The 72,089-nt window shown below is 43.3% G+C and overlaps 1 protein-coding gene and 2 long non-coding RNA genes across 3 annotated transcripts in view; 1 reads left to right on the forward strand and 2 right to left on the reverse strand.

Annotated features, from left to right (window-relative positions):
* Window positions 1-12,902: 12,902 nt before the first annotated feature.
* Window positions 12,903-17,534, reverse strand: LOC122642750 (probable glycerol-3-phosphate dehydrogenase [NAD(+)] 1, cytosolic). The gene is made up of 5 exons (XM_043836331.1): window positions 16,816-17,534; window positions 15,520-15,741; window positions 14,410-14,657; window positions 13,506-13,645; window positions 12,903-13,322 (listed from the first exon to the last, which is right to left on the reverse strand). The coding sequence occupies exons 1-5, from the start codon at window positions 17,471-17,473 to the stop codon at window positions 13,199-13,201; spliced, it is 1,392 nt and encodes a 463-aa protein (XP_043692266.1). The 5' UTR covers window positions 17,474-17,534; the 3' UTR covers window positions 12,903-13,198.
* A 71-nt stretch (window positions 17,535-17,605) lies between these two features.
* Window positions 17,606-18,146, reverse strand: LOC122643099. Its single transcript, XR_006330164.1, has 2 exons — window positions 17,910-18,146; window positions 17,606-17,841 (listed from the first exon to the last, which is right to left on the reverse strand). It is a non-coding gene; the product is annotated as an uncharacterized LOC122643099 (long non-coding RNA).
* A 46,287-nt stretch (window positions 18,147-64,433) lies between these two features.
* LOC122643131 overlaps window positions 64,434-72,089 on the forward strand; it is a 10,533-nt gene continuing 2,877 nt past the window's right edge. The window contains exons 1-2 of the long non-coding RNA XR_006330168.1: window positions 64,434-64,566; window positions 69,407-69,412. This is a non-coding gene — a long non-coding RNA (uncharacterized LOC122643131). The remainder of the gene's footprint in view (window positions 64,567-69,406; window positions 69,413-72,089) is intronic.

Genomic DNA, 72,089 nt, shown 5'->3' on the forward strand with positions numbered 1-72,089 from the left:
GTGGCCTAGAGTCCTTGGTGATGCGGTCTGTGTCTTGTTGATGTCTTGTTGATGGTGGTGATCGCCATGTTCTAGGGAGACCGCGCTCGAAGGAGTTGTCGCCCAAGGGGGTTGGCGTCCCGAGGGAGATCCACGTCCCAAGGGGGTTGGCGCCCCAAAGGAGGTCCACGCCCAAGGGGGTTGGCGCCCAGGGAGGTCCACGCCCCCAAGGGTAGCCGGGCCCGATGGGGTTGGTGCCCAAGGGGGTTCACGCCCGTGGGTGTTGGTGATCAGCACCTACGGTTGGTTCTTCACTGGCTCTGTCTTGGCCCCCTTCCTTGGGCCACGACACGTGGTGACCTCTGACTGGTTGGTGTGAATTTGGGTTTATCGTTTGCCCCCACTCTCTTGGAACGGAGTGTTCAAGAGAGTATCCTCTGCATTCTTGTACCAATTAGGGGGTTCCCTACAAATAATCTCTTCTCTAAGGATGTGCTTGGGAATTGCATGGTGAGGGAGAGGTTGTGGGTTCAAACCTCTCCACTCCCATCTTTTTATCTTTTCCTTCTCTTTTTTCCTTTTGTGCAGATATATGCTCTTGTCTTATTCTCCCTTTTCACTTTTTGCTTTCCATTTCTCCTCCTCTCTCTCTTGCTTTTCTACTTTTTGCCTTTTGCATCTTCCACTTTTGCTTGGGCTTTGAGTTTGGTTACTATTCATTATGGCCCCCATGTGTTTGTTCTTGGGTCACAATGAAGAGTAGTGTCTTCCACTTGCTTGCTTGACTCTTTTTGGCTATTGGTCTTGTCTTTGGCCTTGACTTGCTCTACGACGTGCATGGCTTGGTGCTTGACTTGTGCCTTGTGCTTACATTCTGGTGCATGTGTTTAGCTCGCCCTGGTCCACGCTTGCCTGTTGTTCAATATCGACGGGTCCAGCCCACGTCTAGCTTAATCGACGCTTGCCCAGATCCACGCCTATCACTTGATCAGTGTCCATCCGCTGTCTGCGCCCGGCTCGGATTCACGCCTGCCTGATCGATGCCCATCCGTCGTGGTCCGCGCCCGTCTTGGGTCCGTGCCTGCTTCAATCGGCGCCCACTTGTGATCCACGCCCCTCTAGGGGTCCATGTCCTTGCTTCGGTCGGCACCCATCGTGCCTGTGTCATCGTGGTCCGCGCCCATACATAGCGCTTGATCCTCGCCTGCCCTCGGTTGGCGCCCCTGACAAGGCCTTGGGCTGTGTCTGGTATGTGTTGTCTTCATTTTTTCTTCTCTTCTCTCTTTTTTTTTTTTTTCAATTGATTGGTTCTGCATTGGCGATTGCAGGTTGGCATCCCTCTCTTCGCATTGGTTGCTTGGCTTTGGGAGACCATCGTTCTGAGTAAGTAGCTAGCTTGCTTCATTGTCTTTCCATGTCATCATCGGACGACTCTGATCTGACTACGATCGTGGTTGGATCCGCTGAGGAGTCTTCTTCGGGGTCGTCATCCCCCGCGGATACTTCTTCTTCTTTGCCTTCCCCTATTGCTAGTGATGGGGAGGAGGAGGTTTCTGGAGGTTCCGCCCCTAGTAGGGGTCGTAAGGCCTCCAGAGCTTCTACTTCAGTTGGTGACCCTAGGAGTAAGTTGGCTCACATTCCTAGCATCTTGACTTCTTCGGACTTGGCAACACTTCGCCGGGAGTACCATATACCCTCTAAGGTCGTGCTTCGTGTCCCTGGACCTGATGACCGTGCTTACTCCCATCGAGCAGATGAGGTCTGCCTTTACTGTATTTTCTTCGCCCATGGTCTTCGCTTCCCTATCTCCCATTTCGTGGAGCTGGTGTTGGAGCACTGGCGTCTTACCCCGGGGCAGGTGTTGCCCAACTCTTGGCGTGTCATCCTGGGTTTCTATGTGTTCTTCACCCGAATGGGGCGTGCTGCTACCGTTCCCCTGTTCTCGTACTTCTATGTTTTGAAGAAGGGGGAAGGTGGGTGCTACCACTTCGCCCGTCGTCTCCCTAGGGGGTCTCTCGCCATGCTCGATCCTCTTATGGGGATCACTAGCTCGGTGAAGTACTAGAGGGATCGCTTCTTTTTCTCCATGGTCCCCCGATGTGCACTGCGATCTACCTGGGAGGTCATTGATGTCAAGGGGGTGAACCGCCCTCTTGAGTTGAGCGACTTTGAGCGCGACTCCCTCCAATGATGTCAGGGATGCGACTCGTTCGACGTCCGTGAATTGGATTCCGAGGCCTTCTTATGCCTTTGGAAGCTGAGTCTTGGTAAGATATTTGGCTCTTTGGATGTTTTCTTATGTACTTTTCTTCTATGTATCCACTGTTTGACTTGTCTTGTGTTTTTGATTGGGTGTCGTTGTGCAGTGGACATACGACCAGATCTTAGTGTCTTTCGCTCTAACCTGCGGAAGAGGAGTACTCAGACTGCTCCCCCTGGGGATGGTTCTTCTGGTGCAATTCCTTCAGCTTCTGCTTCTTCTCCTCCAGTGGTTATTGGGACCAAGCGGAAGGGGGGTCCTGATCTCCCTAGTTCAGTGAGGACTGGGCCGCGTGTTATCCTTCCGTGGTCGTCTCCTACTGCCGCTGCTCCTGGATCTTCTTCTCCACCCCCCTCGAGAGGCAAAGGGGTAGTCTCCTCTTCTGGTGGCATGACTGCTGATCCGCTAACCTCCTCCCCTTTGGTGCTACCATGGGATCTTCAGGAGGGAACAACGTTGACCAGCCGTAGAGTGTGCCGAGAGTGGCTGGATATGGGGAGGCTTCCCGGGGAGCGTTCAGTCGAACAGGGGTTTAGCGACGCATTCTTGACGCAGATCCTCTACCAGGACATGGCTTCTGTGAGTTGTGCTTCTCACTCTTTTGCTTTTCATGTTGTTTCTTTTCTTGTACTTGGGATGATTCTTTGTGGCTATGTTGATTGCAGGTCCAGCATCGTGTCACGGAGACGGTGCTTCGCTTGGAGAGTCATGCTTTCCGAGAGATCCAGCGGAACCGCAAGTTGCAGGGCTTGGAGAAGGAGCTTCAGGGGCACAAGGTCGCCCGAGAGGAGGCCATGGCACGTGAGAGGAGTATGGCTGAGGAGCTCAGGGTGGCGTCTGCTGCGACGGTCGAGAGCTCATCTAGAGTTTGTGCCCTAGAGGAGGAGCTTCGCGCCTTGGGGCGGAGTCATGAGGTTGAGGTGTCTGAGGCCAGAGAGCGAGCAGTGGCAGCTTATTAGCATTCTCCTGAGATCACTGCGAACTTCTATAAGTACAACCAGGAGATATATGATGCAGGCATCCGAGACTTGGCGGTCCACATTCTGGAGATGACCCCTGACTATGATTTCTCAGGGTTCCCGGAGGTCACCACACTGTTGCCTATGACTGCTGCTATGGCTCTTGTTTCTCATGAGGACGGTGTTGTGGCGACGGAGGAGGGTGTGGTCTTACCAGAGGAGAGTGTTGCTCATCTAGCCGAGGCCGATATGATGTCCCCTGCTGGGTCGGATGTCGCTCCTTCGTCAGATGCTCTATGAGTTTGTAGATGTTTTTGGATGTTGAACTTCGGATTACGATACATGCATTCTCTTTTTGGATTGTATGTACTTAACTTTCTTTCTTCGATGTGGACGTAGTATGTATGTGATCCTTGTTGCTTCGATGGTTTTCTTACTTTTGCAACCCCCGGGGGTCTGTAGTCCTTGGTGGTGCTATGTCATGGCGGTTTATGGATCTTGGTGGCCAACAGACCTCGGTGACTTTGTGCCTTGGTGGTCAACAGACCTTGGTGGTCAACGGGCTTTGGTGGCATTACACCTTGGTGGTCAATGGACCTTGGTGGCCAACGGGCCTTGGTGGCATTATGCCTTGGTGGTCAACGGACCTTGGTGGCATTACGCCTTGGTGGTCAACGGACCTTGATGGCCAACGGGCCTTGGTGGCTAATGGGCCTTGGTGGCATTATGCCTTGGTGGTCAACGGATCTTGGTGGCCAATAGGCCTTGGTGGCATTACGCCTTGATGGTCAACGGACCTTGGTGGCCAACGGGCCTTGGTGGCATTGCTCCTTGGTGGTCAACGGACCTTGGTGGCCAATGGTCCTTGGTGGCAGTGATTCGACTGAGTAGTAGAAGACGAGTATTTCCGAAACCAACTCTTTACTTCAATAAAAATTTTCAAATTATTCTTGAAATAATGATGCCATCTACTGCTACTGCTACTACTACTGTTACCACTACCGCTACTACTTTACTGCTACTATTGGTGGCGTTGCTGCTCTGCTGCTGTTACTTCTACTAATAGTACTTCTTCAGGTGTTCTGAGTTCCAGGTACGGTCTACCTTCTTGCCCCCCGGAGTTTTCAAGCGATATGTCCCTGGACGTATTTGCTTGGAAACTATGTAAAGTCCTTCCCAGTTTGTTGATAGCTTCCCTTCCTTCCATTGCTGCGATGCACTTGCCCTCCTTAGGACTAGGTCCCCTTGGTGGAATAATCGTTCTTGTACCTTGGCATTGTAGTACTTGGCTGTGCGCTGCTGGTATGCCACATTTCTTAGTACTGCCTTCTTTCGTACCTCATCCAGGAAGTTCAAGTTTGCTCGCAGTCCATCTGTGTATGTCCTTTCATTGAAGTGCAGTACTCTGTGGGACATGGCGAGGACCTCTACCGGTGCCAGTGCCTCTGTGCCATATGCTAGGCGGAATAGGCTTTCTCCTGTGGGTGTTCTTATTGTGGTGCGGTATGCCCACAGGACACTCAGTAGTTCTTCGACCCACTTCCCGTTGGCTCCTTCCAGTCTTTTCTTTATTCCATCCAGTAGGGTTCGGTTTGTTACCTCCACCTGACCATTGGCATGTGGGTATGCTACCGAAATAGGCCGATAGTCAATGTTGTAGCTTTGGCAGAAGGCTCTGAACTTGGGGTTGTTGAATTGCTTCCCATTGTCGGAGACTATGATATTTGGCACACCGAACCTGTAGATGATGTCGTCACGGACGAACTTCTCCATTTCATTCTCTGTGATCTTGGCCAATGGTTTGGCCTCTACCCACTTGGTGAAGTAGTCTATGGCGACCACCAAGTACTTACAATTGCCTGATGCTGTTGTGAAGTCCCCCAAGATGTCCACCCCCCACATGGCAAAGGGAATAGGGTTGAGGATCGATGTCAGTTTGGTGGCGGGTAGATGGGGTACTGGGGCGAACAATTGACATTGCTCGCAAGCCTTGACGTATTGTACTGCTTCCTCTTGCATTCTCGGCCAGTAGAGTCCTTGTCGGAGGATTTTGTGGGCTAGATTTCGTCCTCCCATGTGGTTTCCACAGATCCCCTCATGTACCTCTGCCAGAGCATATTGGGCTCCCTTGGGTCCTAGGCACCGAAGCAGTGGTGCTGTGGCCCCCCTGTTGTATAGTACTCCATCCAGGATGGTGTACTTTGCAGCTCTCATCCTTATCTTCCTTGCTTCGACCTTGTCTTCTGGTAAGACGCCGTTCTGTAGGTAGTTGAGTATAGGATCCATCCAGCTAGGCCCTTCCTCAATTTCACTGACTTGCTTCTCCTGGTACGTTGGTTCATGCAATATTTCCACATACACTACATTGACCAGGTTTGTGAGTTCATCATTGGCTAGCCTGGACAGTGCGTCGGCAGTAGCATTCTCGATCCTGGGAATCTGAACCATCTAGAACTTTACAAACTCTCCGATCAGCTCTCGAGCACGTGCTAGGTATGATGCCATTCGATCGGCCTTTGCTTCATATTCTCCATTCACTTGATTCACTACCAGCTGGGAGTCACTCCGGATGGATAGGTGTGTGACTTGAATGGCCTTGGCCACCTGGAGTCCAGCGAGTAATGCCTCGTACTCTGCTTCATTATTGGATGTTGGGAAGGCGAACCGGAGAGCATACTGGATTCAAAATCCTTCGAGGTTGGTGAGTATGAAACCAGCTCTGCTTCTTGTGGCGTTACTCGAACCATCCACGAATATCTTCCACGATCCTCGATCATGCTCCTCTGGTTCCTCTATTTCTGACTCGGTCTCAGGTAGGGTGCATTCGGCGATGAAGTTCGCCAGGGCTTGGACTTTAATGGCCGTCCTGGGTTGGAACCTGATGTCGTGTTCACTCAACTCGACCTCCAAGGCAATCAATCGTCCAAAGATGTCTGGCTTGTGCAGTACCTTCTTCAATGGTAGGTTGGTGAGGACTGTGATGGTATAGGCTTGGAAGTAAGGTCTGAGCTTCTTAGCCGCGATCACCAGTGCGTATGCTACCTTCTCAATCCTTGTGTACCTGGTCTCTGCATCAATTAAGACATGACTAACATAATAGATGGGTCTCTGTATCTTACCCTCTTCTTTTAGTAGCACTGCGCTCACCGCGACGGGGGTCACTGCCAAGTAGATCTGCAGCTCTTCGTTGGGTTCTGGGCGCCCAAGCAATGGTGGATTCTCGAGGTATACCTTCAATTCTTCAAATGCCTTTTGGCACTCCTCTGTCCATGCAAAGTCTTTAGGACTTCAGAGGTTCTTCAACGTCTTAAAGAATGGCAGGCACTTATCTCCTGATCGTGACACGAACCTTGAAAGGACAGCGATCCTTCCATTCAATCTCTGTATTTCTCTGACCGTCCGAGGAGGTGCCATCTCTTGGATGGCCTTGATCTTGGATGGGTTGGCTTCTATTCCTCGTACTGGAGACCATGAGCCCCACGAATTTTCCTTATGTCACCCCGAAGGCACACTTCGCAGGGTTTAGTTTCATCTGGTTCCTTCTCAACACGGTGAACACTTCTTTCAAGTCGGTCAGGTGTTGATGGGCTAGGACGCTCTTCACGAGCATATCATCCACGTACACCTCCATGTTGTGCCCAATCTGCTTCTCGAACATCTTGTTGACCATCCTCTGGTAGGTGACCCTTGCATTCTTCAGTCTGAACGGCATGACGCGATAGCTGTAGTTCTCTTTGTCCGTTCGAAAGGCAGTGTAAGACTCGTCATCCTCATGCATGAGGATCTGATTGTAGCCAGAATAGGCGTCCATGAAACTCAGCATCTCATGTCCAACGGTGGCGTCGATCAGCAGATCAATCTTGGGTAGTGGGTACTCATCCTTTGGGCATGCCTTGTTCAAGTCAATGTAGTCGACACACATTCTCCACTTCCCATTAGGCTTGGGTACCATGACCACGTTCGCAAGCTAAGTAGGGAACTTCTCTTCCCGGATGAATCCTGCTCGACTCAACTTCTCGACCTCTTCTTTGATGGTTGCCTGTCGGTAGAGGGCAAAATTTTGTCTCTTCTGCTGGACGGGCTTCCTGGTAGGATCTACATGCAATCTGTGCTCTGCTATGGATCTGGGTATACCTGGCATGTCTGCAATCGACCATGCAAAGACATCCATGTTAGTCTGGAGGAGGTGCCCCAGTTCTTCTTTCTGTTCATCGCTTAATAATGAGCCAACCTGTATGACCTTAGAAGGGTCATCTTTGCTGAGTGGCCAGGGGATTAGGTCCTATACCGGCCTACCTCTCTTTTCTGTTAATTCATCTCTCTGGTCGCTGACCAGGTTCTCCATGCACAGCGCCATCCCTCGTGTGTTGCCATTATTCTTCTTCACAAAGGTGGCATAACAGTCTCTGGCTTTCTTCTGATCACCGCGAACTTCACCCACACCGTGGTCAGTGGGGAACTTCATCTTCAGATGGAGTGGTGATACGACTCCTCTAAGGGCTATCAGGGAAGGTTGCCCTAGGAGACCATTGAACGACACCACGGACCTGACGACCATGAAGTTCACCCTGATGGTCACCTGCCGAGGTTGCTCTCCAAAGGTAACGGGTAGCTCTATGGTGCCTCTGGTGGAGGCGGTGGCGCCTGAGAATCCATGGAGGTAGGTGGGCTCTGGCTTGAGTTGATCGTCTTCGAATCCGAACTTGCGGTAGGCTTCCAGTGAGAGTACATCCACGGACGCCCCTGTATCTATCAGCACCCTGTGTACGGGTCGGTTGGCTATCTCCACCTGTACTACCAGGGCATCCTCATGTGGAAAGCTCACACCTTCTAAGTCATCATCCGAGAAGGAGATCGCCGTCTCGGTCTTTGCCATCTTGCTTGGCTTCTCTGCTACTCCCACGAACTTGGCATGGGCCTTGGCCTTCCTGGTTGATTCTTACCTTGGTCCTCCCAGTATGGTGAGGATGGGGGCTCCCTTGGTGCCGCTGGGTTCTGGCACATCTCTTCTTTCGTCAGTGCGGTCTCTCTCTCTATCTCGGTCTGCCCTTCTTTCTTCCCTCCTTGGTTCTTCTCTTTCTCGGTCACTTCCTCGATCTCCTTGGCCCGAACGGCCATCGCATCTCCCCTTCACGTACTTGTTCAAACTTCCTGCTCTCACAAGGCCTTCTATCTCCCTCTTCAGTTGGTAGCAGTCTTCTGTGTTATGCCCATAGTCCTTATGGAAGAGATAGTACTTGTTAGGGTTGCGCTTCTTAGGTCCTGCTAGCATGGGTCGTGGCCATCGGATTAGGTCACGATCTTGGATCTGCATAAAGATTTGGGACCTGGTGGTGTTCAGCGGTGTGAACTCTGGACTGCCTGCTCTCTCACTCCTCCCTGGGCCGTGGTCACTTCTTCCTGATGGGTGATCGCCCTTCTCCTGTCGATGCTCGGTCCTCAACCTCTTATTATCTTTACGGTCCTCTAGTGCTGACCTCTTGTTCTCCAGTGGTTTGGCTTCAATTGCCTTCTTCCGAGCTTGTACTATCTCGACCATGTTGGCGAACTCGTTGCATCGCTCCAGGAGCTCCTTCATAGTCCTTGTCTCATGACGCGCCAGGTCCTTGATCAACTCCATGTCTCGGATGCCCCCAGCCAAGGCAGCATGCTGGGTCTGATCGTCTAGGTCTCTGACTTCTAAGGACTCCTTGGTGAACCTACTGACATACTCCCTGAGGGACTCCTTAGGGTTTTGTATCACATTCAGTAGATTGATCGTGGTCTTCTTTTGCTTGACGCTGCTCTGAAAGAAGGTCACGAACTGTTCACATAGCTCTGCAAACGACCCAATCGACCGCGGTCGCAGTCTGGAAAACCATGAGGTCGCTGCACCCTTGAGGGATGCAGGGAATGCTCGACAGGATACCATGTCTGATCCACCATATAGGGTCATCATCCCGTTGAAATAATTGATATGGTCATTAGGGTCGGTGGTACCACTATAGAGTTCAAAGGTGGGTAGCCTGAACCTAGATGGGAGTGAGCCTGACATGATCTCTTCTGAGAACGGGTGTTGTCCAGGGATTGAGTGTGTCTCACCCTTGGTCTGCTTCTTCAACCCTTCCAGCTTCTCGTCCAACTCTCGGAGTCTCTTGTCTAACTCTTCATCCCGTGTGTGTCCTTCACGTCTGACTGGTCGTTCGCTGCGAGCTCGTTCGCGTCCTCTCCTGGAAGTCCCTTCCGATCTCGAATGTTGGCGAGATGGTAAAGGATCACGTCGTGATGAATCTTGTCTTGACCGCGAGGGGCTTGCATCACGGTAAGTCCGGCTTTGCTCTAGTACATAACTTCCTCCTAGTCGACCATCAAACACCGACCTCCGGATGGACCCTTCAGGGTTAGGTACCACGGATCGGTGTAATGGTGTTCTCCCCTGATTCGACCGTGCTGGAGGATCTGCCGATCTCCCTCTAGGTTGGGAAGGCTCTCCCCGCTGCCTGGTGTGCCTCTTTGATCTGTCACCCCTGGGAGGGGACCTCCTGAGGCTCTGTTCCCGTTGAGGGTCTGTCCTGCGACAGTGTGATGTTGCAGGGTGCCTCAGGTAGTCGTGGAAAAGTCGTTGATCCTTGAGGATCTGTTGCTATAGGTCATTGATCTGACCTATAGTTGCTGGGGCATAGGGGTCAGGTACCACCTCCACCACCACTTTGTTGTTGGGTTCGACTACCACAACTTGATCATCGTCTGGGATCTCCCACTCCAGAGAGACATGGTCCTGGTCATTGGCTCTGCGACGTGAGCTCTCTAGAGGAGGTGATCCGTTCCCCTCCCTCGGGGCATTGTTGGTGGAGGGAGCGGTCTTCTTGCCTCGTGGTGCCATGGTTGAACAGATATGGAAACTGGCTAGTAAAGGTGATGGCTAGCGTCGTTCCCACAGACAGCGCCAATCTGTTGCGTCCAGAAATTGCTCAGCGGTCCTTCGAGTGCCGTAACCTGCAAAAGACTCTGGGTGACAAACGAGAACCGGTGTGGTTCCGACCTAAGACTCTCCGATGCCTAAGTTAGATCTCTCTGAGCAAACAGATGAATGAATAGAATTCAAAATGGTCTGAGGGGGTAGATTACCTTCCCTTTTATAGTAGAGCATGGCGGTGTGGAAAGTCCCAGTTGATGTAGAGTGTTCGTCGTAGGTGATAGAGTCCCTGAGTAGCAGGGCTCCTCCTTGAATGGTTGTCTTCCCGTGACACGTGGTGTCACGATAGACTTGGTAATCGTCCTCCTGAGAGACGTAGTGTCATGATAGACTTGGTATCCATGGCGGATACTCCTACCTTTGTGGTAGATGAGGTTCTTAGTATATGAGTCCATTCGGACTACGTGACTTGATAGGCGGTGGCCTAGAGTCCTCGGTGATGCGGTCTGTGTCTTGTTGATGTCTTGTTGATGGTGGTGATCGCCATGTTCTAGGGAGACCGCGCCCGAAGGAGTTGTCGCCCAAGGGGGTTGGCGCCCCAAGGGAGATCCACGCCCCAAGGGGTTGGCGCCCAGGGAGGTCCACGCCCCCAAGGGGGTTGGCGCCCAAGGGTGGCAGTGCCCGATGGGGTTGGCACCCAAGGAGGTTCGCGCCCGTGGGTGTTGGTGATCGGCGCCTGCGGTTAGTTCTTGACTGGCTCTGTCTTGGCCCCCTTCCTTGGGCCGCGACACATGGCGACCTCTGATTGGTTGGTGTGAATTTGGGTTCATCAGGATAAAATCAAGGTCTAAGATCTGGTAAATCTTGCAGGAATTTCTGAGAGACAAACAAAGTTCAACAAATGGTTTAACTTTTTGACCCTCAAGTCCATGCTATTGATGCAATTGCTGGAGAACGTTTATCAATGAGGGTAAGCCAGTAGGATGTACAAAAAAAAACTTTAGGAAATTATTGCTGCTAATCCCAGTCTATTGGTTCTTTGGTTGAAGCTTATATGTTTTCATGAAATGATGAGAAATTAACAGATCCCTTCGTGTTTGAGTTAGACCTTGAACCATACACATCATTCTATGTTTCTTCTTTTCCTCACTATGCACTGGTTGATTTGTTCTCGAATGGGCACTGTTAAAACAAACACAAAAGAAACACACAGAAAACGAAAAATAGAGCAAAGATGACACAAAATTAAGGTGGTTCATATACCAATGCAATATGATACACCCACGAGAGAAGCTGACGATGATTCACTATGTAATGGGAGAACAGTACAGTAACAATCTCTCAAGGACACCAAAACGTCAGCAAAAACTCTCACCCAGAAAACCATAACTCAAAAATCCCCAAATCTCAGTTGTTTCACTTGCTTACACAAAAAGACGGGTAAAACATGTAAGTACTCCTCCAAGCGGGTCGATCCATCAGGTCACCACAGAAAATGTCAGAGTGGCTCAACCTTCAAAATGGGTAAAAGAATTTGAGACACACATAACAGGTACAACACTGTTGGTATATATTCAATCACAGACGACTCTCTGCACAAGTCTTAGTTTTCAGAGCTTTTAGCAGAGGACATGGAAGTTTAACCGCTCTTAATTGGCTTATTGTTGAATTAGAAAATATGATTTCATGTTTCCACCGTTTTTTTCTTCTTGTATACTAAGACTCTAAGCCAGAGATTTACACTAGGACAATGGTTTACTCATCAATGGGAACTCCAACGGCTGCATTTGTATTGGCTGTTCTTGAAGGAAACACAAAACCTGGTCTTGGGTTTACGTAAGAAGTATATATAACAGCCAATTAGGTGAATGACTTGGAGATCCAAAAGGTCAAATCAAGCTGTTCTGACTTCTGAGCCCTTCTTTATATTCTCCATATAGGCTGAAGCTGTTGCAATCAAGGCCAGAGGAGTGCTTCTCAACCATGCTGCACAAGGAACGATTAATCTTGTAATGAACAAGTATGGAGTCTCATGCTAGATACACTTCCTTTCATTCGTTGTTTATTTTCGTTGATTCTAGTTTTCCTCAACAGACCTCCATGGATGGTAGACACTGACCCAAAGAGATTGGATTAGGGATTTAAAGATATACCTAAATTGCAGTATAAACATAGACTTTTCTTCTTCAGTTTCCCTTATGTGATACTATAAAGTTATTCATTGTTCTAGTGGATGTCTCTATTCATCATCATGGGAGTAGGATACCTGAGTATCCATATTGATTTACTGGCTTTGATGTTCAACCTTACGGGTGTTGGAAGCAGCACTTTTGGTCAAATAGATTGTCAACATCATCTTCTAGTTTGATGATACATAGCTGAATTCATCATTCTTTTAAGGATTCGGCCAAAATCCTCTCAATTTGTTAACATATTAAATCCCTAGGAAGTGGATGATTCACTACAAGTTCATTACTGTTAACAGAAAGAAAAAAAAAAAAAAAAAAAAAAGCCTCAAGAACTAAGATCCTTGATATGTTCATACTTTCTATGTAAATGAGTTGAACATCTGTTACATAATAGGCACTTTCTGGGTTTCATTAATAATTTGAGGAAAACATAGTTTTCAAGGATAAGGGTGTTACCCTTCAGGAGAAAACAGAACCATCAATCAAAATAATGTGCTCTTATCGTGGATTAAGTGAATCCCACAAAGAGTGTCTTGCGCCGAGGCAGCTGTAAGACTGGTATGTAGTGGTTTAGTGCCTTACTCAGAGCACCAAGTCAATGGTGGTTAGTCTACCAGTACTTTCATGCAGAAGCAGAGACACAATTTTACCCAGTGGGGAAACAATATAGCACATTACATATTGATGAAGCCATCTTACAATTAGAACCTTCTAAACTGATACTTTAAAGACAACAAACAGAAAGAGTAGGGAAAAAATGAATGAATTGAGATACATAACATAAGCTGTATCGAAACACTTATCTTCCTATTCATCTTGTAGATCCTCGAGCACAATCTCCACTCAGCTATCAATCCTTATTTGCTATGGGCATCAATTACGTATCAATTTGCCCATTGAGTTGAGTATAAGCTGATCAAGGTTGCCCAAGGAGCGAAGGTCTATAAAAACAATGGCTTTGTGCTATCTCAATACGATCACGGGGATCATTCATGGTTTCATCTCTCAATGCTTGAAGGATGGCCTGTGATGGGAGCTCCCTTTAGATTCAAATAGACCATACACTTAGTCAGATACATTGGGATAGAGTAGACAGCCAACTTCATGCTGACAAAGTCAGAGAATCGGCCCTAAAAACCCTACCAAAGGCAATTATGCCTAAAAGATTTTTCTAAATGCAGTTATATAAATCAGATTATTTCTTAGGAATGAGTTTGTTTTACCTTGTTATTAGTATTTTGTAAAGGGTCTTCAAGATGGGGCTAAGTTCAACTGGGGCAACAGGCTTGTTCTCTTCAGGATGTAAGACACTTAAGCTGGACTGGCTTAGCAGTTGGTAAAATGCTCCCACAGCAGATACTCCCTGAGCAATACAAGGCAGAGTAAGAATTCTAGCTGCATACAGATTCCATTGTAAAGAAGAAAAACATAAAAGGAAAAAAGTGGGAGGGTGGGTGCATGTGCACAAGAGAAAGTCTAAGCATGCGTTGAAAAAAATATGAATTTGCCCGAGTCCAATGATATCCATCTCTTTAGGTGGGCACAACTAGCCTGTTTGATATAACTTCCTAACTCCACTTGGTAAATAATTTAGGATCCAAGATGACTCATACAGGTAAATCACAATGAAGTGACATGGTTGTGTAATAGAGATTTTATATCTTTAATTTTCCATGCTAATGCACCAAGTAGGATGAGGTTTACATGTCTCAACAATTACTTCATTAGTTTGTTTCCATCTTGTCCATAGTTACTGTTTATATATACCAAAAGAAAGTTTTGGAGTTCATATAAATTGAGAAACTAGTGCAATAAAAGACACATGATTAATAATTCTGGGCCACTTATGGATTGGTAATCATGACCATTTTTAATATAAATAGGGAAGAACTCCTTTAGTGGAAAAATAATAGCAGCCATCCAATATGTCTATACTGGATACATTACATATGATAGATCAGTTTGAAGCCTCCATACTTTTTTTCATGCTGTTTTTATGGACTTGCACATTGACCCCTTTATATATGTCTCATCACTGTTTTAAGAGTTAACCTGCCCAAGACTGGCACATCATTGCATTTGTGTCCATAGAATCACTCAAGAAGGAAATAGCATCAGAATCCATACCTGAATCATTCCCTTGCCTGTGATGCTATCACCCATATCTAGGCTTAAATCTCCCTTGGCTAACATTTGGCCATACCATGCATTACGACCTTTCAACAGGGTTACATAAGTATCAGCAAGCAAAGGCCCTGCAAGCTTCTCAGGTTCTTCGGCCAGCAAATGAGTAATGAATATCATCTCTGATGTACAGTGTGCAAAATATACTGATTTGCTGGTAGCACTCTCATTGGTTAGAGCAGCAACCATCCCTGTTTAACCAATTCAAAAAGGTGATCCTATAGAGCCAAATCTGAAAATAATAGTTGTTCCTAATAACTAGTTTATTGAATAAAATAACATTTAAAATCTCGATAGCTTGTTCAATTAATAGAACTGCATAGTTTGCCATCTTCATACTGTACACTAGGATTTTTCTTCATGAATCAGGCGGGTGGTTCGTGAAACACACACCACAAAACCATTATGGACAGGACCAACTGACCAAGTAGAGATTAATCAATGATCATCCTCTCCCCCCCCCCCCCTTCTCCAAAAAAAATAAGAAAAGAGAACTTCATAAAAAAAAACCAGTCTGGGTTGGGTATGGCACCAAAGGTTCTAAATTCAAACCCTGAGGGTTGAGGTGTACTAGCAGATCAAATGAAAAACTACAACTCATGGTAGCACCTGCCAAACCAATAAAGCTCTGCGTGCATGATAGCAATAGATACCGAGTAATGGACATCCTCCCTCTCTACATGCATTATCAAAGAAAGAAACATGAGGAGTTTAAAAGCATTACATAATATTTATAAATAAAATATTTGCGTGAGTAGCCAGATAGCTGTTGCATGCAGCATTACTCTACTTGAAGTTGGGTAATAAATCCCGTCCAAAGAAACAAACTAATGACCCCCTCCCCACATACACCCCCCCCAAAAAAAAAAAAACCACGAGGGAGAGAGAGAGAGAGAGGGAAAATGGGGGTCAAACAAGAAATTACAACAAAAAAATCCTTTTCTGTTGTTGCTAATCTGGAAAAGTTGGGAGGTGAAACATGTCTGATCCAAAAGGTTTTGGTTCATTATTTAGATAAGTCCAGTCAAGAATAATTACAGACTGAAATCTTACCAGCTCCAATAGCGTAGACATTCTTTAAGCCACCCATAACTTCATGAGTGACAAGGTCACTGTTATCCCACACAATGAAATGAGGTTGCCTCAAAAACTTAGCCAGAGGTTTCCTCCACTTTTCAGATCCACATATTCGAGCATTAGCATACTCCTTGTTGTAGATCTCTGAGGCAATATTTGGTCCTCCAAGGTAAAGTATATTCTCCATAGGCACTTCAGCTGTAAGGCACATATTTCTACTCTAGTTAGAAGGAAATAGAAGGTAAAGGACTTACAAAAGGGACAAGAATCACAGAATCAACATACAAAGAAAAGATGTAAATTTCCCCATTTAGAGTGATAAAAATTGAAAATTAACAATGGAAGAAAAACAGAGTGGGAATACAGGCAAATGACTTAATTTGGGTGGGAATGGGAAGAAAACGGGAGATTTCTCTTTATATTGATCAGAGAAGCGATGTGTAATACACAAAGGTGTTAAAATCTTAAATATATGTTTCTCTTAGCAGCACAATTATAAGTTGCTCAAGGAATGAAAACTCATGTGACATCTGAGTAGGTGCTTGATGTGTCAAGATGTAGATTAGATAAATAGATAATATTAGGTCACATTTTTTGTAGATATGGAATCGTAAATCTCTATAAATATAAGCCTATGAAATCAGTTTAAAAGGAAATAAATCAAAAGAACTCTTGATTATTATCTTTACTTCACTGGATCTTGTGCATTCTCACACCTGGGGTACACCATGTCCTAGGGCTACCATAGCATTTCTGTGATTAGAATTAGAGAAGCATAAGTTGTCACTTATATCAACTTTGCATGCCGCAAATATGAAACCTCATGGTAGATGAAAAAAGTCTCTAATATTTTCAAATTCACTCATCCAAGAGAGGATTGGCATTCATTAACTCATCACTCAATCACAAAAATCCCTAAATTTAACACACAATCTCCGAAGAGAGGGCCATGGAGTCATTTTTATCAGTTCTGATTCAAAGCTTTCTTTTTCTTTTCTTTTTTTTGGCCAATGTGTCTTCTAAGTTATAATAAGATAGACACACATATAGCAGTCTTAGGCTCAGATTATTCCTAGACTTAAAACAAGGGGTGTTCACAAAATCAGGCACCATAAGAAGCACTTAGTTGCTGTCATATAAAGCAACAGAAGAAAATTGATTGGTGAATTCAACAAAGGACCTTAAATTTGTAAGCTACAAAACATGGATAACCAGATCATTCATTGGACCCAAAGAATAAAACTGATGAAATTAAGAAATAAGAAATCTTACTTGCCCGACAAATCATCTGCGTTGGAGTTACTATGTGCGGGACAGACTCCAATGCAGCCTCTATACCCTTGGACAGAGAAATGATGATGGGGACAGTGATTCTCTCCTTCCAATACCTACTGATCTCTTCAAACACCTCATACGTTTCAGTTGATGGCAACCCATTTATCACAATATCAGCATCCCACACAGCCTCCTGTAAGTTAGTGACAACTTTCAAAGGACAGAGAGGTGTTCCAATCATGTTCAAGCAGAACCCATCTCTCAAAATCTCATCTGCATACAGTGTTCGATCACCTAATCTTGCTTCAACATATTTCAAGTATGCACAACGCCTGATCAGACGCCTCAGTACAACCTCCCTTGAATTGATGACTTCAAAGAGATGTTCTGCAGTGGCTCTATCAACTGACCTTCCAGGCCTTCTCCATATCCTGATTTGAACCTTCTCTCGAAGATGACCATAGTTGTCTTGCAGCATGGCTGCAAACACACTACCCCAAGCACCCGCTCCAACCCCGACAATCTTCAGTAGGTCACCTTCAGTTTTGCCCAAGATGCGACGGAGCTCATCAAGCCTCTCTTCCACACCATTAGAGTTCTGAACAGACCCATTTGAATATAAGTTGCTCGCTACTGAATAAACACTTCCAACCATCTTCTATAGTAAAATCAAACCCCCAAATTCCACTATGAATTCTAATCCTCTCAAGCATAAAAAAAGACCGGCATTAAGCTGCGAATTAGAATTGTCTCTGCTAAGCAATTAGAATCGAATTTGTTGAGTTTTTCAAGATTTTTGGTACCACCAAGTCTAATATTGTATATGGTTTTATTTCCCGCCACCCCCCCAGAAGTACTCAACCCTTTAGTGTTTACAGCGAAGCTTCCCTTCGAGAAGCATCAAAAACAGTGAAAGATCGTCTTTTTATTGATGGGTATTTCACCAAAACCAGAGCTACTTGCTCCACCAATCACAGATCCTCTTCTCTCTCAAAAAACTAGAAGAAGATTACAAAGGTTCCTCTAACATGGATTTCCATGTTTCCTTCAAACCTTAGCAGAAATAAATAAAGAAAATATTCAAACATGACAAACGTATCTGGCATACTCTGTTTATTCTATTTTCAGCTTTGGTCATCTACCCAACCAAACTAAAAACGATGGGATGAAAGCAATGAAGACATCAAAGATTAAATAAGAAAGCCAAATTCCGTGTGGGACACTCCAAAGCGCTGAAATTCAATTTCGGTGCGGTAATTACTATTCTTTTTCGATTCCTCTCAGCCAAAACTAAACCGACCAAAAGTTTCAAGCCTTGCACGTCTCAGACAAAATCTGAGAAGCGGCATTAGGGTCACCAGACCAGATTGGTAACTGTCAACTTCACTCAAAAAAGAAAAAGAGAGTTGACAATAAAGAGAAATTGCAAAACAATAATTGCTGGTTTGGCGATCTGGGTCTCCGAGAAAAATTTACCTTTCTGGGTTTCAATGGACGGAAAGCTCTGAGGTAGGAGGACACCGCCAAGATTTTTTTTTTTTTTTGGGTATATTCGGAATTTAAAGCAACAATTTGGGAAGGAAGAGGAATTGAAATACTATATCACCGCCAAGATTAAGTGCATGTAAAATCGGAATGTGGAAATAAGAAAGAAGTGGGCTTCCAGTTTGTTATTCTATGGTGACTATTCACAGCTTTTCACATTATAAGGTCAATAGATTGTAAAAGAACTGCTGAGAAAGTCATTAAAACAGATAGAAGGAAAAGCATAAAGAGCGAACTTGCTTGGGTTGGGTGTCTGCAATTAAAGTTTCAGATGTTGCCACTAGCACACCACTCAACGGTCATAATAAATAACAGTCGGCTCACACCAAACAACAACACTCTTCTCATGTACTGTAAATGCTCACGCGCTCTTGTTCAACATCTAAAGGGAGGAAGGAGTGTTTTGTAACTACAATAGTGAATTGAGAAGAGGGTTCAAGTTTTCCTGCACTGTTATGACTTGTGATAATAAGCTGTTCTGCACAGCTTTACAGCTTTGAAAATGACAAAAATTCATTATGATATAATAATTGATTTATATGTTTATTTCTCTCTTTAAATTCTTTTTTTTGTTTTTTTTGTCTTTTCTTACTGATACATCATACTTTATTTACCCAATCCGAACTTGACACGTGGAGTGGCTAGATTACCAGCAACCGGTCCTCGCCCAGAGTAGATTAGACCACTAGGGAGATAGTTATACCGGCCTAGACATGTCAGCAAGATCTATTTAGAACACCATGGTTGATGGTGACTAATAACCGCAGTCCACGTGTGAAAAGATTCCAGATCCCGGGATATAAGGAGAAGATCGCGCTTTTGAAGGGTTGCCTAATCCGAGTACATGGGAACGATCTTACAAAGAAGGAAAGTGTTATACCCGCACCCGGGATTACTAATTGATTATTAATTTCTTCCTCGTGACGTGCAGATACTGTTGCCTTGTATGCTGGTGAATTGTTCTCATTGGTGGTCAAGCCCAATTACAAGATCATCGATCAATTCACAGGTTTGCCTGTCAAAGAAAGGTTCCTCAATCGGGAGTGGGGGAGATTCGTCGATGGTGACTTCGTTGACTATCCTCCTAATGTGAGCCCCAGGAGTGAAGAGTACTAGAAGACTTTTCCCGTGTCGCTACACTTGGACACCTTGCTCAGTGATGAGCTTAGCATTGCGATTAGGAAACTCTTCAGGATCACGAAGGACATGCCATGACAGTCGAGGGGTACGTTACTGACCTTGAGTGTAGTTGTGCATCCTCCTCTCTGTGACCTCGAGGTGCGGGTCTAGTCCCAAAGCCTCTTTGTGAGTTCTTGCCCTTTCAGCTGCAACGGATTTACGAATGGACCCACTGCTTGTGAGTCTGTCCAATAATCCGTTAGTGCTGATTGGCCTATGGTGTGTTCCTTTCGTGTGGGACCCACATACCTATGTCCCAGGTATGATAACCATGCTCACGGTTGTGGGCCCACAATGCCCAAAATCTGTTTTAATTTCTTGTACCTTAAAGACCAAGCCAAATAGGCCTTAAGTGGCTACTTTCTATAAATAGAACCTAAGCCATTCATTGGCCATTACTACCTACACCAACCCAAGCCAAGCTTTAAAGAGAAAGAAAGGCAAGAAGAGAAGGAGGAAAGGAAAGAGAGAAGTGGAGAGCTTGAGTTTTGAGCTCATCCATTGGAGGGCATTAAACTTGTAAGTATGACCTCCTCACACACTTCCTCACTCTCTCCTCATCTCCTAGACATTGGGAGCTCTCCCATGGATCGAACCTAGCCTAGGGTTCCTTGTTGGGATCCAAATTTATGTTGGGTTCTCATCTCAACTCACTATAGAATTAATACTCATCAATTGAAGGCCACCTTGAGCTTGAAAAGGGTTACTTGAGCAACCCAAATGGTTGACCTAAGTTTCCTTGACCTAATCCCTCATAAATGTGCCTTGGAAGGATTCCAATCCTTAAACTCCTAAGACCAAGCTTAGGCCAGGTCCTCTTGACCATGTTGGGCCTTATATTGACCCTCTCCAAGCCCTAAGGGCACATTGCATTAAGGTTTTGGGGTGGGTACTAAGCAGCTTAAGGAATTCGTATGTTGGTTCGAACGGATTCACGAACGGACCCAGGCATCGAGCCTCCATTCGAAAATCCGTTCAGCCTTTAATGGGTTAAAAACTTAACTTTGGCCTAAACGGATTCACCAACGAACCCAGGGTCCTACCTCTGTTCGAAAATTCGTTCAGCCCATTTTCACTCCTTGCTCTCGGGTCCTTATTTCCTGAGAACGGATTCACGAATGGATCCACTAGGAGTGCCTCCGTTCGAAAATCCGTTCGAGGTCTTTTGTGCTGTCATGGATGGCAACTTGTGGGGACTCTTTATGGGTCCCACCTACACTCTTCTTGTCAAACCCTGCCCCTGACTGACTGGAATCTTGACTGAAGGATAGGAACCCCTGACATGGCATCCAAGCACACTGTGGAGTATCACTCCGGTGATAGAAATTGATGAAGAAACCCTGGGGATGTCTTCCTACATACCTGTCAGAAGATGGACTACTGATCCCTGCAGTTGCATAGCTCACAGCATAATGTATTGCCTAAACTCCAGGTATTCTCTCTCCTCTCCATAAATGTGGGTCCCACACTTGAAAATGAGTGAAAAAGACCCTGAGTGACATGTGGGTGCAAGACCCTAGGCCTGGGTCAAACCCCCGTGCAAGCCCACAGAGATACAACCCTGCTGATATCTTTGGCCGATGCAGACATCACCTAGAGTGGGAAATTACAGTTTTTCCATGAATTGATCTATGGGGACCACCCATATTGGACATGGACACCCCCCCATAGGTTGAGGGAAGTCTGAGGGACCACCTCATACCATTGGATCACTGTGGACCCCACCTAAGTGCCCAGAATGACTGAGAATGCAGTCAAAAATACATTTTCAAAAAGGGCCTTAACAGCCAAACAGACCCTAGTCATGGGCTGGGCTATAAATAGGAGTGCCTTAGGCTCATTTAAAGCCCTTAGCACTGTTGAAACCGTGGAGGGAAGGAGAAGAAAGAAAGGAGAGAAAAGAGAAGGAGAAGGAGGAAGACAGCAGCCCTACCTCCAAGGCCCTGGATTCGAGCATCCCTAGACCAGTTTAGGTATAAACACCTCTATTCTTACCTGCTGCCTTGATGATTTACTGTTGCCCTCTTTGATTCTGTGTGTTTTTTATGGATTCTGCCCCTTGGCAGCCCAGAACAGCTGGGGGCTGCCATGGACCATCTCAGATCTACCATGCAAGCGTGATGCATGGAAGATCTGAGTGTTTTATAGTGATTTACAGATCTATTTTGCATATGGAACCGAATCATGGGCTGTGCCAGGCTGCACTGCCTAGTAGCACTAAGAACTGGCAGTTTGAGGTCCGGATTGTGTGCCCTGGCTGCATGAGACCTAACCTTAGGTTGTAGCAGCCTTAGATTACTGTTTTACATATAAATCCAGCCTTGCATGCAACCAAAACCCTGATTTGTAACCAAGGATATGTTAGGTTACTATTTACTGGGTTGTCTGGGCAGCTCCTGGCAGCCAAGTGTTGGGCCTAAGTGAAAATCCACAAGGACCAGTGCAAAGTATGCCCCTGGGGAGTCCAAGATGACCTAACATGCATGGGGAGAGGATCCATGCACTGCCCATAGCTCAAAACCTTGAAATCTCAGCCTGATTCCAGTTTTGCAATCTCTGGGCGATGCAGACATCACCCAAAGACATCGCCCAGTGAATGAAATTCTACTGGAATGATGATCTGACCTGGGGATCTTCACCCATGGGCTATAAAATTGTGTAGGGAAGTGGAAAATGACCAAAATACCCCTCCCCACATCTATCCATTTGTATGAATGCTTTGGGTACCCAAGTGGGCCCCGCATGACTTGGAAACCCTGCTTGTGAAGGTCCTACAGCACTGCCAAGTTGGAAACTGTAGTGTGAAGCTCGAATAACCTAGGTACATGTACCAATGTGACAAATGACCATTCTGCCCCTAGACCACAACTCTGGATGATGCACCAGGACATAGGCCTAAGGCCAAGTGCAAAGCCCAAAGATTTCCAAGTAATGACCAACTGTACACCGAGTCAACCCAGTGAGCCTAGATCAACCCTAGGACATCCAAAACCAGTTCAAAATATTAAATGACATATTTTTTATTTATATCTCTGGTTTGATCCCGCGCTCGAGGCCTACAGCCAGTTTGCAGCCGGAACTGAAACTGCAACTGAATTTCTAGAACCAGACTCAGGTGAGTGAAATGTTATCGTGTATGTATGTGTAACAATATTAATTATGCCGGTAATTAAATTCTTTAATTATAAATGCTGTGTTATTTAATTCAGTTCAATTATTCAAAACTATTACACATCGTATGTCTGTTGATCACCTCTATGATTATATCATGATGATTGTGAATGCTAGATTAGATGCCGTAGTCGGCTTGGAAATGAGGCCGGTGGTAGCCCGTAGTATGGGATACGGTTGACACCGCCCGACTCATACAATGCCATATAGACATGGGGCTAGAGTTTCATCACCCATGCTACGCACCCTTGCCAACAGGGGTTAGGGTGTTGGATGACTGTGAGGACTACAGTAAAACCTTGGGCGTTTACGCCAGGAAGCCTCAGCACAGTTGGGATGCCCCAGGGCAAATATGCCTGGAAGCCTCGGGCTACAAGCTTGGGAAGCACCGAAGGGTGAGTCATGGCTATATGCCAAATAAAGTTTATGCACCGGTAAGGTGGAATGATATTGAGTCAGTTACCTCACAAGTTCAATCTAGAGGGCCAGTCGGGCTGACCTGGGTAGGGAGATGCTGGACCCGGCTGGTTCTCTCCGACAACTTAATGGGTGTATCACGAGAAAGGGTAACCAAGCCTACACCAGGGATACATGTATTGGGGATTGTAGTAGCACTGACCTGACTTAGTTGTATTGTTAGGTGGCTAATAAATAATTTGTACTTGCATATCATGTAGGATCATGTGAAATGTGGTTGCATGTGCATGCATGATGATATGTTTTGCTCACGAGCTCAGTGGGGCTCACACTCTATTATATATGTTTTTCTTCTAGATGATTCTGCAGGTGGATGCCGTTGTAGCATGGCGGCTCATTACGAGGAGGAGAGCCCTAGTTATTATGATGATATTGGTGTGGATCCCGATGGAGGTCGTACCGATGATGCGAGCGTTCTCAGTGGTTATTGACGAAGACCAGTGAAGGGCGCTTCTGATGCTTTTTGTCTTGGGGACTCCTTTGTGCTTTTGATAGGAGTTTATCCCCGTTTCTGTTTCTAGTGTAGTCTTTTCTTTTCTTTTTGGGTTGAGTTATCTCGCCCTGTATATATATGTACTTTTCTTTTGCTTATGTGTATGTCAGTCTTACTTCCAGTTGTGGGTTGTACTGGGGAATGTTTCAGAACATATGTATATATATATATATATATATATATATATATATATATATATATATATATATATATATATATATATATATATATATATATATATCACAATCATTCCCGTATCGCTACGCTTTCTCTTTTGTTATTATAAATTATATTTATCTGCAGTACTCTGATCTTACCTACGGTAATGTTATGAATGTGGTACCGTGAATGTATTAACTGCTTCTAGATCCGTGGGGTTTGGCGGATTGTCGTTATGCAATTTGGGTCACCTACTAATCCTCCCAGGGGTGATTTGGGGTGTGACAGAGCTTAGTATCAGAGAGTGAGGCTTTTTTTACATTCACGGGATGCAGAATAGGAATAATAAGCTACCAACACTAAAACACGTAACAAGGTAAAAGTTACAGGGGAGGTAGATGTAATTAAAAGACAGAGATGCACAATTACACTAATATAAAACAAACTGTGGCTGAGCCACTACAGGAGTTTGATTGAAAGTACTACTTTCAATTTACATAAGCAGACAAAAAAAAAAAAAAAATACATACACCACGAACCAAAAAGAAAAACTACTACAGTATCTATAAAAGTGAGATATGGTTAGAACTACATAATGTCAAATCAGACTGAACATAAGGAAGTTGGCTAAAGAACTACTCAGGTGGAGGTAAATCACTAGATGGAGGTTGAGATTGGGACGAGTCAACACGGTAGAAGGTATCCCAGAAGTCTAGACGTTGCTCTACAGATCCCACTCTACTCTCAAGTGACAAGAAGCCCCGATCCATCCTGGTCGCCATATCAGTGAGCTGAGTACTGAAGCCCTGGAAGTGTGGCATCACTTGTGACCACTCTGATGGCGCTGGCACATGTGAACTAGTGGCACCTGTCGCCTCATATGCGGGCAAAATCTACGAACTGTGTGCCTATCCCCTCAAAGTAGCCCTCATCTAAAGTTGCGTAGAATCGCGAGGGACCCGTGAAAGTGGAAGGAATTGGTGTGGAAAAGGTCACACTAAGCTCCAAAGCCCTGCCCTAGGTGTTTAGAGAACTTTAGAAAAGAAATGGAGTGAAATGGGGTCCTCTCGGACTATTATATCTGAGCCCCGATTCTCTAGGCGATAGCACTAGGCGATGCATCTAACACCCAGTGACATCGCCCAGAGATTTAATTTTTGCTGTTTTTGCATTACAGCTCATGGAAACTTGAATTTTGCCTTAAAACACTTCAAAAAACATAAAAACATAAATTTTTATAAAATATGCATGTATAAAAAAATTTAATTATTATTTAAATTAATTAATTAATTAAATAAATCCAAATATTACCTAAATATCTATCTAGGGGAAATATAGCCAATGCTTGGGGATTTAGGAATTTTGCTTATATGTAGATGGTGTGTGCATAAATATTTAATATTATGTGCCCAATACTATGCATGTATGAACTGAGTGGTGTGATGCTATGCAAAACTGAACCTAGTTATTAGGTATGCTGTAATATGTATCTATGAGGCTTAGGGAACGTAGATCTTACCATACCCACAGCCTAGGTCAACCAAGAATAAGATTCGATAGATTAAACATTTAAGTTGAAACCCTAGATACTAAGACGCCTCGAGCCAACCCATTTATTTTCTCCTGCACATAAGTTATCCCTACAGCCATGTACTTAATTCTTTTAATTATGTATAGTGATTTGATGCTTAGAACCTTTTCATGACAGGACCATACTACCCCATCCAAGCCTGGAGACCCCGGCAGCATTCGATATATTAGGCAACTGAGGAGAAGATTGATCAGGATACGAGTGGTATAAGCCCATGTCGAGAACCAACTAGTAATCTACTTAGCTCTTGCGGATGCCAGCGAACCTGTAGATCGAGCCATTTACTTATCTCTAGCTGATGAGGTTAGGGGTGATATAGCCTACCTATACTTGCAGAACATTATCACCAGTAAGCAGTTACAGAGACTTGCCTGTTAGACTTAGGTAATATTTAAAAGATTTTTGGTTAAAAATTTAAAATCTATCATATAACGTCATGCATAGCTTGTCATCGCATAAAACACCTAAAGGATAAGAACACAAGTAAAGAGAAACACTTCAAAGAAAAATACAAGCAATAATAAATATAAATATAATAATCCACCTTGCTGGAATGACAACAAAATTTCACTAGAACTATGGAATGGGTATGTACATGTCGAAACTAGGAATTATTCTGTTGACCTCAAAAGAAGTGTTGGATTATTGAGTGTGTTGCTCTTTTCAGAAAAGCAACCATGGTCAACACAAGAAGTTCTCGAGGTGGTCGTAAAGGAAAACAACCTTGTGTATACCGGAGGTCGAACTGCCAAATGGAACTGAGGCTCAAAATTTTGAAGCACCGGCGGCTGCTCAAGCCACTGCTGTAGCACCTCAACCGGGTTTGGCAGCCGGCGAGGTAACTGTGTTCATGACCACTATGATGCAAACCATGCAGCAACAACAAGAATTGCTGGGTCAGATGTCTACGCAGTTTGCAACCATGATGCATGAGAGTGCAGCACCACCTCCACCACCCAACCGGCCCGTACTATTCCCACCACCTGTGCCTCAACACTTGGCTGAAAACTCTACCACTAAGGTGATGGAGAGATTCAAGAAACTCCAACCACCCGTGTTTTCCAAGTTAAACTCCGAGGCAATGCAGTCGGAGGAATGGATTAGCGCATTAGAAAAGGGATTTGATGTGCTTGAGTGCATAGATGCGTAAAAGCTGATATGTGCGGGTTATCAGCTACAGAACGAGGTTGAAGCTTAGTGGAAGGCCACTAAGCGAAACCTAGAGGCCACTCATCCAAATCCCACGTGGGAACAATTTAAAGAGGTTTTCTTCAAGAACTACTTCCCAGAGAGCTTTAGGGACAGGAAGGAAGCTGAATTCTCTGCACTGGTACAAGGGACCAAGTCAGTGCTTGATTATCAACAATGATTTGAAGACCTGTTCCACTTCGCTCCAGAACACCAGAAAGGGGTAGTTAGCAAGTCGAAGAAGTTTGAGAAGGGACTCAAACCCGAGATCGGGTCGGTACTGTCAATTATCTGGGATTGTGCTCAAATGGTCGATAAGGCGAAGACCATGGAAGACAGATTTAAGGAGAAGGAAAAAGAGAAGGCTACAACGTCGCCTGGATTGAACAAAAGGCTGAATAATTTTCAAACCTTTGGATGGCCAAACAAAGTTTATCGAGGAACAAGTTCAAGCCCTAATCCGACTCCATACCATAGGCCACAAGTGGGTCAGAACCCTTTTTGCCCCGCTTTTAATCGACCTGCTCAATCGGCTACGAGTCAAGCGACAATAGCAGCTTTGCCAGCCCGACCAGCTACAAGTCAAGTGAGCCAAGCCTCAACACCTGTTGTTCCACCTTGTAAGTGTTACGTGTGCAACAAAGAAGGGCACATGGCCAAAGAATGCAGATTGTGTGGGTACAGCAACAACTTGCCGAACCAGCCCTAAGCTAGACCTTTTCAGCCACGGGACAATCGAACTCTAGGAAAGGTGTTCGCAATGACAAATGAAGAAGCTGAGGCAAATCCCGATGTATTAACAGGTAAGTCCACTAAATATTGCTAAGTTGTAGGGAATAATCAGTGTATATTCATAACTCAAGTTGTATACAAACCCTAGGTACCCTAAGTGTCTCAACCATCCCTGCACGAGTACTATTTGACTCAGGCGCATCCCACTCTTTCGTTTCTACCACCTTTACGAGTAGGATGAAAGATCAACCAAGAGACATCGGGCACGAATTAGTAGTCAGTACACCGATGGGTAGTGTTGTGAGCTTGAAAGAAGTCTATGACCCCTATAAGGTAGAAATTTATGGGAGGAACTTGACCGCACGGCTAATAAAGCTCGATATGAAGGATTTTGACATAATATTAGGCATGGATTGGCTATTTGCCTATGGAGCGAACGTCATGTGTGCGGAAAAGAAGATAATATTCAAGTTGGAAGATGGGTCAGTTTTTACTTACCAAAGTGAACCAAAGAGAAAACCCAGAAGGATAACTTTATCTGCCCTTCAGGCGCGAAAGTTACTGGATGAAGGATGTCAAGGCTTTTTGGCCACTGTGATGGACACCAAGGCAAAGGTAAAGCCCTTGGAGGAACTTGACGTTGTCAGAGAATTTTCTAATGTTTTTCTAGAAGATCTAACCCAGCTACAGCCTGTTCATGATTGACCTAATTCCTGGTGCAGCACTGGTATCCAAGGCACCATATCGAATGGCACCTATTGAATTGAAGGAGTTGCAGGTTCAATTACAAGACCTATTGAAGAAAGGATTTATAAGACCCAGTGTATCTCCCTGGGGAGCACCTGTGCTGTTCGTGAAGAAGGATGGTAGCATGCGGCTGTGTATCGACTATCGCGAGTTGAATAAGCTGACCATCAAGAATCGATACCTGTTGCCGTGCATTGATGACCTATTTGACCAGCTACAAGGAGCGAGAGTTTTCTCCAAGATTGATCTTAGGTCCGGATATCATCAATTGAAGATCAAGAGTGGTGACATCCATAAAATGACGTTTAGAACTCGATACAGACATTATGAATTTCTAGTCTTGTCATTTGGGTTAACCAACGCCCCGACACCATTCATGGACATGATGAATAGGGTATTCCATGATGTGTTGGATAAGTTCATCATCGTATTCATCGATGACATTCTGGTGTACTCCAAGAGTGAAGAAGAGCATGCTCGACACCTTACCTTCGTGCTACAACGATTGCGAGAACACCAACTTTATGCCAAATTCAGCAAATGTGAATTTTGGCTTCACCAGATTGGATTTCTGGGACACATCGTCACCAAGGACGGCATTAAAGTAGACCCAGATAAAGTGAAACCGGTTCTCAAGTGGGAGACACCGAAGAGTGCCACTAAGATCCAAAGTTTCTTGGGTTTAGCCAGGTATTACCGACGATTTATTGAGAATTTCTCAGGAATTTTGGCACCAATGACAAAGTTAACAAATAAGGGCAAAGTTTGAATGGAATGAAGCGTGCGAGAAAAGCTTACAGGAGTTAAGAAACCGGTTGGTGACGGCTCCAATTGTAACCATTCCGGATGGTACAGGAGGAATGGTGGTATACACCGACGCATCTAGAATAGGATTGGGTGGCGTCTTAATGCAGAAAGGTAAAGTGGTTGCCTATGACTCAAGACAACTGAAGGAACACGAAAAGAACTGCCCCACTCATGACTTAGAATTGGCAGCAGTAGTTTTCGCGTTGAAGATATGGCGACATTACCTATACGGTGAAAAGAGTGAAATCTTCAATGATCATAAGAGTCTGAAGTATTTCTTCACCCAAAAGGAGCTAAATATGAGACAAAGGTGGTGGTTAGAACTGTAAAGGATTATGACTATGAAATCCAGTACCACCCCGATAAGGCCAACGTTGTAGCGGATACGTTAAGCAGAAAATCATAGACTGCATCCCTCGCTTCCTTGGTCGTAAGCGAGCAGCTGTTAGAGGAAGCTCAAAAGTTTGATCTAGAACTCCTGATCAAAGGAACGGCTATATAATTAGTAGCTATGGATTTACAGTCGTCGATACGAGAGGAGGTAATCGCAAAGCAACCATTGGACCCTAAGTTGGCTAGGATTATTTAGGAAGTACAACAAGGAGTACATAAGGACCCAGATTTTTCATTAGCCCATGATGGTGCATTGAAGTTTTGAGACAGATTATGCGTGCCTGATGATTATGATGCCCAAAACCGAATCCTTAAAGAGGCACACAACTCACCCTATACAATTCACCCCAAAAGCACGAAGATGTACAAGGACTTGAAGAAGTACTTTTGGTGGATTGGGATGAAAGAGACCATAGAAATTTACGTGTCTAAGTGCCTCACCTATCAGTAAATTAAAGCAGAGAGACACCGACCGTATGGATTGTTGCAACCACTCCCTATACCTGAATGGAAGTGGGAAAGGATTATTATGGACTTCGTGAAAAATCTACCCAACACCAGGAAGGGAATGAATGCAATCTGGGTAATTTTAGACGGACTGACGAAGGCAGCTCACTTTGTACCAATCAAGATAAGTTATTCAATGGAGAAGCTTGCCCAACTATATATAGAAAATATAGTCCGCTTACACGGCATGCCTGTTAATATTGTATCTGACAGAGATCCTCGATTTACCTCAAGGTTTTGGAGAAGTTTACAAAAGGCACTGGGGTCTCAACTAAACCTTAGTACTGCATTCCATCCGCAGATGGACGGACAATCAGAAAGAACTATCCAGACTCTGGAGGACATGCTCAGAGCCTGCGTCTTGGAAATGAATGATAGTTGGGATGCTCACATACCCTTGGTGGAGTTTGCATACAATAATAGTCACCACTCCACCATTAGCATGGCACCATTTGAAGCTCTTTATGGCCGCAAATGCTGAACCTCGTTATATTGGGACGAAGTTGGTGAACGGAGATGTCTTGGGCTAGAGATGATTCAAGCAACCTATGACAAGGTAGATGTCATTAGAGAGAAAATCAAAGTGGCCCAATCAAGGCAGAAAGTTATGCCGATAACCGAAGGAAGGACATTGAATTTAATGTCGGAGAGAAAGTGTTCCTCCGGGTATCTCCAACAAAAGGATTGCTACGTTTCAACAAAAAGGATAAACTGAGCCCAAGATTCATTGGTCCATATGAAATTCTCAACAAAGTGGGATCCATAGCATACCAACTAGCATTACCAACATCTTTGCTAGGCGTCCACGATGTTTTCCATGTGTCAATGCTAAGAAAATACATCAACAACCCAACACATGTACTCTCAACTGAACTTGAACAGTTGGACGTGGACATGACTTACGAAGAACAGCCTACCGAAATATTGGACAAAAAATATCATAATCTTCGTAACCGCACGGTTGCCTTCGTAAAAGTTCGATGGGGAGACAGCCCCATAGAAGAGGCTTCGTGGGAACGAGAAGAAGAGATGAAAGAGAAGTATCCCCAACTCTTTGAGTTACAAGGTAAGCAAATTTCGAGGATGAAATTTTTGTAAGGTGGGGAGAAATGTCACACCCTACCCTTGACTAACTAGAATCTTAACTGAAGGACAGGAACCCCTGACATGGCATCCAAGTACACTATGTAGTATCACTCCGGTGATAGAAATTGATGAAGAAACCCTGGGGATGTCTTCCTACATACCTGTAAGAAGATGGACTGCTGATCCCTGCAGTTGCACAGCTCACAGCATAATGTATTGCCTGAACTTCAAGTATTCTCTCTCCTCTCCATAAATGTGGGTCCCACACCTAAAAATGAGTACAAAAGACCCCGAGTGACATGTGGGTGCAAGACCCTAGGCCTGGGTCAAACCCCTGTGCAAGCCCACAGAGATATAACCCTGCTGAAATCTCTGGGCGATGCATTGGGCGATGCAGACAACACCCAGAGACATCGCCCAGAGTGGGAACTTACAGTTTTTCCATGAATTGATCTGTGGGGACCACCCATAGTAGACATGGACACCCCCCATAGGTTGAGGGAAGTCTGAGGGGCCACCTCATACCATTGGATCACTGTGGACCCCACCTAAGAGCTCAGAATGACTGAGAATGCAGTAAAAAATACATTTTCAAAAAGGGCCTTAACAGCCAAACAGACCTTAGTCATGGGTTAGGCTATAAATAGGAGTGCCTTAGGCTCATTTAGAGCCCTTAGCGCTGTTGAAATCGTGGAGGGAAGGAGAAGAAAGAAAGGAGAAAAAAGAGAAGGAGAAGACGAAGAAAATAGAAGGAGGAGGAGGAAGAGAGCAACCCTACCTCCAAGGCCCTGGATTCGAGCATCCCTAGATCAGTTCAGGTATAAACACCTCTTTTCTTATCTGCTGCCTTGATGATTTACTGCTGCCCTCTTTGATTCTCTATGTTTTTTATGGATTCTGGCCATTGGCAGCCCAGAACAGCTGGGGGCTGCCATGGACCATCTCAAATCTACCATGCAAGCATGATGCATGGAAGATTTGAGTGTTTTATAGTGATTTACAGATTTGTTTTGCATTTGGAACCGAATCATGGGCTGTGCCAGGCTACACTGCCCAGTGGCACTAAGAACTGGCAGTTTGAGGTCCGGATTGTGTGCCCTGGCTGCATGAGACCTAACCTTAGGTTATAGCAGCCTTAGATTACTGTTTTACATATAAATCCAGCCTTGCATGCAGCCAAAACCATGATTTGTAACCAAGGATATGTTGGGTTACTATTCACTAGGCTGTCTGGGCAACTCCTAGCAGCTAAGTGGTGGGCCCAAGTGAAAATCCACAAGGACCAATGCAAAGTATGCCCCTGGGGGTCCAAGATGACCTAACATGCATGGGGAGATGATCCATGCACTGCCCATAGCTCAAAACCTTGGAATTTCAGCCTGATTCTGGTTTTGCAATCTCTGGGCGATGCAGACATCACCCGGAGACATAACCCAGTGAATGAAATTCTGCTGGAATGACGATCTGACTTGGGGATCTTCACCCATGGGCTACAAAACTGTGTAGGGAGGTGGAAAATGACCAATATGCCCCTCCCCACATCTGTCCATATGTATGAATGCTTTGGGTACCCAAGAGGGTCCCGCAGGATTTGGAAACCCTGCCTGTCAAGGTCCAGCAACACTGCCAAGTTGGGAACTGTACTGTGAAGCTCGAATAACCTAGGGACATGTACCAATGTGACAAATGACCATTTTGCCCCTAGACCACAACTTTGGATGATGAACCGGGACATAGGCCTAAGGCCAAGTGCATGGCCCAGAGATTTCCAAGTGATGACCAACTGTACACCGAGTCAACCCAATGAGCCTAGATCAACCCTAGGACATCCAAAACTAGTTCAAAATATTAAATGACATATTTCTGATTTATATCTAGGGTTTGATCCCGTGCTCGAGGCCTACAGCCAGTTTGCAGCCGGAACTGAAACTACAACTGAATTTCTAGAACTAGACTTAGGGGAGTGAAATGTTATCATGTATGTACGTGTAACAATATTAATTATGCCGGTAATTAAATTCTTTAATTATAAATGTTGTGTTATTTAATTCAGTTCAATTATTCAAAACTATTACACATCGTATGTCTGTTGATCAACTCTGTGATTATATCATGATGATTGTGAATACTAGATTAGATGCCATAGTCGGCTTGGAAATGAGGCCGGTGGTAGCCCGTAGTATGGGATACGATTGACATCACCCAACTCATACGATGCCATATAGACATGGGGCTAGAGTTTCATCACCTGTGCTATGCACCCTTGCCAACAGGGGTTAAGGTGTTGGATGACTGTGAGGACTACCGTAAAACCTCGGGCATTTACGCCGGGAAGCCTCAGCATAGCTAGGATGTCCCAGGGCAAATATACTGGGAAGCCTTAGGCTACAAGCTTGGGAAACACCGAAAGGTGAATCATGGCTATATGCCAAATAAAGTTTATGCACCGGTAAGGTGGAATGATATTGAGTCGGTTATCTCACAAGTTCAGTCTAGAGAGCCGATCGGGCTGACCTGGGTAGGGAGAAGTTGGAGCCGGCTGGTTCTCTCTGCTAACTCAATGGGTGTATCGCGGGAAAGGGTAACCAAGCCCACACCAGGGATACATGTATTGGGGATTGTTGTAGCACTGACCTGACTTAGTTGTATTGTTAGGTGGCTAATAAATAATCTGGACTTGCATATCATGTAGGATCAAGTGGAATGTGGTTGCATGTGCATGCACGATGATATGTTTTGCTCACGAGCTCAATAGGGCTCACACTCTATTATATATGTTTTTCTTCTAGATGATTCGACAAGTGGATGCCGCTGTGGCATGGTGGCTCATTACGAGGAGGAGAGCCCTAATTATTATGATGATATTGGTATGGACCCCGATGGAGGTCGTACCGATGATGCGAGCATTCTTAGTGGTTATTGATGAAGACCAGTGAGGGGCGCTTCTGATGCTTTTTGTCTTGGGGGACTCCTTTTTGCTTTTAATAGGAGTTTATCCCCGTTTCTGTTTCCAGTGGTCTTTTCTTGCCTTTTTGGGGTGTAGTTAGCTCGCCTTGTATATATATGTACTTTTCTTTTGCTTATGTGTATGTCAGTCTTACTTCCAATTGTGGGTTGTACTGGGGAATGTTTCAGAACATATGTATATATATATATCACAATCATTCCCGTATCGCTATGCTTTCTCTTTTGTTATTATAAATTGTAGTTATCTGCAGCACTCTAATCTTACCTACGGTAATGTTATGAATGTGGTCCTGTGAATGTATTAACTACTTCTAGATCCATGGGGTTTGGCGGATTGCCGTTATGCAATTCGAGTCACCTACCTAATCCTCTCAGGGGGTGGTTTGGGGTGTGACACTTCTACACCTATCTCACGCATCCTAGGCAGCCAAATTTGTTCAGGGGTGTGTACCTTGCAACCTCTTCTAAACACCTGAGTATTATGCGGGTCTTCAGGTGAGTGGGTTTTAGGTAATTGTTTGGGTTGCTTATTGTTAAATATGCATTTTTCATGCTACTTGTACCATCAATAGGCATATTGCATATTTGCATTAATTATCTTGTTTATGGTTTGATACGATGTGGTTGTGTGTTTTGCTTCATTATTTTAACGGATTACGGTGTCGGGTGTACCGGTACCAGAACCCCATAAATGTTTATGGACTTAATTGCTTATCATTTTAACCTATATGTGTCGTGTCGTGCTGGTACCCAAGTGCTAGATGGAATGGGACGTTGATGCACTCGGAATACCTCTCGAGACGATAAGTTTTGCATGTAGTATATCTGTGGCTAGGTTTCACCTCCCTTATGCTACGACCCTTACCAACAGGGGTTTAGGTGTTGGGGGATTAGGGCTCCTTGCCTGTGGGGGGGAGAGGCCAGCTCAAGGGTGACTCCTAATCATCGGGGTCTGCCACTGGGTGGTTTTGGTGGTTTCAACCGGAGTAAGCCCCCAGGTGACAATTGAGGTTTTACTGTGGCGATAACATAAGTGACTCATAGTGACTCCCGAGTTGTCATAGTAACATATACCTGGACTTAGACTGTGTGCTAGGTGGAAAATCTATTAACATCTACATTGATCATGGACTATGTGTGATTTGTGTGTTTGTGCATTCCCCATCCCCTCACTGGCTCAGTGGAGCTACCCCCTGTATACACCTTCTTTTAGATTTTGATGTAGATGGTGGTTACTTGGCTGGTCTCGAGGTTCAGTCTGCTGACTACGACGGTATTGGCACCGAGGATAGGGGTGTCAATAATGCTCGACTGGCCCGAACCTGTCCGAACCCGCCCTGAGCCCGACCCAGACCCGACCCTTATCTACCAGCTCGAAGGGCGGGTTAGGGTTAAGTTTTTGGCTGACCCTGGCAGGGTCGGGTCAGGTCCGGGATAAGACCCCGGGCTTAGCCCGACCCGGCCCAGACCCTACCCTGTATTAGTTATAAGCATTTATATTTGTAATAATATATAATATTATTAGTGAAAATACAAAAATGCCCATAAGAGTCTAAGAGATGAGTAACCCTAATCCCATATTCCCTTTTCGTTTTTCAATTTTCAATCTTCAGTCTTCATCCATAAGGAAAGCCGCCGCTCGACGCTAGCAGTCTGCCTTCCTCTTCCTCGATTCCTCCTTCCCAGATTCACTTGACGATCAAGGCATCAAGGTATGTTCATCTTTCTCTTCTGCTGTGCCCCTTTCTAATTTCCATCTTATTTGATTTCATTGAGTAATTGAAGCTCTCCCTTTTTAAATCCAACGAGGACCGAATGGTTACAACGAAGGCCAAACCCTAGCCATTGCGGTTCTGGGTAATGGAGACTGAGATTTGGGCTATGTGTGGTGACAGTTTGAAAAAAAAAAATGGGAAGGGAAAATAGGTTCGACCATGGTATGATGGGTGATGGAGGCTGAGCTAAGGTCTCGGTTATGGTGAAAATGGATATAGGTTGTAGGTGGTCTCGTTATTAAAGACTCGCAACAAACAACAACCAAAATCGTTTTAGCTTGCTTAATTTCATAATCTGTTGGTAACTACTACACACTAGATCTGTTTCTCTCCAGATTTTATGTTTGACACGTTATTACTGATATTGGCCCTGCCAGGGTTGGGTTGGGTTAGGGTTTTGGTTAAGGCCTCTAGGGTTGGGTTAGGGTTTAGGGCAGGCCCGGCCCAACCCGACCCATTGACATCCCTAACCGAGGAGCCTGAGGCTATGTCAGAGGAACACGGCGACGGATGTCCTTACGACGATTGTGCCTACGGGGCGGTGATGCTACTGGAGATTTGTTCCCTCTTTTGATTATTTTGGGGCTTTATGCCCGCTCTTAACCATTGTTTATATTACATTATATTTTTGAGTAGTTACATAATGGTCAGTCGGATAACTGTTAAAACTATGGCATATCACTTAATTGATTGAGTATACTATAACTACTATACCAATGCTTGCGCTTTATTCTGATCTTGGAATGTGATATTCCCTTTTTTCCCACACTCTGATATTATTATGTAATTTAATATTGGTTTATGACTATGATTGGGATACTATATCTGTGATCCTGGTAGAGTAGAATGACATGTGTCATCCTAGTCACCCCTTAAATTATACTTTATTCCTTGTTGGAATGGAGGCGTGACAGAAAGCCATCTGGCAGATCCGGTAGATCGGAGAAAGAAGGCTAAGAAGAGAAATTTGTATAAATAGGAGCCCTTGCGCCCATCTAAAGTAACTGGAGAAAAACATTCTCTCATCGAGAGAGAAACCAAGAAACCCTAGAGAATCATCTTAGTTTTCCTTAATCGTTTCTAATCTAATCTAGTTTGAAGGTTGCAGTGTTTGAGGAATTCCCTCGAGCATCTTTCTTTGTGCAACATTCTTTGGCGCCATTTATGGGAAACAAGGGAGAAAAATCTACGAGGATTCCATCATGATGAATACTCAAAATCAGTCAAAGATTTCCAAGGCCGTTGTGGCGGCCACTACTCCTGCAGTCACCCAGGGAGGAGCACTGGGTAGACCTGCAGGTCCTCATCCTAGGACGGATGATCCGATCCTAGAGGTGAACGAATCCCAGCAGGAGGAGTCTCAGCCAAGACTCCCTGGAGATCTACCATGGCACGTGACGGTGGAATAGTTTGATGCGATGCAAGCTCAATGGCAGGACAAGATGGATCAGATGATAGAGCTGCAACGTGATTTCCTACAAGAAATCCCGGTGCCACCACATCCATCGCAAGCAAGGGAAAGAACCCCTTCCCTTGAGCATAGCGAGAACCATAGCAACACGAATAACACTTAGTGGAAGGGTAAAGAAGTGTAGGGGAACAGCAAGCGCCAAGGTTCCCAGATGACCAAGATCGAATAGGCTTTAAACGACAAAGTGTTAGAGTTGTAGGATCAAATTCAAGAGGTCATGAGAGGAAAGAAACTAGCCGCAAGTCACGACTTCCACTTCATTAGCGATCTTACCTTCATAGACGAGATCAGGGTGGAACCCCTGCCAAAAGGATTCAAGATGCCCGCAATCAAGCAGTATGCGGGCACAACAGATCTAAAGGATCACCTAGAAACTTTTAAATCATTGATGTTTTTTTAAGGGGCCTCTGATGCCATAATGTGTAGGGCATTCCCCTCTAACTTGAAGGGGGCGGCAAGACAATGGTTCTTACGCCTCAAGCCGTGCTCCAGACCAAATTTGTGGAGCTTGGGCAGGCTTTTCTTGTCCACTTCATGAGTAACAGAGTCCATAAGGGGACAGGGGTCAATCTCTTGGCTATTAAACAACACCCTGATGAATCAATCAGAAACTTTCTCACAAGATTCAACAAGGAGGCACTGAAAGTGCAAAACCTGGACCAAATCGTAAAGTTCTAAGCTCTACGCAGCGACATTAGGGATGTCGAGTTGAAGCGGTCCCTGGTCATGGACGAGCTGGCGGACATGTATGAACTCTTCTCACACTGCAAGAAGCACATTAACCTGGCTAAAGGTCTTGCAGCTGAACAAGAAAAAGAAGGCAAACCCGAGAAGAAAACTCAAGAAAAGAAGGATGCCCAGGTGGGAGAGAATGGCCCAAAGAATGGTCGGGACCAGAAGGAGGGGAAGAGAAAGAGAGATGACAAGGCCTGGGCTCCAAAGCATGACTCAAGCCTGGAGCCAATATAGACGGCCCTTACTCACAACCGGGCATATATTGTAAATGAGATAAAGGATGAAGTGACGTTGCGCTGGCTAACCAAGATGATCAAGCCCGTGCACGACCATAATAAGAGTAAATACTGTAGATTTCACCAAGATCATGGTCATGACACCGAGTACTGTAGGCAATTGAAGGATGAGATCGAGGCCCTCATCTAGAGGGGCCGCCTAAGCCAATTTATCAAGAAAGAGGGCGGCGAAAGGAGGCAGGGGTACCACTCCAGCGCACCTGAGGAAAAGGCAAAGTAACCTCCTCGGTTAGAAGGTACCGAGAACAAGGAAGACTGTGCAAGGGGAAAGCGACACATTGAGAGTGCCCCACTTAGGGAGATTGCCACAATCTACAAAGGCCCTGGGTTGGGAGGCAAGTCCTCCAACCCTAGAAAGAATCATGCTCGATGCGTATTCCAAACTAAGGTGCATGGCAAGAGGAGAAAGTCTGAGCATCAGGTAACGTTCTTGGATGAGGACTTATCCGACATACAATCTCCCCATGATGATGCCTTGGTGATAAAAATGACCATTGCCAACTGTACGGTGGCCAGGGTCCTGGTGGATAACAAGAGCTTAATTGACATCCTATATTATGACGCATTTAAAAAAAATGCAACTGAGACCCGAGATGTTGAGGAGGGTCGAGTCTCCGTTGTATGGGTTCAACGGAGCCCCTGTGCACGTTGAGGGATCAATTGAATTGTTGGCAACAGTGGGGACAGAACCCAAACTCTCTACAGTAATGATGAACTTTTTGGTGGTGAAGGTAAACTCCATTCACAATGGGATACTAGGATGTCCAAGACTTAACACCTTACAGGCCGTTGCCTCCATTCCCCACCTAGTGATAAAGTTTCCCACCGGTCAAGGAATTAGGGAATGCCGGGGAAGCCAAATAACCTTGCAAAAATGCTACGAGGGTTATTTGAGGGCCAAGAGGAAGGAACCTTAGGCACTCCAAACTAGCCCTGAGGATGGTCAAGATAGCCCCGCACATGAAAGATCAAAACCAACGGAGGATTGGGTCCCTGTAGAAATCATTGAAGGAGATGGGAGTTGTATCGTACAGATTGGAGCAGGCCTAAGCAGCGAGTGGAAGATTAACTTGGTGAAGTTCTGAAGGAACAACGCTGATCTGTTTGCATGGTCGGCAGCAGACATGCCTGGGGTAGATTGGGAGTTAGCCGAGCATAGGTTCGGTGTATATCCGACCTCCAAGCCAGTTTTGCAGAAGAAGAGGACCTTTGCTCTAAAATGACAAGAGAAGGTGATAGAAGTGGTGATCAAGCTATTAGAAGCGGGGTTCATAGAAGAAGCCATCTACCTAGAGTGGCTTCCCATTGTTGTAATGGTGCCCAAGCCTAATGACAAATGGCGAATGTGTATTGATTTTACCGATTTGAATAAAATATGCCCCAAGGACTACTACCCTTTACCTCGTATTGATTTACTAACAGATGCAACAGCCGGCCATAAAATGTTAAGTTTCATGGACACCTACTCCAGGTATAATCTGATTAGAATGTATGAACCGGACATATTGAAGACTTCCTTCATCATCAGAAGGGATACATACTGCTACATCCATATGCCCTTTCGGTTGAAAAAGGTGGGAGCTACCTACCAACGCTTAGTGAATCATATCTTTAAAGATCAAATAGGGTGCAACATGGAAGTTTATGTAGATGATATACTCATGAAAAGCTTGCAGGCATCAAACCACATAACCGACCTTGAAGAAACATTCCAAGTCTTGAGGAAATGCAAAATGAAGTTGAACCCGGCCAAGTGCGTGTTTGGAGTCACCTCAGGCAAATTCCTTTATTTTATGGTCTCAAGGAGGGGAATAGAGGTAAATCCAGCCAAAATCAAAGCTGTATTGGAAATGCGGCCACTGGGCAGAGTTAAGGACTTGCAGGAGCTAACCGGGAGAGTGGCGACACTAGGGAGGCTTATCTCGGCTTTCAAAGATCGGTGTCTCCCTTTCTTCAAGGCATTGAAAAACCGAGCATAGGAGAGGCAAGCAAAGGAGGTCAAGCTCACTTTTGAATGGACGGAAGAATGCCAGAAAGCTTTACAGACTTGAAGAGATATCTAACCAACCCCCCACTCTTGACCAAGCCAGACCCAAGAGATGTGCTTCAACTCTACTTAGCCATTACCGCGGTGGCAATAGTGCAATGTTGGTTAAAAGAGATGGTCGGGTGCAAAAACCGATTTACTATGTCAGCAAGGTGCTCTTAGATGCGGAAACCAGATGTAGCAATATTGAGAAGCATGCTTATACCCTAGTAATGGCCGCGCAAAAGTTGAGGCCTTACTTTCAAGCCTATACCATAGAGGTAGTAACAAACCAGCCGTTGAAGAAAATTTTGGCCAGACACGATCATTCAGGACGTCTGGTGGCGTGGTCGGTGGAACTTGGAGAGTTTGATATCCAGTACAAGCCCCGTACGGCTATCAAGGCCCATGCCCTGGCAAACTTCGTTGTCGAGTGCATCTTGCCTGATGATGAAATAGTGGTGAATGGCGACGTCCCAAAACTAGTGGAATCCTGGACTTTGTACATGGATGGCTCATCCAGTGGCAACGGATGTGGCGCAGGGTTAATACTGATAAGTCTAGGAGGGTTCTTAGTGCAGTACGTGCTAAGATTCGAGTTCCAAACTACAAATAATGGAGCTGAGTATTAGGCCCTAATTACTGGTTTGAATCTGACAAAAAAGTCTGATGATAAAGAGTATCACCATGCACAATGATTCTCAGTTGGTGCTTAATCAAGTGAAAGGCGAATATGAAGCAAAAGAATAGCGCATGGCGCAGTACCTAAAGAAGGTATCTGACTTCATTGCTGGGTTTGCCCACTTTCAAATCTTGTAGGTGCCCCAAGGACAGAACGCCTCCGCCGATGCATTCTCCAGACTGGCCACCTCGGAATTTCAAGACTTAGGCCGAATGGTATATATAGACATTCACGGCACACCAAGTATAGAAGAAACCGAGAGTGTATTCCCCGTTGATGTTAAACCTTGCTGAATGGAACCCCTCATAGCCTATCTCCAAGGAGGGACACTCCCAACGAACACAGAAGAAGCTAAGAAGATAAGAATGCGAGCTGCATGGTTCACAATGATCGAGGGGGTACTATACAAGAAAGCTTATGTCATGCCCTATATAAAATGCCTCAAGCCATCTCAAGCGGAGTATGTGCTTAGGGAGATTCATACAGGTATTTGCGGATAACACTTTTGGGGGGTATAGCGTTAGCTCACAAGGTTATCAGGAAAGGGTACTTTTGGCCATATTTACGAAAAGAGGCAATGAGTTTTGTATGCAAATGCATCAAATGCCAAACCTTCGCACCGATCACCCGCCAGCCAACAACTGAGCTCACCTCCATCACTAGTCTACTACCTTTCATACACAGGGGGATGGATATTTTAGGTCAATTCCCAAAGGCATCAGAGGGTAGACAATTCGTGGTAGTGGCAATATTACTTCACCAAATGGATAGAGGCATAGGCATTGGCATTAATCTCAGTTGTGAAGGTGTGGAGGTTCTTCCTCCATTCCATCATATATAGATATGGCATCCCGAGAACCCTTAAAACAGATAACGGGAAGCAATTTGAGCAAAAGTTTAAGGAGTTTAGCGATCGGTAAGATATTCAACTACGGAAGGAGTTAGCACACCAAAGTAAAAAAGTAATAAGGAGAAGATGAAAAGAAAGAGACAAAATCTAGGGGCGCTCACCCCTCTCCAACTCGGACATGTTCAGGGCATCAATGTCGGCTAGTTCCACAAACCCTGGAGTATTCATTATCATCTCCAGGGTGGATAGATCCTCATCATCAAGAATTGGGATCTTATTCCGAGCAGAGGTGATCCGAAAGCCCCATGTATTGGTGAACTTGGGTCCCACGCATGAAGCCCAAAAGAACCTTTGTTTCCAAGCATGGATGGAGGTTGGGATTCTGTGTATAATAGGGATGTTGCGCTGACGAAACTAATACCACCCAGGGTGACCACTGTTCACATTCAGTAGAAAACACCTAATGAGCAATGCTGGAGAGGGACGTCTACCGAGTACATCTAAGGATGAAAGCTCCAACACATCTCCAGCAATTCGGGAGTAACTGGCTGGGAGCAACTCCGTTATGCTTAAGAAGATAGGAAACAAATATAGGAAGATGATAATAGAAGCCGGCCTCAAAGGCATCCGAGATGAGGCCAACCTCTTTAGGATACTCAGTATTTAATCTATCCTCAAAAGAGGCAGCCCTGAGATCAACGGACTCTGGGATCGAGTAGATCTCTTGAATCTCCACAACATCAGATGCAGTCAATATCGAGGGGATTTCATCCACCCCTTTCCCTATGGTGGGATCAATTTGAGGTTGGCGAATGTGGTGAGCCTTTCTCCCCAGGGAACCCGAAGGTTTTTTCGGAGGGATACTACTAGAGGTACCGACGGAAACACTAGACTTGCTCCGTTGAACCAAGGCAGATACCCTGGGAACTGCAATAACCTCTCCAGAGACCCTAGGTGGAACTGCAGTGGTTCTCTTAACACTTTCCCCATGGTATAACTCCTCGGATTCTTTGAACAAGGAAGCTACATCCTGGTCGGACTTGGGAGTCAAAGTTTTCTTAGAGCTCGACATCTCTCAAGAAAAAAAAGATGAAAAAGAGAGAAATCAACTGTAGAAGTAAAGGAAAGAGAACTTACTTGAGTAAGAGAAGGGTAGTTGAAGAAAAAAAATGCAGAACGGGATAGCTTCAAGAATGGAATGAAGGTAGAGAATCAAAAGATTTTCAGGCTAAAAAAACTCAAAAATGATGGAGAAGGGAAGCCCCGAGAAGTTAGAACACTTTATACCCTTGGGGGAAAGAATGGAGGCTTCTAATCAACCCGATGAATTTAAGTGGACGGTCAAGATGCAAGGAAAAGATAAAAGAGACATGTGTTTAAAGGCTGAGAAAAGCTCCCTCGACAAGAAAAACATCAGGAAAGCAAGAGGTTTAAATTCGAACTTTATGATATCCTTTCAACTTCCCTTAAAAGGTGTGAAATTCGGAAGATATTTTAGACCCACATACAAATGACGGCGGATGGCGGCGCAATGTTGGAGACTCTCGCTGTCACGCCCCCAATCTGATGAGAGATATTTTACAATAAAGGGGGTGACTGGGACAACACGTGTCATCCCAATACCTACCAGGATCACAGATACAGTGTCCCGAGCCACAGTCCACCCTGTCATCAAGTTATGATAACAGCAAAGAACACACCCAAATGGAATAAATCGTTCCAATTACAGAGTTAGCAGAAGCAAAACTTATTTAAATCATGTGAATTATAGAGCATCAGTTCTCTAATGATAATACATAGTACAATTTCAATATCTCGTAACCATTCATTTCTCTCTTTAAAATTTAATATAAAGTATATACATGATTGTGGATGAATGCAGAAATAGATAAATAAATCACACCACTAGGGCACCATTCTTGGGTGTACGTCGACATCCAAGTCACAGCCACCGGCTCCACTTGATTCGCATCCAACGTTGCTCATCAAGAGATTACCTGCATATCAACTAAAAAGGGGTTGCATAACGGGGTTAGCTACACTAGCTAGTGAGGGAGCAAAGGAGAATACACAAACAATTTCAAGCAATATGATGCATGCTAATGTTAGATTCATTTTTCACCTAACACACAATTCTATAAGTCAAGTGTATGCCACTGTGATAACTCGGGAGACACTAAGGGTCACTTAACTTATAGCCCCAGTGAAACCTCAATTATCATATGGGAGCCTACGCTGATAGAAACCATTAGGTCACCCAGTGGCAGATCCCGATAGCCATCACTACCCCTGACCTGGCCTCTCCCACCTCCACAGGCAACAGGTGCTCAGACTATCCAATACATAAACCCCTGTTGACAAGGGTCGTAGCATAAGGGAGCAAGCATCCTAGCCACAGATATATTACATGCAAGTCCTATCATCCCGAGAGGTATTTTGGGTGCATCAACGTCTCATTCCATTAGTACCTAAGTACCAGCATGGCACGGCGCATACAAATCAGGATGGCATATAATAGTTTTCATAATTAAATAAATTAGGGTTCCAGTACTGGCACACCCGACACCGTCACCTGATATAATGATGAGAATAATATCACAGTCATAGCAAATTCATAATTGAGGTAAATAATGCAATACGCACAATGTTTATATATATATAATAGCATGATCAAACTTGCTTAATATATATATTCAAACCCAACAAAGTTACCCAAAACCCACTCACCGAACTCGGGTATCACCCGACATGGTTGACATGAATCTCACCAGTGCACCAGCTATCCATCGAGTTGGGTAGCCTAAAAATACAAAAGCAATCATTCAAAGATGTATAGAGGGGCCCCATGTTATGCCCCCAAAGTTAAAACTAAGTTTCAACCAAGACAGCACGAGCAAACTCATGGACGAAAGCAACAGGGTGAGTCCGTCCTTGATTCCGGTTAGGCCAAAAGGTGAAAACACAAGGAGCGAATCCATGGACGAAACATATTGCCTGGATCCGTTCGTGCATTTGTTTGATTTTTGAGACACACCAGAGAGCGAGTGGATCCATGGACGGATGCACCATCTTAATCCGCCCTTGCATCTGTTCGATACCTAAGGCATACCCGAGAGGGAACAGACCCATGGGAAGAGGCAACAGAATGAATCCGTTCCTTCATCCATTCAGGTCAAGTCACTAGGATTATACTGGACGGACGGAACCACGATTGGTGAATCCGGTCGTGCGTTTGTCAAAAATCTTTTTTGAGATTTCAAAGGGCTTTTCCTCCAGCTTTAAGTTTGGAGTACCCCTTGCACTCAGGGTCATGGAGGGGGTGTCTAGGTCTCCCTAGGGTCACTAGAACCTAGGCTTACCTCATGGATCCAAGATCTCACAAGGATTTTGTCCTATTTGGTCCAAAGGTAGGGTTTCATAGTTTAGAACCAAAAGTTCAGCAACCGTGGCTGCAATGCAGCACATAGAGGTCTTTAATAGGGCTTGGTCATCACCATTAGAGCTCCCACTAAGGGTTAAGCCTCACCTTGAGTCCCAAATGGAACCCTAGGTTAGCTCAAGCTCAAGGAATCTATCAAAATGGGAATGGAAAGAGGGATGTACTAAGGGTTTAGGTCATACCTTGTTGACAGGAGCTCCAATTCTAGCCCTAACCAGCCTTGAAGATCCACCTCCTTTTCCTTCCTACCTTCCTTTCCATCTCTTCTTCTTCTTCTCTTCTTCAAGCCTTATCCTGACAGCAAGAGGAGGAGATGTGGGGCAGCTAGCCATCTTAGCATGGCCTCCATCCTCTTCCCTTCCCCTCTCATTTCTCTCCTACTTCCACTTCTTCTTCTTCCTTATCTCTTCTCCTCCACGGTTTGCTTAGGAGGGGTAGAGATAAGGGAATAGGAGGCTTGTTTATCTTTTAAGGATTATAAGGGGCCTTAGGTCTTGTTTGTTTAGGTACCCCTAAAACATAAATTAGTCTTTTGGGTTTAATTAGGTCTTAGGTCAGGAAGTACATCAAAAACCCAGCACATGTGCTCTCAGCTGAACCCGAACAACTGGATGCAAATATGACTTACAAGGAGCAACCAACAGAGATATTGGATAGAAAGGAGCATAATCTCCACAATCGCAAGGTCCCATTCGTCAAGGTTCGGTGGGGAAACTGTCCCAAGGAGAAAGCATCGTGGGAACGCGAAGAGGAAATGCGAGAGAAGTATCCTTAACTCTTTGAACTACAAGGTAAGCCAATTTTGAGGATGAAATTTTTGTAAGGTGGGGAGGAATGACAAACTTGCCCTAGACTGACTGGGATTTTGGATGAAGGACAGGAACATATGACCAGTCACCTAAACACCCTGTGGAGCATCACTCCAGTGGTTGAATACAGTGGAGAACCCCTACGGATGTCATCCTATATGCTTGTTAGAAGATGGGTTGCAGACCCATGCAACTGCACTACTCACAGCCTGATGTACAACTCCAACTCCAGGTACTCTCTCTCCTACCCAAATATATGGGGCCCAAACCTATTCAGATGTGTGTCAGACCTTGGAAGAGGTGTTAGTGCAATGCCTAAGTCCTAGGCTTAACACCGGTGCAAGCCCAAGGCCAAAACAGTAAAGTTGTATACTCTAGGTGATGCACTTAGCGATTGGCCCAAAGGCCTAGAGAATCGCCCAGAGTGGCTGAAACTGCTTTATTAGACTCCAGACACCAAGGGACCATCCATGTAGACCATGAACACCCTCTAGGGATAGATGGGAATTTTAGAAATCATTACCTACCCCTGGAATCATGTGGACCCCTGTGTAGCCAGAATGGCCTAGAATGCACTCAAAGATGCATTCTTGGGGAATGAGACCTAAGGCCAAACAGGCCTTAGTCATCCTACAGCTATAAATAGGGAGGGACCTGCTCCCATTTTTGTTCCCTGTTGCTGTAGCTGAAATAGAAAGAGAGAAAAAGAAGGAGAAGAAAGAAGAAGAGAAGGATAGAACAAGAAGGAGAGACCTGTGCTACATTTGGCATTGACCCAGCCTGCATACAAGCTCCAAGTAATGATCTCAGTCACTGTATGCTGCTGTTCACCATGTTTGATCTCAGTCCTTTGGTCTGATTGTAGTATCTCTAACCTGTAATGCTCAGAACACCACTGGGATGCCAAGGGAAGCTTCAGATCTTGCATGCATGATCAGTGCATGCAAGATCTGATCATTAAATGGCATGTTATGCTGCTGTTTCTGCATCTAAGACTGAAGTCAGTCTCTGTGCTTGACTGCACTGCATATTTGCACCCAGAACAGGCAATCTGGGCATGGATCTCAGCATGCAATGAGATCTTTGCATACCTTAGCATAGGATCAGTGTTATTTCATGAAAACACATGTAAAACAAGCCATGGATGCAGCCAAAGCTGGATCCAAGAGCCTGAGCTCAGCCTAAACAGCTGTTCTCTGTGCTGTCAAAGCTCCCCCAGCTTCCAAATGGGAAAACCAAACTCAAATCCAATTGGACCAATGAATTTTACCTTAATTATGGTCCATGAACTTCCCATTTGCATACTTGATCGAAATCATGGTAGTCCCTACCACAAAAGCCAATAAAATGAGCCTGAACTCGTGTCAAATAGGCTCTGGGTGATGCACTGGGTGATTGCCTAAACGCCAAGTGAAACGCCCAGAGATGGCATTTGGGCTCAGATTGAGTTTCTATCTTTTGGACCCTCACCAATGGACCTAGGGCAGTATGATGAGGTGGTAAATAACCAAAATACCCCTCTCCACTTGTCCTAGCTATCATCCATACCCTGGATACTCAGGTGGGCCCATAGGGCCAGGTAACCATGCCCAGGATTGGTTTCAGCTGGGCTATTGACCTTGGCATTGGTTTGGATGGTTGTTTGGGCCATGCATAAGCAGGCTATGTTGTAGAAATACCAAGTCAGGTAAATCTCACATCTTTGGATGATGCACCGGGAGATAGACCCGAAAGCCTAGTGCAAGACCTAGAGAGTCCTAGGTAACACATGTATGAATATAAAGTCAGTGTACTTAAGCCTATACCAACTCTAGGACATTAATGTAATTTTAAACATTATTTGACACACTTTTATGATCTGATAAATTAGGTTTTGATCCCGTGCTCGAGGTGCACAGTCAGATACCAACCGGGACCAAGCCGACAGCTGAACCAGTAGGACTAGAACAAGGTGAGTGAAATTACACCGTGTGTGTAAATGTAACATGGCTAACAAGTCAAGGAAATTACAATGATACTACTTTGTTTATTCATTTCAAATACTGTATATTCTGTTAAGTAAGGAATGCTTGATTGGTGAATGCTGTGAATGAACAATGAATGCTTGTATGTGAATTGCTAGACTAGATGTCGTAGCCGGCTTGAAAATGAGGCCTGTGGTAGCCTGTAGAATGGGATGCGATTGACACCACCCAACTCATACTATGCCATATAGATGCATTGGGCTAGAGTATCATCACCTGTGCTACGCACCCTTGCCAACAGGGGTTAAGGTGTTGGATGCCAGTAAGAGTGACCATATGAAAGAGAAAAAGAAAATGAAAAGAAATGAAATGAAAAGAGAAAAGAAATGAAAATGTTATGCACCAAAAAGGTGGTTATGGGGCTATATGCCAAAAAAAGAAATATGATATATGAAAAGAGGATGGATGCCTCACAGGTTAATCCCAGAGGGCTGGTCGGGCTGACCTTGGTGACTGATGCAGGAGCTTATCGGTCCTCTCCAATAATTCAATGGGTGTATCACGGGAAGGGGTTAAAAGCCCGCACCAAGGATATATGTATTGGGCATTGTAGTAGCACTAATCCATCTTAGTTGTGATGTTAGGTGGCTAATAAATAAAATGAACTGCACTTCATGTAGGACTCATATGGTTGTGCTTGCATGTGCATGCATGGTGATATTTCATTCACGGGCTCGGTAGAGCTCACACTCTATTGTATATGTTTTTGTTAGATGATCCTGTAGGTGGATATCTCTGTGGCAGGGAGGCTCATATTTTGGAGATGGGCTTTGGTTGTTATGACGATATTGATGTGGACCCGAACGGAGGTCATACCGCTAGTGCGAGTCTTTTCGGTGATTGTTGAGGAGGAACGTGAGGGGTGTACAGCTGACTCTATTTTTTACTCTGGGGCTCTTTTTGTTTTTTCTGGAGTTCCCTCTTTTATACAGCTTTATTTTGGGGCTCAGGTTGCCTTGCCCTATTTATATTTTTTTGTAAAGCCGGGTCGAATAGAGTTGGGACTGCTGATGTTCTGAGAGAGAGAGAGAGAGAGAGAACTAAAAATAATGTTAGTTGTATATATTTGCTTTCCTTTGTTTTCCTTTTCAAGCTTAATGTAAATATAGCTTTCCACAGCACTCTGCGTTTTACATCTTGTATTATTGTGGATGTGTGTGTCTGTGAATGGATTAACAGCTTTTAGACCCTTGGGGTTTGGCGGATTGCTATGGTGCAATTCGGGTCACCTACCTAATCCTCCCAGGGGGTGGTTTGGGGTGTGACAGTTGGTCCTTCTGATATGCTACAAACCGATCACGCAAAATGTGAGAAGAGAAATGAGAGTGTACTTGGGTCACCAAGTCAAATTCCATATACAAGCCATTTGAGATTGAACATAGAGTCTTCTCGATCAGTAGACCGTGACATTAATAGGCAAGTCAAAAAGATGAGTATTACAATGAAGAATTTAGGACCGAGTCTTTCTTGTTGTTGGGACAAAGCGGGATCGAGTCAGTCTCCATGTCAAGATAAAGGAAAAGAAACCAACATAAGTGATGAATGTGAATCCGAAGGATATTCTATGATGCTTGATAATGGATGTGTTAAGACGGTCGTCCCAAACGGTTGTCCCAATGGTAGCAGGATCAATGTTGAGGTATTGAGCAAGGGGCATAACCCTAATGCCGATACCATAAAGATGGCTATTCATTTACCATTGCCAGATGAGGACGATGTAGCTTCTGATGAAGAAGGTTTTCCAGTTAATTTAATCTCTGCAGAACTGTTAAAGATTCATCAGCCAAACTTCCCTAGGAATTTAGATCGAAGAATAAACCTGATAGATTTCTGTAAAAGCCAAGGGCATTGCAATGAAGGCGTCAATGAGAAGATAAGCGGTTTTTCACCTGTTCAGAAGGTTGCATGCTTAGGAAATTCAAGTGTGGCTTGGCCATCGAGTTAGGCCAACCCATTTGATTGGATGTTCCTCCTACCAACGTACGGCGAGGAGAGAATAAAGTTTGTGTTGGCCGAGGGGCAACATCACTTTTGCCAACATATGGTGAGGAAAGAATAGAGTTTGTGTTGGCCGAGGGGCAACATACTTTTTCCAATATCTGGTGAAAGAGAATAGGGTTCGACTTGACTAAGTGACAGACATGTGTTTCGTCTCTTTTTGCCAACATATGACGAAAAGAAAACAGAATTTGCATTGGCCGAGGGGCAAATTTATGTTTCTATGTTTTGTTTGATCAGAAGTGATTAATGCTTTGATGTATTTGCTCACTTAGTTTGTTTCTAACTTCAACATGCATGTTCTGAGCAATGTTAAAGTTATAAAGATAATAGTCAAGTAATAGAAATAAACAAAGGGGATGAAACGTGAAGACCGATTAAAACCAAAAGTCGGTCAATACTTAAGACCATTACAAATATAAGCTTTAGCATACTACTAAATGATCATTTAGGGTGTAGAGAGAGCCAAGCTCATCCCGAAGCACTTTCAATTTCAGCCAGCTCCACTTTGGCACGCCTAATCTTGTTTGACCAGTTAGGAGAAACAAGAAACATTTTGCACAAAATAACTCCATTTTCATAGGCTTCTTTGTAAGCCTCTGACATCATGATGAAATTGGCTGCTTTTGCTATTTTTATGGCCCTCTTTTTCTCTATCAAACCATGTATCTCTTCATCAAGAGCGGCCAATTGAATGTCTTATGAAGTCTCGGCTTCATGGCACTCATCGATGATCGACCGAAGCTTCTTGACTTTCTCTGAGAGTTTTTCTTCTTGCTTGATGACTTTTGTACCTTGATCAATGATCTAAAGACATGTAGGAAGTTTATCGGTCATCAACAAAGCTGTATCTTGCAGACCACAATGGTGAACTTTGAAGTTTGAAGGAATATCAGGGCACACTTCAATTGATTAAGGGTCATTTGTAAAGCAGCCATTTTCCCCTGTTTTACAATTTATTGGGCCAATGTACCTTCAATTGAATGAAGAAATTCCAATGCCTTTTCTGTGTCAGGAGAATCTAGCTGAGGGAAAGGGAAAGGAAATTTAAGCTGGGGCACCCTTGTTGTTAGATCATCCAGAAGAGCCACTATCTCATTCAATGTATGGGTTGGCTGAGGAAAGGAAAGTCATTAATATATATACAAGGAACAGTGGGGATAGATATACCCGAGAGGTTTGTTTGTCTACTTCATCACCAAATAAATCTTGGCTAGAATTCAGACTCCTCAATGATAAGCCTTGATCAGTTGGCGTAGGGTCTTCATTTATCTTTGGTGATGACATCCCAACTGGTGTCCTGGTTGGTGCACCACTAAGCCCCTGAGGAAACACTTCAACATTGACATCCTGGACCCCTAAAAGAATTTGGAGGCAAAAGGGTTTAGAACACAACATGGAACAGCTTGTGGAAAACTAATCCAAGTTCTTACTTGGCCTTTCGTTTCACATGAGGTCTTCAGGGCCAGGTGAAGTTTGGCCAGAGTTGTAATACCCATGCCCAAAATATAGGGGCAATTTGGACTTTTCACTTTGTGTGCAGAATCAATACTAGTGGACCAATGAAGGGTGGAATTTTGGTTGTTAACATGCACACTAGAGGTAAAAATTTTGCTAGTATTTTATTAGTGTTAGTGCAGGGAATGCTTATTTATTTATTTATTTATTTACTTTCCCTATGCATAAGCCCCCCCCCCCAAGGAGGTCACTACTAATCACCTATTTGGGGGCCCCTCTCCACTCTGGAAGGCTCAAAATTTGTTTCTTTGATAGCTTGGTGGAAAAGATACGGAGTAGAGTAGCAGGTTGGATGAGTAGGCTCCTATCTTCCGGGGGGAGGGTTACGCTCCTCAAGCATGTCTTAGCTTCTATTCCCATCCATGTTCTCACTACTCTGGACCCGCCTAAGGCAGTGCTGCGGAGGTTATATAGCATCTTTACAGATTTTTTATGGGGCAGCTCTGAGTGGGGAAAGCGCAGGCACTGGGTTGGTTGGAGGAAGGTCTGCAGGCCACTCTAGGAAGGGGGCTTGGCATCAGAGTTCTGGAGGATGTTGGTGTCTCGCTCAGTCTTAAGGGCCTTTAGAGAGTGCTTACAGACCATTCCTTGTGGAGTGAGTTTTTCAGGGCCAAATTCTTCAAGAACATCCATGTTGCTCTGGCAGGATCATATGGGACAGGTTCAAAATCTGGGCGTGGCACCTTAGCCTACAAGGGATTCCTTTTGGAGAGAGCTAGGTGGCTGATTGGTATTGGCAGGGTTTCTTTCTAGCTAGATAATTGGACAGAAGCAGGGCCACTAATAGATTATGTGGATAATGGCCTTATGGTGGACACAAGGTTGTGTGGGAAAGACGCTATGGGAGAGGATGGTAGCTGGAAACAGGAAATCCTTGACCTCATTGACTCATCAGCAGTCAAGGAAAGCATTATGATGGGGGAGTTTCCGCTTACTAATAGGGATGATGTCCTAGCATGGTCCCCCTTGAGTGATGGGCGTTTTACCACCAAGTCTGCTTGGAATGAAATTAGGAGTGCCTCGCCTACGGTGTCTTATGCAAAGAGGATTTGGAATTCTTCTGTTCCGGTGAAAATTGCTTTCTTCTCATGGTAGCTTCTAAATGGCAGGGTCCCTACAGATGAGGTGCTTATGTTAGTTGGAATACCCTTGGCCTCAAAATGTAACTGTTGTGGCAATCCTCATTGTGAAACGACGGACCACTGCCTACTTTATGGGGGTACGGCGGCCAATGTGTGGAGCTACTTTGAGCGGGTTTTTGACATCCACTCCGCACCTTCTCAGAATGTCAAAGGGCGCATAGGGCAGTGGAAGAGCTTGGCATGCTACAGTTCGCTTAGCGCTTACATCACGGGTGTTCTGCCATCCTTGGTGGCTTGGGAGCTATAGAAAGAGAGAAATAATAGAAGGCATGGGGAGAGCAAGCTCCATCATAGCAACTATTAAAACATGGGTGAAAGATATGCACATCCCCCCCAAAGTTGGCTGCTCAAGGTCTTTGAGAGAGGATCTTATTCTGGAGTGCTTTGGGCTTGCACCTGCAGCCCCCAGGCTGAAGCGCCCCATGGCAGTTTATTGGTGCCCGCCTTTTGCTTCAGTTAAACTCAATGTAGATGGTGCATGCAGGGGCAACCTGGACTTGGGTGGTGGTGGAGGGGTCATAAGGGATCCGGATGGGGTGGTCCTAGCTGCCTTCTCAAATCACTATGGGGCCTGCACTAACTCGATTGCCGAGCTTCAAGCATTGCGAGATGGCCTTATGTTGTGTCAGGACCTTGGTTTTGTGGATGTAACAGTTAATGTGGACTCTACCTCAATGGCCAGGATTGTGTATCAGGGGCGTTGTAGCCTGTGGAAAGGCTAGTACTGGTTCCATGAGATCTTGACTCTGGTATTGTCAACCCGATCTTGTGTCTCGTTTGTCTATTGGGAAGGCAATAGAGCGGCGGATTGGTTAGCTAACTTGGCTTGCGATTCTGGGTCTTCTGTAACCTTTCAGCAGGACAGGTTGCCTATAGGTGAGTTTCAAGTTATCCTCCGTGAGGACAAAGAGGGTCTTCTGGTTCTCAGGAAATAAGGTAGCCACCCTACCATTTGTTTGGTCGTTATTGTGGAGAAGTCCTGTGTGGGCAGCTCCGTGGGTTTGGGGTAAGGTGGAATGTCCCCCCCGTGTAAGCTCTTATTCTTTTATTTGATTATTAATAAAATCCGAGAGGCTGTCCCGGGTCCCAGTTAAGTTCGGGGTATAAAAAACAAAAAAAAAAAAACTTTCCCTATGCATTGTTATATGCTGCTAATATCCAAATATTTTTATATATAAGTTCAATAGCATCTCAGAGGGGTTAGCCTAGTGGCTAGGATTTTTATGGAATTAAAGAGGTCCAAGGTTCAATTCTTGAGTGAAGCAATTAAAGGGGGATTTTATTTATTTTTCCTTGGGTAGCCTAGTGGACCCCAGTCCCACACAATATTGAGAGAATTAATAAACTATAAAAAGAATTGAGAGATTGAAAGTTGAAGTTTTATTAATAAAGAGTTGAAACCCACTCCAAGAAATAAAGGAGCAAAAATAAAGAAGACAAACAAAAAATGAAGAAAGAGAAATAAAGGAGAAAAAGTGAGGGAGAGAAAGTTCATGCAATGCAACAAGGAAGAGCTCCATTGAGCCTTTCATTTTTCAGAAAGTAATACATTTTCAAATTTTCATGCTCTATTTCAGAGTAATTCAAACATAGGAGATTGAGTTTTAAGATTGTATTGCTACAGTGTTCTATTTTAGAAAGATTCTATTTACTGTTAGAAAAAGAATTGTATTTCTTAATAAGTGAGGATTTTGGGCCCAATTTCAATGTGATTATGGATAATATGTAGATGAAATATTGCTCCAAATTTGGGACCCATCCATTTTTGTTTGATATCCCATCTGAATGAGAACTTGGGACTAGTCTGCTGTCTTGGCAGAATTTGAACCCGAACTTGGGAATAACGAAAGCCCAACTAATACTTAGTATTTAGACTTGAAATTTGGTGTGAATCATTATTTTTTTTTTATAGTTTTATACTAAAAAATTTGGATTAAATTAAGTTTAGGATATGGTATTTATGTATCTTTTAATTCTGTTGCGCAGATTTTTCCTGAATCTGAGTACTAAGATTGAGACACATGATTTAAATATGATATGTGAGAATTTGGAGATGAGTTTTGGTGGAGATCTTGATATAAAGGTGAATTGATCCTCTATAAATTTTGAGAGTCTCAAGATATGTATAAGTGGGGGCAATATTGGATTGTGAGGGTTGTCTGTGTTTGTAAGTTAGGTACAGTCTTGTAGCGGTGGATCACCCTATTGATTTTGCTATTTATGATCTATGTAGGAGCTATTGGATCATTATTTTTGTGATTTGAAGTGCAGTGAGAATTGACTTAAAACTTGCTAAGATGAGTGAGACTCCACAGAACCTATATATTATTTTCATATACAAATCTCTTTTCTTTGATTTACTATTTTATGAAATTTTCTTATTTGAAACAACATGACTATTTGTGCATAATTGTTTTGAAGTCTAATTTGGGTACTTTACATGTTTTGAAACATAACTTCATTTCTATGAAAAGAATGCATGATTGTGACTTTATCAAAAGCATGATGAGAGTTGATATTTTATGATATATACGATTTGAATGTAATACCGTTGGACTACAACCCTTCCAACAAGGGGTTATGTGTTGGGGTGGATTGTTGAGCATAGGAGTGAGGCAAGAGTGTGACGTTTAAGGACATAGTCCGGTTCTGTGAGCCAAGAGCTCGAAGCTCAGAATTCCATTGTGTTTGAGTATGTGGACCGGGGGGTGAGGCAAGAGCATGACATTTAAGAAATGTTGTTTCCCCTCTATAAGAGCCCGTTACCGGTTCTGTGAGCCAAGAGCCTGAGTTCCATCCCGTTGATTATATTGGTGATATGTTGATTGTTAACAGTGCCACTTTATGAACCTACTGAAACTATTAATTGGAACTGGTGTTATGAACATTTGAACTCATGGCATATTTTACTGGAATTTATGATATTTTAAGATTTATACAGCTTATGTTTTGAGATTCTATTATATTTCTGGATATGTATTTGTTTACCGATATTTATGTTATGTTTCCCCTTACTCACTAAGCTTTCCCCAAGCTTATCCCTTTATATAACCATATAGAGAACAAGAGTCAGGAGTCATATTCATGTGATAAGTGCACTGGAGTTGTTGGAGGAGATGATACTCAGATTGGGGATGATTAGGACTTTTATTGATTCATTTACTTTCTTTTATTTGGAGCGGTTGTAATGATTTTGGATTTGGATTTGGATTTAACCTTGATACATGGTTTATTTTAAGATTTGGATGGATGGATGTAATTAGGACTTATATTTCTTTTAGTTGTGGTGTCACCAATATCATAGTTTTGAATATTCAAATTCATATTAATCGAATGCTGAATTTAACTGTTTAAGTCTTTCGTTGTGTTAAATGATGGTATTATTGAGGATTTATTTGAAGATTATGATTAATGGTTCAATTTTTGTTCATCTATCTGAAATCATTTCGATCTTATGGATTTGTGTGACGACCCTTACCCCTAGGCCGGTTTGGGGCCATTACAACGGTGGTATCAGAGCGAAGTTTTAGAATAGTGTATGAACTAGTACTAGTGGTATAAGATCTTGAACATAGAAATATTACACCTAGGATTGAACTCCTATCAATGGTGTAGTTTGTCTTGGTCTCTTGTGTACTGAAAATTTTTGTTAGAACACAGAAAGCCCAGGCCAGAGCTTTTGCTTCAGCGACAGAGGATGCTGAGGCTTCACCCACAATGGTTACAGGTAAGCCTATATCTAAGGATTTGATTTATAGTATAATTGATGATTGCTTTGATTGATTTATGTATTGTACCTAAAACAAGGAAATGAAACCTGAAACCTAGAACATCTTTCAGGTACATTGAACATTTCTACCATATCTGTCAATGTATTATTTGACTCGGGTTCAACACACTCCTTTCTATCTAATTCATTTTCTGAGAAGATTAGTGTTGACCCTAGACCATTGAGAGCCTCTTTATTGGTGACCCTACCATCTAGAGAGAATTTGATTACAGACATTGTGTTTGAGTCTTGTTTGGTTTAGATAGAGGGTAGAGAGATGCCAGTAAACTTAATTCTTCTAGACATGATATACTTTGATTTCATACTTGGCATGGACTGGTTGTCTACTTACTATGCCAGTATACAATGTTATGAGAAGGAGATAGTTTTTAAACCCAATGATGAAACTGAATATAAGTTTAGTGGGTTGAGGATGGGTAAACTTGTATCGCCTCTGATATCAGTAGTGCGTGCAAGGAAGTTACTCGCTCAAGGTTGCTATGGATTTTTGGCTTCTCTAGTTGATTTGAAGAAAGAAGAGAAACAGTTGGAGGATATCCATATCGTTAGGGACTTTCCAAATGTGTTCCCTGATGACCTTGTTGGGTTACCACCCGATAGGGAATTAGAGTTTGTCATTGATCTAGTACTACGGTGCCAATCTCTAGAGTACCATACCGAATGGCACCATTAAATTGAAAAAGTTGAAAGACTAGCTGTAAGAGTTGTTAGAGAAAGGATATATTAGACCTAGTGTGTCTCCTTGGGGAGCACCAGTGTTATTTGTGAAGAAAAAGGATGGGACCTTAAGATTGTGCATTGACTACAGAGAACTGAACAAGGTGATCATCAAGAATAGATACCCTTTACCCCATATCGATGACTTGTTTGATCAGTTGCAGGGTGCAAGTGTCTTTTTTCAAAGTTGACTTGAGATCTGGGTATCATCAGTTGAAGATCAAAGGTGAAGACATACCAAAAACTGCATTCAGGACCCATTATGGCCACTATGAATTTGTGGTTATGCCATTTGGATTGACTAATGCACCAACTGCATTTATGGACTTGATGAACAGGGTATTCCATGACTTCCTAGATAGATTTGTTATTATGTTTACCAATGATATTTTGATACATTCCAAGAACAAGGAAGATCATGAGGAACATTTAAGGACTGTACCACAGAGACTCAGAGAAAAACAGTTGTATGCCAAGCTGAGTAAATGTGATTTTTGGCTCAACCAAGTTGCATTTCTGGGTCATGTTATATCAGCTAGTGGGATTTCAGTTGATTATACTAAAATCAAGACATTTACAAATTGGGCTAAGCCGACCACAGTTACTGAGATCAGAAGCTTTTTGGGTTTGACTGGTTATTACAGAAGATTTATTGAAGGCTTCTCCAATATTACTATATCTTTGACCAGACTTACCAGGAAGGGTGTGAAATTTGATTGGTCAGAAGAATGTGAGAAAAGTTTTCAAGAGTTGAAGCACAGATTGGTGATTGTACCAGTGTTGACTATACCAGTGGGAACTGGAGGGATGGTTATTTACAGTGATGTTTCACACAAAGGTTTGGGCTACGTGCTTATGCAACATGGTAAGGTGGTAGTCTACGCTTTGAGGCAATTGAAAAATCATGAGAATAACTATCCCACACATGATTTAGAACTGGCATCAGTGGTGTTCGCACAAAAAATTTGACGGCACTACTTGTATCGTGAGAAGTGTGAGATTTACACAAATCACAAGAGTCTAAAGTACTTCTTTACCTAGAAAGAACTGAATATGAGACAGAGACCGTGGTTAGAGCTAATAAAAGACTATGATTGTGACATTCACTACCACCCAGGAAAGGCAAATGTGGTTTTAGATGCATTGAGCAAAAAGTCACAAGGATTTTTAGCAGCCATTTTGACTGAACAAATACAACTTCAGGAGGACATTAGAAGCCTGGAACTAGAACTTATTGTTAGTTGCCCCACATCATTATTTATCAAATTGACTATCAAACCATCATTGATTAACCAAATTAAATCAGCTCAGACTATAGACCCTTACTTGATGAAGGTTAGAGGTGAAATCCAGGCAGGGAAACAAACACAGTTCCAGTTGATAGAGGACGGGGTTGTGATGTATGGCACTCGCTTATGTGTACCAAATGACACTGAGCTGAGAGATTTAATTTTGAAGGAGGCTCATCATTCTCCTTACATCATTCATCCGGGCAGTACCAAGATATACCGGGATCTAAATGAACCTTACTGGTGGAATAATATAAAGAGAGAAATTGCTCTGTATATAGAAAAATGTTATTGTTAGCAAGTGAAAGCTGAGCATCAGAGACCATTAGGATTGTTGCATCCATTGAAAATTCCACAATTGCAATGGGAACATATAAGCATGGATTTTATCACTGCACTACCGAAGACACCTAAGGGACATGATTCAGTTTGGGTACTGGTAGACCGTCTGACCAAGTTAGCACATTTCATTGCTTACTCTATGAAGCATTCTTTGGAGAAGTTGATGCAGTTGTATATTGATGTGGTAGTCAAACTTCATAGAGTGCTAGTTCTGATAGTGTCAGATAGAGACTCGAGGTTCACGTCCAGATTTTGGAAGAGCCTACATAAAGCCTTGGAGACAAGACTGAAGTTTAGTACAACTTTTCACCCACAAACCGATGGATAGTCAGATAGAGTGATACAAATACTTTAAGACATATTGAGAGCCTGTGCTCTAGACTTGATAGGAAGCTGGGAGAAACACTTACCTATGGTTGAATTTGCATATAACAATAATTTTTAGGCGACCATTGGTTTGGCCCCATACGAAGCATTATATGGCAGGAAATATCGATCATTCACTGGAATAAAGTTGGTGAATGGAAAGTTATGGGACCAGAATTGATACAAGAAGCTCAGGAGAAAATACAGCTCATACATAAAAGAATCAAGGCAGCACAAGACAGACAGAAGAGCTATGCCGACACGAAAAGGAAAGAGCTAGAATTCAATGTGGAGATAGTGTTTTCTTTAAGATTGCATCGATGAAGGGAGTAGTAAGATTTGGCAAGAAAGGGAAGCTTAGCCCCAGATTCATTGGTCTGTTGGAGATTTTGTAGAGGGTTGGACCAGTAGCTTACTGACTTGCACTCCCCCAAACTTTAGCTGGAGTACATCATGTTTTTCACATCTCATTACTCAGAAAATAAGTTGCAGACCCATCACACATCCTGCGTTATGAACCGTTACAGCTAAGAGAAGACATATCCTATAAAGAAATCCCTATTCAGATTTTGAATCGTAAAGAGCATGTCCTACGGAACCGCACCATATCATACGCAAAAGTTCTTTAGAATAATCATGGTATTCACGAGGCTTCTTAGAAAACAAAAGATGATATGCAGAGAAAGTATCCACAACTTTTCACCCATTTAGGTATGCAAATTTCGAGAACGAAATTTTTATAAGGGGAGAGGGATGCAATACCCATGCCCAAAATACATGAGTAATTTGGACTTTTCACTTTGTGTGCAGAATCAGTACTAGTGGACCAATGAAGTGTGGAATTTTGGTTGTTAGCATGCACACTAGAGATAAAAATTTTGCTAGTATTTTATTATTGTTAGTGCAGAGAATACTTGTTTATTTATATATTTACTTTCCCTGTGCATAGTTATATGCTGCTAATATGCAAATGTTTTTAAATATAAGGATATTAGCATCTCAGATGGGTTAACTTAGTGGTTAATCTTTTTTATGGAATTAAAGAGGTCCAAGGTTCAATTCTAGGGTGAAGCAATTAAACAGGGATATTATTTATTTTTCCTTGGGTAGCCTGGTGGATCTCACACAATATTGACTTTTGACTTGAGGTAAAAGGAATTGGGAGATTAAAAGTTGAAGTTTTATTAAAAAAGAGTAGAAACCCACTCCAAGAAATAAAAGAGTAAAAATAAGAAGAAGACATAAAGAAGAAAAAAAAGTAGAAAAGAAGAAAGAGAAATAAAGGAGAAAAAGAGTGAGGGAGAGAAAGTTCACGTAACAAGGGAGAGCTCCATTGAGCCTTTCATTTTTCAGAAGGTAATACATTTTCAAATTTTCATGCTCTATTTCAGAGTCATTAGAGCATAGGAGATTGAGTTTTAAGATTGTATTGCTACAGTGTTCTGTTTTGGACAGATTCTATCTTATGTTAGAAAAGGAATTGTATTTCTTAATAAGTGAGGATTTTGGGCCTCAATTTCAGTGGGATTATGGATAATATGTAGATGAAATATTGCTCTAAATTTGGGACCCATCCAATTTCGTTTGATATCCCATCTGAATGAGAACTTTGGATTAGTCTTCTGTCTTGGCAGAATTTGAACTTGAACTTGGGAATAATGAAAGCCCAACTAATACTTGGTATTTAGACTTGAAATTTTGTATGAATCATTATTTATTTGTCTAGTTGTATACTAAAAAAAATTGATATTTATGTATCTTTTAATTCTGTTGCGCAGATTCTACCTGAATCTGAGCTCTAAGATTGAGATAGATGATTTAAATATGATATGTGAGAATTTGGAGATGAGTTTTGGTGGAGATCTTGGTATAAAGTTAATTGGTCCTCCGTAAATTTTGAGCATCTCAATATATGTATAAGTGGGGAAAATTATTGGATTGTGAGGGTTGTCCGTGTTTGTAAGTTGGGTACAGCCTTGTAGGGGTGGATTACCCTATTGATTTTGCTATTTATGATCTATGTAGGAGATATTGGATCGTTATTTTTATGATTTGAAGTACAGTGAGAATTGACATAAAACTTGCTAAGGTTAGTGAGACCCCACAGAACCTATGTATTATTTTCATATCTAATTTGAAACAATGTGACTATTTGTGCATAATTGTTTTGAAGTCTATTTTGGGTACTTTGCATGTTTTGAAACATCACTTGATTTCTTTGAAAAGAATGCATGGTTATGATTTTATCAAAAACATGATGAGACTTGATATTTTATGATATATACGATTTAAATGTAATACCATTGGACTGCAACCCTTCCAATAGGGGTTATGTGTTGGGGTGGATCGTTGAGCACAGGAGTGAGGCAAGAGCATGACGTTTAAGGACATGGTCCCGTTCTGTGAGCCAAGAGCTCGAAGCTCACAATTCCACTATGTTTGAGTGTGTGGACCGGAGGGTGAGGCAAGAACATGACATTTAAGGAACGTGGTTTCCCCTCCATAGGAGCCCGTTACCGGTTCTGTGAGCCAAGAGCCTGAGTCCCATCTCGTTGATTATATTGATGATACATTGATTGTTAACAGTGCCACTTTATGAACCTACTGAGGCTATTAATTGAAACTGGTGTTATGAACATTTGAACTCATGACTTGTTTTAGTTGAATTTGTGATATTTTTAAATTTATACAACTTATGTTTTGAGATTCTATTACATTTCTAGATATGCATTTGTTTACCGATATTTATGTTCTATTTTTCCTGAATCACTAAGCTTTTCCAAACATTACCCCTTTATTTAACCATACAGGGAACGAGAGTCAGAAGCCATGCTCATGTGATGAGTGCACTAGAGTTGTTGGACGAGATGAAACTCAGATTGAGGATGATTAGAACTTTTATTGATTAATTTACTTTCTTTTATTTGGAATGATTGTAATGATTTTGGATTTGGATTTGACCTTGATACATGGTTTATTTTAAGATTTGGATGGATGGATATAATTAGGAGTTATCTTTACTTTTAGTTGTGGTGTCACCAACACAATAGTTTTGAATATTCGAATTCATATTAATCGAATGCTGAATTTAACTGTTTAAGTCTTTCGCTGTGTTAAATGACGGTATTATTGAGTATTTATTTGGAGATTATGATTAATGGTTCAATTTTGGTTCATCTATCTAAAACCATTTCGATCTTGTGGATTTGTGTGACAATCCTTACCCCTAGGCCGGTTTGGAGGCGTTACAAGAGTAGCTCGATAGAGGTATTATCAATCAATCGATGTTTGCCACTTGCTGACGTGAAGCAAGCCTTCTTGAAGAACGGGTCACCCTTAGGCTTTGAGTTTCTGAGGCCGTCGCTTGTAACATAGAAGTGTCAATTTTGGCCTTCTTTGCAACGGGAGGGCTAGGGGCAAAGCCAATAACCAAGAAACCCTTTAGACACAAAAAAGATAAGGAGACAAATAATGGATTGCATACCTTCAATATCCACTGAAGGCGGATGCCATGTTACCAAGGCCGATGGCACAGGATCTGACCTTGGCAGCCCAGAAGATGAAGCCTCAGCGGCTGAGGAATGAAGGATTCCTTGAATCTGAGAGTAGTAAGTTGCCCACCACGACTCAAATTCTAATGTAACCCACAGTTTAATATGAAAGTCTTGAGACCAAAAGTGGACAAGGCCAACTAGTTTGGCATAGTCAGTGCATGGAACCTTTCGCAATCGGTGAACACTTGTCTGTCTAGACGACCATCTGCAATTGTTAATTCTAAGAAGAAAAGGATGGTTTGGCCCAAACCGAATTGACGAGCACAAAATTGTGGGTTATAAGGTTTAACTCCACATACATTATTTCCTGAGCGTTTGAAAGTTATCCTATGATGAAGATCACGAGCAACCCGAAATCGAGCCTATAATGCTCGGTCAGAAGTAGGTTGTAGGATAGCAGAAGGAAGTCTTCCTGGAATGTTGTCACTTGAATGAAAGGATGTGAAAAGCTCAGGACCACGAGTAGGAAGTAATCTATAAAAGAAGGAGAAATACTCATCCAAAGGTTTGAGGGATACTTAACCCAAAAACTTATAAATAGCTATTGGGAAACCCTCATATGAGAGAGGTGACCCAAGCTTGGGGAAGTAAGCATATAACCAGGCTTGAAGGAGCCGGAAAGGCCCACACCCTAGAGACAGGTCAGATTTAACCAGCTCGTTGGAACCACGGTAAAGGGTAGAAAGCACAAAGGTCGCAAGATCAATGGGTTTATCATTAGCTAAGGAATTGACCAAGCGAAGGTAAGTCTTGGCAGCCTTATTAGCCCAAGTATATATTAGAAAATGACAAATCCAGTAGAGAAGAAAGGCAACATACTCACCTTTTGAAACCTCACCACTCTGACGCTGGTAGTTAGTAAGGTGGGACAGGTACCCTACTTTTTTGGAGAAATCGATTTCATGCTCTTCAGAGGATGCCGGAGACTCCCCATGAAATTCTTCTCCGCCTGACCAGAGTCCTAATAAGGCTCCAATATTCAGCAGGTTTGGGCTCAATGCACCAAAGCGAAAGTGGAAGGTATTGGATGACCAAGACAAAAAACATAAGTCTGCGATAAAAGATCTTTATTGGCCTCAATGGGAGTCTTGGAAAGAACAATGGCATCTGCTATACCGAGCCTTCGCCAAGAGTCCATCTTGTACGCGACTACCCTATTGACCAAGGCATTCCAAGCTTGTGAATATACAGGCCAGAAACGAGAAAAGGGACGAGGTGGCCCATTTAGAAAAGAAGGAATGCCCGTAGAGAACAACTTGTTTTCGTTAGCTATGAATGAGTTAAGAGTAAATTACTCCCCCCTCCCCTCGATTATGCTCTAATGACAAACCCCTCCCCTGGGTATTGAGTAATGACTCTCCCCTCCCCTGTATTAAAAAGATTCTATCAACCGTACCCATTCCGTTAAAAATGACTGTTAAGTGATGACATCACCCTAAAAATATTCATTTAAACCCTAAAATACCCTTATGTTTGTGATATTCCAATTATACCCCTAACCATATCAAAACCCTAAAAACCTCATTTCTCCAGTTTGACTAACAGTCACCATCACCACCGCCACCACCACTTCCGTAGCCACGGTCACCACCACCATTTCCTTAGCCACGGTCACTACCATGGCTGTATCCACCACCGCCGCCCTCACGACGTCCATAACCACTGCCGCCTTCACCTCTATAGCCTCCGCCACCACCGCTACAATAACCACCTCCACCACCACCACCACCACCGCCACCCGGTCCGGGCTTGATTGACGTAATATTCCTACCATCAAGGTCCTATCCGTTCATCCCTTCAATAGTATCCCTCATCGATTGCTCATCGCGGAAAGTAACGAAGCCAAACCCTCTGATCTCCCAGTCTCACGATTGCTGATGATCGTTTCCGGTGATCAATGAGAGAACAGAGAGATTGGTAGTACAGGAAAATTCAGACCTAGCTGAAATTTTGGATATTGAAGCGAGATCTTGAAGAAAGAATAGCGACAGTAGATGTGGAATGTGATTCTGGAGCAAGGATGAGGCCTTTGAACAGTTTAGGAATTGGTCTAATTTTGGTGTTCGGTTGTCTGCTCTTAGCTCTTGTTGCAAAGCTCTACTATTTGTTATGGTGGAAAAAGAGGGTCACCAACAGAGAGATTGAAGATGATTACAACAGTCCTACAAGAGAGCTATTTTATACGTTTTGCTGGAAAAAATCAAACCACCGTTGTCGAGTTCCACAACACCGTTGTCGAGTTCCACAACCTTGAACCCTCAGGAACTCTGCACCTCTGTGAGAATTACAAGAGCCCATGGTCATAAAACAGAGAATTAACTTATCCTTCATTTTGAGTCACATAAGGATTTGTTACTGAAACCCTTTGAAGATGATGCCATGGATTTGGAACTCTTGATGCGGCAGAATCTCTGTGGACCTCCACGATTCCTCTTCACCATTAAAGAAGATTTGAAGGAAGATTTGGAGTCCGATGATGGGAAATTCAGAAGTGGAAAAAGCCGAAAAGGGTCAAGAAGTAGGAGCTTGAGTGATATCCTCCCCAGTGTGGAGACCCCATTTTTAACTCCTATGCCTTCTCCACCATTTACTCCACCACTGACTCCTATAGACTCGTATAACCACCATGGATTGACTGAAAGCCCTCTCTTTTGGTTCCTTTCTATGGAAAATACTTCATTTTGAATTGATTTACAGGGAACACACATACAAGTGACAGCTATGTGGGGCACAAGACGACTAAGATAGTGAAGGAGGCAACCACATACATTAAAAATTGCTTAGGCGTAGGAGCAGATGATGCATTCATATTCTGTGGCTCTGGCACCACTGCAACAATCAAACGTCTTCAAGAGGTTATGGGAATCACAGTGATTTCAACCATGAGAGAAAGGATACTCAAGAGCCTAAAGAGAGAAGAGAGATGGGTGGTCTTTGTTGGGCCATATGACCACCACTCCAACCTCCTCTCATGGCGTAACAGCTTAGCAGAGGTGATTGAGATCGGTCTTGACGATGATGAATTGGTAGACATACGAGCTCTAAGTCTCCAACTTGAGTTTTATAAGGGTTCCAATCTCTGCCGAGCTTTTTTCACACCTAAACATGGAAACTGGTACAGCTTTCGGAGATGCATTAGGAAGAAGAAGAAGAAGAAGAAGAGTGGGGTGGCGGTGGTGCAGAGTGGTGGGGGCGGGTGGGGTTACAGGAGGAAGAAGAAAGAAGTGAGGTAGAGATGGGGGTATTATTGTCTTTTTATTTGCATTTTTAACACCGTCAGTCAAAATGGATACGGTTGATAGAATCTTGTTAATACAGGGGAGGGGAGAGTCATTATTCAATACCCAGGGGAGGGGCTTGTCATTAGAGCATAATCGAGGGGAGGGGGGAGTAATTTATGAGTTAACGAGTGGTGCATTAGACGAAGACAGAACACGAGGATCAACCACAAAATGAGAATATAATGGGATAAGGGCTTCGTACTGAACGAAATCATCAAGAAGGACAACCCGCTCTTTCTTTAATTCATGGAAATAGGAAAGGAGTTGAATTTCTGTAGGAAGCAAAGGAGTCGCCAGAGGGTTTGGACTGATTGGAATGTCGAAGGAAGAAGGCGCAAAATTCATTTCCATTCTCGCTTTTGACGCTCCAAAGCGGTATGGAGAAGTGTCCGCCATGATGGTAAAGGAAAGGGATGAGAATGCACAAGAGAGAACTAGGAAACACCAGGAGAAAAGGCGATGGTTTTTCTTTGCCCACCTTTCTTCTTTCATTCAAATGGATTATTTTGAAAAGTTTCAAAAGGAAAAATGATACAATCCCTAGGGAGTCGGGAGCGCTACCAAATCAGAAAAAGAAGCGTGGAAGCGTTTATACCTACGTCACCTCTACATGGAGTTGTCAACTCACAAGTCACCTCTATCTCTTTCTTAAATTTCTTTGAAGTAGGGGGAAATGTGATACATTTGAAAAAAGACGAAGGGTTGACAAAGTGGTATTCCAAGATGGTTTAAAACAATGTTGTAATTTCATAAGGACTTTATGAGCGCCGTCCATAGAAGTTACGATGGGCATTGTTTATACCTTAAAATTACAAGCTAAGACAAAGGAAGACTTATCACATTTGAAGGTTAGAAAGACCGATCATGAGGGTAAAACCCTTAACAATCGATCAATGAGGTCGTTCTTCTCACAAAGTGAAAACATTGACTGAGACGGTTATAGCCGTGAAACACCTACGGTTAAGAGCCACAATCAAGTGGAAACCACCCAATTTGCAGAACGTGATCATAAACGGTCCCACAACCGTTAAGAGAAGCTGTAGTTGGGGAAACATGTAATGGAGGCTCTTCCTTCATGGGTATAAAAGTAGAGACTTAAGGAGAGGAGGGGATCTCTCGATCAACAAACAAACCCACAACTTTATTTTATCTTTATCTTTTATTTTTGCCCTTTACATTTTCTTAGTATAACTCTTTTCTCCCTCAGATCCTTGTGATCATTCTTTCTTTCTTCCTCTATCAAATTCTTCTGAAATTCTCTGTAATATTGGTACTTCCTTTGAATAGACTCTTACAAGGAATCAATAGAAGATCTCGATTTCTTATCCCACTATCATCTCTTTGTGATTTTCCTTTTTCCTAAGTTCATTGTAATTTGGTCTTTATTTCAAAAGTCCTTGGAGCAATCGAGGTAGGAGGGTAATCCACATAGCCTGATAGAAGTCAGAAGTGCAAACTTCTCTCACATTGAGTCTTGAAGACGCTGGCACACCTGCACTCTTCACTGTTACTATCCATTAAGGAAGACCGATCTTATGGTTCACCAATTGTTTGAGCAATCCAAAAAAAGAGCCAAACAGTAGTATTGAATTGACCATTATGATCCAACATAGGTGAACAGATTGAAGATTGTAGATTGGCAATGTAAGAATTCACTCTTTTTTTTTTGGAAAAAGGAAAGAATTAATATTAGCTGAACATTTACCTCCCTTTATTAGTCCTAACCTCCTATACCTTGTTTCTCAATTACCCCACCTTTAACCTAATTTCTAATTCCCTGATTTGAACCCTTAGTTGAACCATCCTTTGAGTACAGAATTCAGTCTTCAATCACTTTCAATACTACTTAGGATCCCCATCACATCCTTCCGCATTCATTTAACTCTTTCATTATCATTTCACGTTTCTTCTTTCTACCAACAAATTATGGTCAATTAATCATTTAAGTTGGTTGGGAATTTAAAGTCACGAAGTGTATTTTATGGGTAGTGCCCTTGGATGTATCGAAAATCAACTATATTGAAAAGGGCTGGGCTGGTATGGACCCACAAGATTAGTCCAATCAATGATTTACCCAATCCGATATCGATTCAGATATAAGAAAATTAAGGGAGAAATAACATCACCCAGTCGCGCAGCGCATACCGCCCTACACTCTGACACATGGGCACATGTAATGACTGTCGCACCCCCTGGAAAGATGGAAATGAACAGGGGTACAGTGGTCATGTTGTGCACCGCTGTGTTTGGGTCCAGGGGCGGCGAGCACTGTGCGACCAGATGGTGTTCTCTTTCCTGAAAATTAATTATACAATAAGTATCGATCGGGAAATTTCCTAGATATGTAAAATAAGATTTTCAATTTACCAAAAAAAAAAAAAAGATTTTCAAAATTATTTGAAACTGATTTATTATTAGGAGAAAGTTTTCCTCAACCCATAGATAAGGGTTCACCCACCATCTTGGAAAAATACTTTCTGCAGTGCCCTAATCTTGCGGTGCACTGCAGTGCAGGCTGGAGAACTCAACAAGTGGAAGATGCGACATCCAACGGTGCTGAGCTCGTAAAGAAGAAAGAAAAAAAAAAAAACTGTCTTGCATCGAGCTCGCACCGTTGGATGAAGCTTCTTCCATATGTCAAGCTCTCAAGGCTGCACTACAGTGTACCACCAGATGCTCACATTGCAGAGGATTTTAATCCCACCATCCTAGGATTCACAAATCCCTACAGGGTTTTAGTATATTCCTAAAAGACCCACTCCATGCCCTCTCCCGCCTTCTCCCCCCTCCCCCCTCCCCCCCCCTCCCACAGTGAATAGGAATCCCAGTCACCGTGGGTAGAGGAAAGCTCAGTCCTAACCACTACATCATTTTCAAGAACTCTCATGGTCTCACACATTTCTTAAGTACATATGTAAAATGATAAGGTTTTATTTATTCTTGTTGAAAGAAAAATATAATTAAGAAGACAAAAATATAAAGTTACAAATTATTTGCCACCTAGGTGTCAAAAAAAAAATTCCTTTTAACTAATAAGACAGAATTGATCTCACAATTTATGTATGTATATTGTCATTTTTTTATCTTGTATTTGTTGTATTATTATTTTATAGAAGCACTTTGGGTCAAAGCACTTGTTTCAAAAAGCACTTTTTCAAGTGTGTGTCAAAGTTTCAAAATTGTGTTTTGTTTCATTCCCTCCTTTTTTGTTTCCCTCCTCTATTTTGTTTGAAATTGGTTGTACTCTCTTGTGTGCAAGAGGCTAGAATTGAGCTCAAGAATAGTCCCACATTGGTTGTGGGAGAGTTACTTGAGGGGTATATATATAGGATTGTTTCCTTAAGGTGTGAGCCTTTTGGAGAGGAAGACACCCTACTCTCTAGTGTGTGGGGGGTCCTTGGGGTGCTTTTGAATCGCGCGCGCGCGCCGAGCAGAGACCGAGTTCGAGGTCGAGGTCGAGGTCGGGGTCGGGATGTGGATGTGGATGTGGATGTGGATGTGGACAAAATCGAAGCCGGATATTCCCTGGCCGAATACGGATTCGGATGCGGATTTTCGACCATCCGTTTACATATCTGCCTTGTGTAACCCGGACCTTCCTCCCCCTAGCGGATACAATTCTCTCTCAAACCATATCTCTTAGATCATGATTCTCTTTTCATCATATTCTAGAACTTGTTTAATCTTCAAAAACCCTAAAAATCATTATTTACTTAATTTTTTATTATTGAGTATTCGAATTTTTTTTCGGACGGATTTTAATCGAAGTATTCGGATTATTTTTCGGATGCCCCTAAACGAATACGGATGCGAATTCGGATTCGGATTTCGATTATCCATTTACATCCCTAGTAATGCCCAACCTAAGATCTGTCAATTGTTTGGGTTTTGTATATCAGTGGCTGTCAGCTTTTCCATTAAAGAATGTGCCACTCACATGATATACCAAACCAGTCTTTAATTGGGTCTGGCCAACATCAATCAGAGAGAGAGAGAGATATGAATCACAGTTTTAGTTATCGATTTTAGGTAAAAAAATGCTTTACCCAAAAAGGAAGGATGAGGAATTAGGGATGTAGGAAGAAGAGACAGGCGAAGAGGGCGATGGATTTGGAGATTGCAACTTTTTTAGGGACTTTAGCTCACTGGAAAATAAAGAAAAAAAGGTTGGTTCATCGTTGGAGACGAGAGATTTGGGTATTGATTTTGGGTTGGGGAAGATGGGTAGTGCGGAATTGCATTTAAACCCTTTATTAAAAAATTAATCTAATATTCTTGGTTTTCCTGAATTTTACAGGGTAGATGGTAGCAGTACGTACGTTCCGCGACCTTATTTTTATGTTTCTTATATTGTATCCATAGATTTGAGATGAGGGTAATCATAACCGTCCAATGAATTTTGACTCAATGATTGGTTCCTCGATGTTCCGGTGAGAACCCCTCCTATCTTCATCATCCCAGTCACTTGATGCCGAGTCCTGTCTTTGTCCGTCGTTCAAAGACCTAACGAAGCAACTACTGCATCTCTAACCCCCCCTACTCTCTAGAAGTGGGGAGTAACATTATTTACCGCCGCCATCGTTGTTTAGAGCTGGTTTCAAAACTGGGAATCTCAAATCTGCAATAAATTGTGATTATGTGAAGAATTACAAGTTCGTTGCAATGTTTGATGTAGATTTTCAACCAACCCAGATTACCTTAAAAAGGATGGTTGGATTTATTGAATAAAAGACACAAGATTTAGACTTTCACAACTCCAGATACACCTCCACTATGGTGTTTTCCTCTGCTTGAGTGCTTGTAGAACCTAACCCAAAGAAAAAAAGAAAAACTTTTAACTCCTCTCCTCTTTATGCTTTCCTTGCTGTATTGGATTTAGAATGAAAAAAAGAGTTTAATAGGGTTTTTAAGATTTCTAACCAGGAGATCTGGCTTTTGGTATTGCAACCTTAAATAGATTTTCATCTTTTTCATGTTTTTCGAGATCTAACCCTTCTAGGTTTTTAACATTTGTTGGGCATTTCAACATTTTAGGGTTCTGTTTCTTGGTTTTTTTTTTAGAGTGGTTCGTAACTTTCGTCATCTGCGTTTCTAATCAATCAGAGGGGGGGGGGGGGGGTTAAATGGCTCTAAGATCAGATTTTTGTGTTGGTGGGCTAAGAAAACATGGAACAGAATTCCATGAGAACCCAAGCTACTCTGTTGTGGAGATTGATGGTCCCAAAGGTTTGGTGATGCTGAAAACCACTCAAACAAAGTAGAGCGCCACACCACCACCGTTAAAACCGGAAAAACCAAAGGGGTGGGGCAAAGGGCGGATGTAGGGCCGGGAAAGAGAATGTATAGTGGTAAACGAGGGAGGTAACAGGTTGAGCGGGAGTCATAGTCTCTACTATGGGAGTTGCAGAGAATAATAAAAGATAAAAACGGTATTTGCCTGTCTCGGTTAACTGAGAGAAACATATTCAATGACTACGATTTAGTCTAACTAAATCAACGGTGCCCTATATACTTTTTTTTACACACGTCCCGCGACCTTTTAGCCTTTTACACAAGTATCCTTAAAATATTATTTTCAACTGCATCTTAACCTGTAGTTTGAAGAGGGTAGTAGGTGTCTTGTTATGTTTAGATAAATAAGAGACCACTGTTATGTTAATAATTCCCTAAAAAAAAAAAAAAAGAAGTAAAAAAGTGAATTTACCTGTATTGGACCGATATATTGGATAGGAACCGATACCAAAGATACATATTGGTATCCATATCGATGTCGATGATAACGATACCAATGGCAATACCATGTTGGTCAAGTCAATAAATGCAACCTCATATGGACTGTAGTAGTTTCCAGCTACATATTAATAAAGACATGTTTCTTATCCTTTGAAATGAGGACGAAATTTTGCTGCTATACTAGTAGCAGGAATGTTCCTACTACAAGGCTGGCAGCCAAGGAAATGGGATCTTAAGAGGTATTTTAGAAAATACTAAAACCCTGGAGGGTATTTATGAACCCAAGGGGGAAGTGAGTTATTCCATTTCCTTAGCTGCTAACCATGTAGCAGGAACATTATTGCTATACGTGTAGCAACAAATTGAAATGAGACATAAAAGGGTTTTTTATT

The sequence above is a fragment of the Telopea speciosissima genome, chromosome 10, assembly GCF_018873765.1.
Source record: "Telopea speciosissima isolate NSW1024214 ecotype Mountain lineage chromosome 10, Tspe_v1, whole genome shotgun sequence".
NCBI classification, from domain to species: domain Eukaryota; kingdom Viridiplantae; phylum Streptophyta; class Magnoliopsida; order Proteales; family Proteaceae; genus Telopea; species Telopea speciosissima.

What these genes read in the sequence shown, in the direction of transcription:
- LOC122642750 (XM_043836331.1), bottom strand. Translation starts at nt 17,473, where the DNA reads ATGGTTGGAAGTGTTTATTCAGTAGCGAGCAACTTATATTCAAATGGG. An exon ending in GCAGATGATTTGTCGGGCAA is followed by an intron (nt 15,742 to 16,815) that starts GTAAGATTTCTT and finishes TGTGCCTTACAG; the next exon opens with CTGAAGTGCCTATGGAGAAT. An exon ending in CAGGCAAGGGAATGATTCAG is followed by an intron (nt 13,646 to 14,409) that starts GTATGGATTCTG and finishes TGTATTGCTCAG; the next exon opens with GGAGTATCTGCTGTGGGAGC.